The 72,089-nt window shown below is 43.2% G+C and overlaps 2 protein-coding genes across 2 annotated transcripts in view; both read left to right on the top strand.

Annotated features, from left to right (window-relative positions):
• Positions 1 to 378, top strand: part of LOC146653440 (uncharacterized) — a 2,931-nt gene extending 2,553 nt beyond the window's left edge. Inside the window, exon 1 of the mRNA XM_085380609.1 lies at positions 1 to 378. This exon is cut by the window's left edge and continues 2,553 nt beyond it. Within this exon, the coding sequence (XP_085236735.1) occupies positions 1 to 378 (378 nt within the window).
• A 29,202-nt stretch (positions 379 to 29,580) lies between these two features.
• On the top strand, positions 29,581 to 51,809 carry phf12b (PHD finger protein 12b). Its single transcript, XM_085379733.1, has 15 exons — positions 29,581 to 30,310; positions 30,556 to 30,737; positions 33,486 to 33,558; positions 37,966 to 38,422; positions 38,544 to 38,664; positions 38,743 to 38,875; positions 38,970 to 39,134; positions 40,350 to 40,493; positions 41,332 to 42,028; positions 43,179 to 43,283; positions 43,407 to 43,553; positions 43,668 to 43,763; positions 48,913 to 48,995; positions 49,091 to 49,229; positions 50,610 to 51,809. The coding sequence occupies exons 1-15, from the start codon at positions 30,245 to 30,247 to the stop codon at positions 51,077 to 51,079; spliced, it is 3,078 nt and encodes a 1,025-aa protein (XP_085235859.1). The 5' UTR covers positions 29,581 to 30,244; the 3' UTR covers positions 51,080 to 51,809.
• The last annotated feature ends 20,280 nt before the right edge of the window (positions 51,810 to 72,089 follow it).

Below are 72,089 nucleotides of genomic sequence, written 5' to 3'. Positions count from 1 at the left end.
TTGTGCCCTGTCCGGGCCTTGGGGACTTATGTTGACAGAACAGCTGGATTCAGGAAGTCGGATCAGCTGTTTGTTTCCTGGGCCTCCCCTCACAAGGGCAGGCCCGTATCACGCCAGAGACTAGCTCATTGGATTGTAGAGGCCTTAGCTCTGGCTTATAGCTGTAAGGGCTTGCAGGCCCCCCCGGGACTCCGAGCACACTCCACTAGGGGTGTGGCCACATCCTGGGCGTTGTTCAGAGGTGTATCAGTCCAGGATATTTGTGCGGCAGCAAGCTGGGCTATGCCGCACACGTTTGTCCGGTTTTATCGGCTGGATGTTGCACAGTCATCCCTGGCTCAGACGGTGCTGGATTCTGGTGCCTCAGGTTCGACCTGAGATCCTGGAGTAGCACTGGAGAGTAGCTTCGGGAGCTGGCGCAATCCGGGAGTGGGCCATATCTCCCATAGTGAAACACCGAGCGAAGTTAGAAAAAGAACGTTGGGTTACTTAACGTAATCCCTGGTTCTTTGATAACAGAGTGAGGTGTTTCACCAACACTTCCCTCCTTGCTTAGGCACGGAAAGAAATCTGCTTGGAATGAGTTAGGAGGAGCTGGTCGGCCGTGTTAGTACGAGGGGGCGGAGCCCTGAGCACGGCTCGACAGGTCTGTCATAGACAGACGTGGTGTCATTGGAGCTTCCGTAGTTGGTCACGCCGAGGCGATTCCCATAGTGAAACACCTCACTCTGTTATCAAAGAACCAGGGATTACGTTAAGTAACCCAACGTTCATTCAGGTGCACATGAAGATTTATTGCGCTGAAACACAGCAAAACAATTCAGTGTTACTGGCGGCTTCCATTGTAATAACTGGCCTGCGTTACTTTTGTAGCATTACGTGTAATGGCCATGTATTAATCAGCCCTTAACACACAGAGAAAATGACCAGTAAACAATAGACAACATAACATGTACTGGCTGGTCTATTTCCTATAACTTTAACTGAAACCAGATAACAGTTTCCTTTCACCTTACTGATGGAACAACACGGTTACAGAGATTAATGCAGGAGGCTAACATGACTTAGCTAGCGCACAAATGTTATTCGCATTACTCACAGATAACGTGAAACAACTCCCTTATTCGCTCACATTAAACACCATATAAACAAGAATTACACTCCAAACATGTTAAATAAGCATCAACTTTACATAAATGTATGTAGTTCTTGTATATTGCTCTCACCTGAAACACAGCAAAACAATTCAGTGTTACTGGCGGCTTCCATTGTAATAACTGGCCTGCGTTACTTTTGTGATTATTTTGCCAGTTACCCGTTTGGCTGAGCCGCCACTGCCACCTACTGGCGAAACTAAATATCGCCCTAACATCACATCAGGTGGGAGCAAATGAGCTTTTCACTCCGTGTTATGATGCAAACTATTGTCACAACAAATAGCAAAAAAAGATGATGGGGGGTGGGCACGAACACATAAGGAACACATCTGAGACTTGTTCTTAATGCTCAAAATACTCAGGGTGCCACATATGGTTTCCACTTTAACCTCATATGGGTCCAACTTGTGGACCACACACCAGGAGATAAACACTCCCCAGCGACAGGAGTAGCAGCCCAAATGGACAGTCCACAAGGCTACCGCATTGTTCGCATGGCTGAGGCTGGCAGCGGAGTTTCTCCTTCTCAGGGGCCAGACTCCTCACATAATGTCTGCTGCTATGTTCAGTGGCCTTGGCACATGAATAGCTCTCAGTGAGCGGAACAGCGGGTGAGCCTACTGCCACAGCCTGGCAGCTATCCTGCAAAGGAGGGGCAAGTCTAGGCAACCCTGTCTGTTGACATAGGCTGACACAACAGGGCTGTCTCCCTGACGCTGACATCAAATCCCTGCAGTCGAGAAACTACTCGAGTGCCAGGATGACAGCTTGCAGTTCTTGATACCACAGCCCTCGTGTATTGCACCCCAACCTACTTGAGAGGCGTCTGTGGAGAATAACTGGTGGTGAGTCACCAGACCCACCACCTAGCCCAGCTCCACGTTGGAGGAGTCCCTTCATCCATATGGCCCATGAGGCAGAAGTATAGCCCCCAACTGACCCACTAGTGAAGTCTGAAGTGCTCTAGGCATCTCCTAAAGGTCTAGCGTCGCTCCGCAGTGCGGGACACAGAGGCCCTATGTCCAGACATAGGACCTGGGAAGGCTGTAGCTTGCTCTTCTTGAGATTCAGGCGCAAGCCTTGAGCCTGAACTTGAACAGGAGCTAAGCTACATGGCTGCAGGACTGTTGTTCTGATGTGGTGCAAACCAGCCAGTCATGTAAGTAAGTATTTAAGGACCCTGTGGCCCTGTATCCTCATAGAACCAAGGACAGCGTCCATGCATCACGTGAAGGTCCAGAGTGCAAGAGAGATGCCGAAGGGGAAAACAATAAATGACTTTCAGATCATTGGTAGCAAACCAATCCCCAAAACTGATGGCCTGCTTCACCTTGGGGACCATCAGCATTTTGTATATCAGGGGACAAAGATAGCAGTTGAGGCCCCTGAGAGCCAACATCGGGGAAAGACACCCTTCCCGTTTGAGAACCAAAAAAGAGCGGGAAGGGAACCCAGCTTGGCAGTCCCCAGCATCCACCTCCTGTATCCCATCTTTCTTCAGGAGGGCTGAGAGTTCTTCCTGCATTATTCAAGATTCAAAATGTTTATTGTCATGTTTCCAAAGAAAAAAATGGCATTTCTCTGTGCAATGAAATTCTTTCTTTGCTGTCCACCCACAGATGCCGATTAATATATACAATAGAAATAGAACAGATGAAATACAAATAGTACAAATAAATAAAGGAAGACAGAAAAGGAGACAAACTATTGAAGTGTGAAACAGAGATATGTGCAAAAGAGCTGTAGCTTAATATGCAGAATGACCTGATGTGCAAAAAATTATTATTACTGTTCAAAAATAGGTCAGCTGTTCAGGAGTCTGATAGCAGTGGCGAAGAAGGAGTTGTTGAGTCTGGATGTTCTGGATTTCACACTTCTGAACCTCTGCCCCGAGGGCAGAAGTGTGAACAGTCTGTGTTGGGGGTGTGTGGGGTCTTTGAGGGTGGAGGCAGCTCTCCTCTGGATCCCCACTGTGATGGTAGATGCTCTGCAGAGAGGGCAGGAGTCCTGATCTTCTCTGCAGTTATTATCACTCTCTGCGGGCATTTGCGGTCCATAGCAGTAGTGCTGCCGTACCATGCAGTGATGCAACTGGTCAGTGTGTTCTCCACAATGCAGCTGTAGAACCTGCTGAGGATCTTGGCCGACACACCAAATTTCCTCAGCCTCCTCAGGAAATGCAACCGCTGCTGAGCCTTTTTGACCAGCTGTGTGGTGTTCAGTGTCCAGGTGAGGTCCTCACTGATGTGGACACCCAGGTACCTAAAGCTGCTCACCCTCTCCACTTCAAGGCCCCGGATAAACAGCAGCTGGTGAGGCCTCCTCTTCTTCCTCATGTCCACTATCATTTCCTTTGTCTTGTCAGTGTTGAGGGTGAGGTTGTTGTCCTCACACCATGACACCAGATTGGCCACATCTCTCCTGTAACCCACTTCGTCCCCTCCAGTGATGCGACCGATCACTGCAGTGTCGTCTGCGAACTTCAAAATAATGTTATCTTTGTTGGAGGTGACACATGAGACTGAGGACGCAACCTTGTGGGACGCCAGTGTTTGTAATAATGCTGGCTGAAGTCCTGTTGCCGATCCTGACGGACTGGGGCCTGCCAGTCAAAAAGTCCTATAGCCAGTCACAGAGGGTGGGGTCCAGGCCGAGTGTTGCCAGCTTGTGAGTGAGTTTGTGTGGGATGACAGTATTGAAGGCGGAGCTGTAATCAACAAAAAGTAGAGTCTTTGTTTTCCACATGGGAGAGGGAATAGTGAAGGGCAGCAGCGATGGTGTCTGACGTGGACCTATTGGGCCGGTAGGCATACTGCAGGGGATCCAGAGCGTCTGTGATGTTCCTCTGGATGTAGGCAAGCACCACTCTCTCAAAGCACTTTGCAATGTTTGGAGTGGGTGCAACTGGTCTATAGTCATTCAGGCAGGTGGCTGGGCTTTTCTTGGGGAGCTCTGAAGCGCTCTTGTGGGGTCGGCTGACTCACTAGGGCTCAGTGTTTCAGGGCCTTCCTGGCAGTGGTGGTGGCAGTGGCTACCAGGGTGAACAATGACTTGAAACTCTGGTGGAAGTGTAGTCCGGTGGGAGGGTAAAGTCCAGAGGATTGTATGAGTTACCGATATCAAGTAGTGCCTGTCTCGGGTATGTTAACAGTGCACAGCACTCATCCAGTGTAAACAGAACAAAAAGTAAACAACAACGAACAACAAGTCAGCATCTGAGAGCAGAGCAAGCAAACACTTCTGCCTCGAGGGGCGCCATGTTATTATCTGGGCCTGATGGGGATTGCTCACTAAGGTGAAGGTCGGGATGGTTGTGATGGGGGGTCTGCAGAAGAACTGCAGGTGGTAGCCCTGGATCAAGGACCGACCAAAAAGGCAGACAGGGAAGGGGGCTGGCCGGTCTGCCCCTGGAAAGGTCAAGATGGAGGGAGATGGTTGGAGGACAGTCAAGCCTTGGCTGCACGTCCTCTCCATTTCCCCTACGTGTTGGTGCTATGTCTGCGCAAAGCTGCCAGCTGAGGCCTGGTATCCCCAGGGCCCCATGCTGGAGCTTCAGGAGCAGGCTGAGGCGCAGCAGCCTTGGGCATCCTTGCACTTGCAGAGCGCCTGAGCAGGCCCCTTGACAACTCCTGAGTAACACGGCAACTGTCTCAAGCCTGTGTGAGTCGCTGCGGGGTCAACAGGCAGCCTCTTTATACATTTCTGGTTGTCCTACTGGAGCTGTGACTGAAACAGTCAGAGATGCTGCGGCACCACCCAGATGAGGCCAATGCACTATTTGTGGTGATGGCCTGCTCTTTCATGCATGCTAGAAGACTTCCTGCAGGCAATGGACCACCTGTGCAAAGCAGCTAGGGCTTCAAACTGCCTGCACACCAGGTCCTTAAAATCAGGCAGCAGTAGCACCTGCAGCTGAGAGCACCGTGGCTGTGTGATGTCGTTAAACCTGGAGGCCACTGCCACAGGGTTCTCAGGGAAGGCAATATCCAGAGCCCTGGATGCCCTGCCCATCATCTCAAAAAATTTGGCAATATAAAACAGTCTATGCAAGACTGTGGAGCTTCCCTGGCCAGCATAGCATGTTGGTAGCCCAAACACACCATACATCTACCATTTCCATGCTACAGAGGCATAGAGATGTCGCATCCCACACATTTATGACCCATAGGAACTGCCATACTTGCATGGGACAAATGGAGCCGTAACCCGCAAACCGAAAGTGTCACGGTTCTGGGTCCATGGGACCCAGTATTTTGAGTTTATTGTGTTTTGATTTAAGTTTGCATCAGGGATTGTGTTCTTGTTCTCTTGTCGTGTTATGGTGATGATTATGATGTCTATTATTAGAGTTCCATGTTTCTGTTTATCTGGGTTTAAGATGTGGGTTTAGTTTCATATGTCATTTCCTGTCTGTCTCTCGATGTCGAGCCTGCGTGTGATGTTTTATTGTGAAGGTCTGCGTCTCATGTGAGTGTGTTCAGTTTTACCTCTGTCTCATCTTACTGATTGTTCCCAGCTGTGTCCACCACCTGTGTGTAATTCCCGTGTTTCTCTGTGTGTATTTAAGTCGTGTCCTCCGTCATTGTAGTTGCTGGTCCGTCTGTGTAACCACCATGTCTCGCTCGTGTGTTCACCCTGCTGTCTATCATCGTCTGCCTCTGCTCGCCCTGCTTCATGTTCATGTTCTGGTTTCTGCGCTATAGTTTAGTTGTTTCCCAGTATAGTTTAGTTCGAGCTCCATTTGCTGTTTGTCCTTATTTTGTGCTCAATAAACCACCCTCACTTCTCCACTAGTGCCTGCGTTTGGATCCTCCTTCATTTCCTCCACACGGCTCCTCTCACTCGCCGTGACAGTACGGACCAGCCAGATATGGATCCAGCGGCATTCACCCCACCCACGGAGCTTCGGGACCGCATAACGAACTCTGCTTCAAAATTGATCAACCTGTGGCTAGAGCATGAGGGAGAAGCATTTCTCTACCTTCTGGAAGCCAGGCTACAACAGCTAAGACCTCCTATCTGACCGTAAGTTTGACTTTTTCTGCTTAACTGAAACCTGGCAACAACCTGATGACTTTTCTCAGCTAAACGAATCTGCTCCTCTGGGGTTTGTTTACTTTTCTAAACCCCGCTGCTCAGGTCGTGGGGGTGGTCTCGCGATCCTTTTTCGCCAGCACTTGAAAGTCCTGCCAGTTAACGTTGATACCTTTAGTTCTCTAGAGGTCCTTGCATGTGAGCTGACTGGACCCATTCCCACTATCATAGCTACTGTATACCGCCCCTCCAAACCTAACCCTGTCTTCCTCAGTGACTTTGCTAATCTACTAACCCATCTTTCATCTCTCTCCCCAAATGTGATCTTGGTGGGAGATTTCAACATTCACTTGGACAATATGACCTTCTGCTCACCAGAGACTTTTCCTCCTGTCTCGAAGGCTCTGAATTTAAACAATTTATTGACTTTCCCAGTCACTCTAAAGGACACACCCTGGACTTGGTCTGCTGTTCTGGTCTTACTCCCTCGAATCTTTCTGCTACTGAAATCCCCATAACTGACCACTTCCTCCTTTCATTTAACCTCACTCTCTGCTGCTCTTCTACCAAGCCAACCCGTCTCATCTCGTTCCGCAACATCAAGAACATTGACATGGACATTCTCACTACCAGTTTGGACAATATTCAGATTCCGGACTTCTATTCTACTCCTGATGATTTGTTGTTATATTATAATAATTGTCTACGCACTGTCCTTGATTCTCTGGCTCCTGTAAAAACCCACTCTGTTTCCTTCGCTTGCTCTGCTCCCTGGTTTACCTCTGACCTCCGAGCTCTGAAGGCCAAAGCTCGGCAGCTAGAGCGTAAATATAAGAAATCTGGTTTAACTGTTGATTCAGAAATCTATAAATACCACGTACTTCAGTATAAAGACTCCATTAACAAGGCCAAACAAAGCTTCTACTCTGGTATTATCAGTTCTTATGAGGGTAATGCAAGGACTCTGTTTTCAGTTTTCAACAAGCTAATTCAACCCCCCAACGCTTTACCACCGCACTTCTATTCCTCTGAAACATGCAACTCCTTGATGCTGTTCTGGACTACGAAAATCAATAACATCCACCAGCAACTCAGATAAAATGTTGTGTCTACGCCCTCTCCAGAACCTCTTCTCCTTTTTGAGCCGTTTTCCACTTTTCATCTTCCTGATTTATCTGATATTTCCGAGTTAATATGTAAATCAAAGCCTGCCACATGTCATCTTGACCCCATGCCCACGGGCTTGTGAAATCCTGCCTCTCTTCTTTACTCCCACTCATTTCTGCTATCATTCACTCTTCTCTCACCACCGGTAGCGTTCCCTCCTTATTGAAGACTGCTCTAGTCACTCCTATACTGAAAAAACCTTCCTTAGATCCTAACAACTTTAACAACCTTCGTCCGATTTCCAATCTACCCTTCATTTCTAAGATACTCGAAAAAGTGGTTGCAGCTCAACTTCATTTACACCTGGTTAATAATAACATCTACGAGAGATTTCAATCTGGTTTTCGCTCATGTCACAGTACCGAAACTGCTCTACTTAAAGTCACTAACGATCTTCTAATCGGAGCTGACTCTGGTCTTCTCACCATTCTCGTCCTTTTAGATCTGAGCTCAGCCTTTGACACCATTTCTCACTCTGTCCTTCTAAGCAGACTTTCCTCTCTCGGCATCTCTGACACACCCCTCGTCTGGTTTCAATCATATCTCCTCGACCGCTCCCAGTTTATTCAACTAAGATCATTCCGCTCTCATCTATTTCCCGTCACCTCTGGTGTACCCCAAGGCTCAGTTTTAGGCCCTCTTCTCTTTATAATATACATCCTCCCTCTAGGTACCATCTTCCGCAAATTTGATCTTCAGTTTCACTGTTTTGCTGATGACACCCAGTTATATCTCTCTTGCAAACCTGATTCCTCCCTCCCACCTTCTTCCCTTACAGAATGTCTATCCGAGTTAAAATCCTGGTTTACCTCTAATTTTCTAAAGCTCAATGAGGATAAAACTGAGATCCTCCTTATTGGCACCAAATCCAACCTTTTGAAGGCAAACCATTTCTCACTCACCATCGATAACTCCACAGTTTTCCCTTCTCCTCAGGTTAAGAGCCTTGGTGTCATCCTAGACAGTTCACTTTCCTATAAATCTCACATCAATAATCTCACCCGTTCTGCCTACTTCCATCTACGTAACATTAACAGATTGCTTCCTTCTCTTTCCACCCAGTCTACGTCCATTCTTGTACATAGTCTTGTTACCTCCCGTATTGACTACTGCAATTCTCTTCTGCATGGTCTCCCCCAAAAATCCCTCCACAAGCTTCAACTGGTTCAGAACTCTGCTGCTCGCATTATCACCAGAACCCCCTCCTACCAGCACATCACCCCTGTTCTTCAGGAACTTCACTGGCTCCCTGTGAAATTCCGGATAATTTTCAAACTTCTTCTGCTCACCTTCAAGGCCATTCATAACCTCGCTCCTTCTTACCTTTCTGACCTGTTAACCACCACTTGTTCTGCCCGTTCACTTCGTTCTTCTTCTTCTATCCAGCTTACTGTACCTTCCTTCCGCCTCACCACCATGGGAAGCAGAGTTTTCAGCTGCTCTGCTCCCAGGCTGTGGAACTCTCTGCCCCCTGAAATAAGAAATATTGGTTCTCTCCCCCAGTTTAAGTCCCAACTCAAAACTCATCTGTTCAAATCTGCATATTCACTGTGAATCCACTGTTTGTTCATTTTATCTTGTGCTTGTATTTTATTGTTCTTATTCTCCCATTGTTTTACTAAGTGTTTTATTCTATTGTAAAGTGTCCTTGGGTGACTTGAAAGGCACTCATAAATAAAATTTATTATTATTATTATTATTTCCGATTATCCCTGGCTATTGGACTCTCTGCACCCTCTGGTACAAAACTTCATTCTCCACGAACTTCACCTCCACCCTCCAGCCGCTACCGCTTCCCAACCCAGCCCGTCGGCGAAGGTTTTGCCCGGCCCGCCGGAGGTTTTGCCCGGCCCGCCGGAGGTTTTGCCCGGCCCGCCGGAGCAGTCGGCAGGGAGGAAGCGACATTCGCGGCACCAGCGCGGCACCCCACAGCCGGACTTCAGGATGTCAAAACAGTCGGCTGTGGTGGGTGAAACAGACACTCTTTCTGTTCCTTCTGACCCAGATACTAGGTCTATTTCTTCTGGAGCTATTTTTTGTGTCTCCTCTAAAAATAATAAGGATTTCTCTGTCTCGCCCATGGCCATTGCTCCTAAGACTACCTTTGTTGAGCAGACATTTTTTGCTAATGACTATGTTCACGCTGTTGTTCCCATGCCCGGAGTAGCTGAGCCTAGCACTACGAACATAGGGAATTTAAGTGTCAGGGAAGCTTTCTTGACTCCGTCAGTTACTTCAGGGAAAGCAATGAACCTTTCTGAAACTGGTTTTTCTGGCCATATTGTCCCATCCTCACTTTCACCTCAGTCAGCAGCCCAGCTGCCCTCAGTTCAGTCAGACACTCCACAATTTATTACACCTCCACTACTACCGTCTCCGCTACTGGTAGTTCAGTCCGTAGCCGCTTCGCTGCCTATAGCTCTGTTGCCACCGGTTCAGCTGTCTGCCCACTCATTTACCCAGCCACTCCACACAAACTTTTGCTGGTTCATTTAAGCTGGCCATCTCAGAGACAGTAGCTCCCTCTAGGGCCTCCCCAGAGGCTGGGTGCCAGTCACCGGCCAGCTCTGGACCCCTAGAGGTCGAGATGCCAGCACCAGCAGCTTCATTGGAGGACTTTGCTGAGCAGTCTCAGCCGTCATCCCCTGCTGAGAGCTCCAGTGAGTCCGCCCCTCTGCCGCCGTCCTCTGTGGGAGGACCAGAGGGACCCATTCAGCCGTCAATCTCAGCTGGAGGGCCCGAGGAGCCCGTCCAGCCTCAAGCCACGTCTGCTGGAGGGCCCGAGGAGCCCGTCCAGCCTCAAGCCACGTCTGCTGGAGGGCCCGTGGAGCCCGTCCGGCCTCAAGCCACGTCTGCTGGAGGGCCCGAGGAGCCCGTCCGGCCTCAAGCCACGTCTGCTGGAGGGCCCGAGGAGCCCGTCCGGCCTCATGCCTCGTCTGCTGGAGGGTCCGAGGAGCCCACCCAGCACCACGCCTCGTTAGCTGAGGGTCCTGGAGGACCCAGCCAGCACATCCTCACACCTGCTGATGGTCTGGGGAAATTGGTTCAGCCGTCACCTGCTGAATCGTCCCCCGCGACTTTTACATCATCGCCTGCAGCATCATCACCTGCTGCCGTCCCGCTGCTGTCAGGTTCCGCAGCCGTCCCGCTGCTGTCAGGTTCCGCAGCCGTCCCTTCACCCACGCCTGGTCCGGCGACCATTTTAAGTACACTGAGAGCAAAGAAATAATCAGAGCCCAATTTTTTTTTGTGTGCACACATACTTCAATAAAGCTGATTCTGATGTAAATGGTTGTCTTCTTCTGTTAGCCCTGAGACACACTGGTGACTTGTCCAGGATTATATCCTACAGCAGTGGGCAGATGGATGGGTTGATTGGTGGATCTGATTATTTATGTGCATGTAAATACCCACACTGCCTGACACACAGAGCATAGTTGCTGCAATGGAGCAGGAGATTACTTTATCAGTCTAGTTCCAAGGCTTTGCTTAGTCTGCATATCTCTGATTTACTTCAGCAATTTAAGACATTTAGGTATCTTGTACGTGGACCTTTTCCACAGCTAGCAAATTATCCTTTTGTAGGAGGAATTAAGAAAAGAGAGACATTTACCTGTTCGAGCAGCAAAAAATAATAAGTGTCAAACCAATCCCCACAAGCCTGGATGAGCCTGACCAAGAGTCCGAGTTCTTGGTATTATCAGCTGACTGAAACTTGGACCATAGATAATATAAAACATGCATGTAGCCATAACTCATGTTTACCAAGCTCAAATTACTAGGGAGCCCAGTGCTGTTTTCCCATAGAAAATCGGAAGTCTTTTTCCAGCCACAGGGGTTGCTCTCTCCTGTCCTTTACAAAAAGACAAAAAAAAAAAAAAAAGATTTTCAGGTATTTCCACCTTGGCTTCTCTTTTCAAACCTGGAAAAGTAAAGTATCTACTCCATGTATAAAAAATATGTTTCGATTTTCATTTAAGTATACTCCATTGTATTCCTGAACTGAACTGCATTACAGCTGCATTACAGCATTTCAGTTATCCGGTTGTTCAGTCTGACGTCACTAGCCGTGTCTGGACCTAAACTCCGCTGCAGGTCCATATATGAAACGATCACTATGGCATTACTGAGAGTTGAAAAACTGTCTAAAGTCTTTCATCTTTAATAAAATGATCAGCGTTCTGCTCTACCAGGTGTAACAATTGAGTTTAACATCCAGGCATCCATGAAAACGGAATTTATGACATTTAACGGAGTTAGAAGTTAGCAGGGAGTTAGCTCGCTAGCTTCTATTTAAATACAATATAGCATGTCCTGACTGCGGGGTTTTGGAAACAAATTAAAACGTACAGCTCTGTTATCACTTCCAACATAAATGAAGACAGAAAACTAAACAGCAGTGATGTTTGTAGGGTTACTGAAGTTTGGCTAGCTGGTATATAATGATGTGCTACGTGACCGCTAGTGACACAGCTATGTTAGCATAATATAAACAAGCTAACTTTTTTTCCACTCAATAAAAGTTACCGTGAGTGTTCTCGGTGGTCAGGAACAAATGTAATCGCATGGCAGGATGCTGTAAAAGGACCAAACTTCAGCCAGGAGAACAACTGAGATAATCCATCCACAATACGAGGTTAGTCATTCATATACTGCTGCATGGGCTGGGCTGTAGTTACATCCTAAGGTTTTAAAAACTGAGCTTAAATAAATGATTAGCGGTAATAAAAGCCGAGGGAGGTCAACGGTGATCACTGACTGTTTTAGGAGCTTTTTGAGATCAAATAGAAGAAAATACCTAACATTAAACATGTTAACAACACAAAAGCCATATTAAATGCAGACTACTTTAGACCCGGAAGTAGGATTCGTCGTGTCATCACTGAACAACCGGATAGAGGAATATATACAGGGCGATTTTAGCCCATTTTTGGGGGTGCTTCAGCTTCAGCACCCCCAAAAATGAATCAAAGATTTCTTACTTTTTTTTGACAATATTTGCTGTTTGTGTGACACACTACTAAAACTATAAAAAGCATACAGTACTGTACTTGTTTGAGACGTAACATTTTAACAACAAAAGTATAGATAACCCCCCCTCTCAAAATGGTTTGTTCCAGCTCACGTCTCCCGTACTCTGGCTCTAGCCTCTTGCTGCCAAATCGATGGTGGCTGAGACGCAGCGGAGCGGAGGTGTAAGTGCCTGGCTTAAAACAGGACATATTAGCTGCATTTAACCTTCAGTCACTCTTATATAGTTAGGTAGGAGTCAGACCATGTTTCTTTTTAGCTGAAATGCATTGCACTCAGGTACCCTGCAGTGTTGAAAACGTGTTTTCCGACGATGTTTGCTACCCTACCTACAATCCGTCCTCATGTAGTAAAATCAACGACATGTGACCGTCCTTTTGCTCCCATTGAAATGTATACAGCCTATTTAAAATCTAAAACTTAAAATTGTCTGTAGCCTGCTGTTGTTACCATTGTCCTGTTTGAAATGGAATGAGAGAAGCTGGTTATTTTGTCATATGTGCATGTGCCGATTGTCACGATCCTGGGTCTTATGACCCAGTGTTTTGAGTTTTAGTTCATTTTGATGTTTATAGTATGTTTAAGCTCATTAGGTCTCCTATGTTCATTTGCTTATTAGTTCCCCCTTGTGTTTTCAACCCCTGTGAAGTCTCTCTTGCCCTTCGTGTGTTTCATGTCTGTTGTCTTATGTTGTCATGTCTGCCTCTCATGTTTCCTGTTTTATTTCGAAGAGATCTCGTGTTTTTATATTATGGATTATGTTTTGTGTCCTTTGTTGTACTGTTTCTTGTTTCCCTAGGTCTCAGTTATGGTTATCATAGGTTTAGTTCTTTGGCTTTGTCATATGGCTTCCCTGTGTTCCATGTTATGTCTACTGTGACGTTTTTGTACCATGTTTCAAGTTCCTATGTTCTGTCTCCCCAATTGCTGTTAAGTTTACTCGCTCGAGGAATGAAAAGAACCGGGGTAAAACTGATTTCTCAACAGTTTTGGTGCCGTGAAACCCGGGATTCGCTCGAGGCGCAGAGATGAATTGGCAGAGCTGAGATCGTGAAACAAGGCGAACAGAGAGCTAGCTCACATGATTAAAAGGTAAGCACGACCTGTTTATTTTCGAACCGTGCATATTGTTTAAAGCCTAAATTATCTGTTCGCTAAGTTGAACGTATCCCAGTGTAAATTCACTCAGTAGAAAAAAAGGCGGCTAGCGTCCGTCTCAGTACGTTAAAGCAAGAGACTTTTGCTAAGAACTCAGGTTGATGTTTAGCGTACTGTGAGCGACTAAAGCAAGAGACTTTTGCTAAGAACTCAGGTTGATGTTTAGCGTACTGTGAGCGACTAAAGCAAGAGACTTTTGATAAGAACTCAGGTTGATGTTTAGCGCCCCGTGAGGACATCTCGGTGCGTTAAAGCAGGAGACGTTTGTTACGGATTAACTCATTCACTGCCAGCCATTGGCAGTGAATGAGTTAAACCCATTGACTCATTCACTGCAATTGACGGCTATAGACGTCAATGGCAGTGAATGAGTTAATAGAATCGGTGTTTGATCCGTCTTAGTTATTAGGAAAAAAGTGGCGGTGCTGTGCTCGTCCTCGTGCGTTAAAGCAGGAAACTTGTGTTACTATTAGTTAGAAAGCGGGGCTGAAAGGCTTTGTCGCCGGCTAAGGGCCGTGTGTGCTCCGAGTTTGGCAACTCCACCCTTGGTCGGACGCGTCCTTGGGATTTGCCGGGGTGGTGACCTGGGCACCGGGGGCGCCCTAAATAACTAAACCTAGGTGTTGGATCCTAGTCACGGTTGATAACCTGCATGAGAGTGGGGGCAAGTTGCTTTGTTAGTGAGAGAACGACTGCTTGGCTCAGCCCACTGACTGCAATGTGTGTAGACTGTGCAGTTTGTGTGAAAGCGCCGTTAGAGTCGGCGTCTCGTCTGAAGTACGGGAGTCAATTAAAGTAACAAAAAGAATTCGTGTCTAAAAGTGTGTGTTTGTGGTGTGCAGAAATCGCGGCAGAAGGCCGTGTCACGAGTCGTTGTAAACTGTGAAGTCAATTGGGGGTTTAATTTGGTTCTATATTTTTTAGGGGAAGAGAAACCGCGGTATCGAGTCCGTGGCGCAGTTTGAATAATTTGTGAGGTGCACAAGAGCGGACGGCACCCGCTTTGTGTGCCGCTTAGGGCGTTGTCCTTAATCAGCAGAAGTGTCTTGCAGAAAGTTTGAATGGGGCTGCGAGAAGCATGAGGTGTGTGTGAGCCAGCCTCGAGGGGCGGGTTCACAGGTGGAACAAACGAAGAGTAAATGTGCGTGTGTGTGAGAGAGAAAGAAAAGGTGGGGGCGAGTGACCAGCCTGTGAGTGTGTGTGAATTTCTTGATGACAAAGAGGGAGACAAAGTAGATTAGTTGATTTTCTGTGAAATAATAAATAGTCAAGAAATCGTAGTGATCAAATAGGAGAAAATGAACTAAAGTAAATAAAAAATAAACAGTGGATTAGTGTTAAAGTAATGATAAATAAATTGATAAAATTAACAGTGACATTTAAAGGTGATCAAGTACTCAAGGATGAATGGAGAATTTGATTGTTGACTGTATGAGAGCTGTTGGGGTGAAAGGAAAATGAGGTTGGAGGAGTGAGTTAACAGGTTAATGTGTGGGTGTAAAACAATGGGGTAATAAAAAAAGAGAAAGAAATATCATGAAAACAAAGAAAATAAAAAGTGTGGAAGTGTGAGTGGGAAATTGTCTCCAACTGGGGGAAGCAGTGACACTACAGGTCACCTTCTTCCCCTGCTGGACACAAAAGAAAACATAATTTGGAGTGTTGTGGATGAAAATAATTAACAACAACATCAAGAAGATTTTTGTGTTTGCGGTTAAGACCAAATAAAATTTTATTTTTGGGCTTTAAAGTCAGTAGAGTTCAAAACAAAATAAGTAGAGATGTGTTGCTTTAGGAGTGATGAAAACATATGCAGTCACAGTGAATAATGAAAGTCTCTCAGTCTGTCGTTTACAGGTGGGGAACGGACCTGGATCAATTCTCCATGGGCAGCAGTCGGAAGAAAATTATAGGTTAAAATCATTAGAAAAAAATAGAAACACCCAGCCAGAATTTTTTGGCTGAATTGTTTTGCAGCTTCTCGTCCTCGTCCTGAATAAGCAAGCTCCAAGGAAGCTAATCTCTCCCTGAAGACACTGAGTGCAGTTCCAGAAGCACGAGCATGAACATCAACAGTGGACAGGAGTCCAAGAGACAATACCAGAGTTCTGAGCAGAGAGGTCCAGCAGCACTGTGGGCAAACGGCATCAGAAAGAGAAGAACCACCATCTAGATTGGATGGATGGAGATGCGTTTCCAGCAAGCTGCAACCTCACTGTGTGTGAAGGACTTTTGAGAAGACTGTCTGAGTTTGACATTTGCCATGTTTGGAGCGAGATGGCAATGAAAGAGACAGTGGGACAAAGAGAGACATGGGACAAAGCTGAAGAAAACTGACTGCCATTGGACTGAAAAGTGGGAGAGAAGAAAAGGAGCAGAAGAGGGCTGAGGCTGCTGTTTTAGTGTGGGGAATCAAATTGGGTTAAGGAATCCGGGGAGACAAACGACTGCCTGGAAGTGGAGGATTGACACAGACCACCACAAAAGGGGGAGGAAGACAAGCACTGAGGTATGCAAGTATACTGTTAGAAAAATGGAAAGGTGACACCACACATGCAGATAATATGCACCAGAGATAACAAAAAATCATACACAAAGTGTTACACATTACAAGAGGGTATTTGTAGAAGGGGTTAACAACACACAGTGTGGTTGCCTATGGTAACCTGCAAGCATTTGGGGTTTAGCTGTGCCTGACTATGACAGAGTTTTTCATTTAGATGTTTCTGAAACAAAAATTGGAGTGAACGGAGTTTTGTTTCAGAAAAAAGGGGTAAGGTACATAAAAGGTTACATAAAAACAGAAAATGTATTAACCCGACTAACACACACACACACACACACACACACACACACACACACACACACACAATGAAGATCAAACACAATTTTAAGTAGGTAATTCTGTTACCATCATCCTGTCTGGTTTATTGAGTGGGTTGAGAACTGATACATAGACGACTGAATTAGTATTATTTTGGGGAACATGATAGCAGGGTGAACAGAATCCTGCAGCCAGAGTTTAAATGAGTGAAACTAGCAGATTTTTGTTTTGTTTTGTTTTGTTTCTGAAGTATGGGTGTTTTCTCACCTATAAGAGAAAGAATATTCTGTGACAAGCCTTAAGACCGGGCTTCTGTATTTTTATTTTCTTTTGTTTTTCAGTTTTATTTGTCATTTTTCATTTTATTTTTTATTTTTTGAACAGTGCACTGATTTTTGTTTGTGAATTTCTTTTCTTTAAGCAGATCTGCACGTCGGGAATTAAAAGCGCTACATGTCGTTGGGAAAATTGTTGCAAGTGAGTTTCTCCACATTAAAATGGGCTCAGGAGGAAGCCACTTATTTGGGACAATTAGAAAGTGAGAGTCCCTGCCTAAAAAGGATTCAGCGATGTAATCCGATCTAAAGTTCTTCTTTTTCTTTTTGAAATGACGTCATTTTGCTGAAAGTGGAAACTAAATGCGACGATAGGTTCCACTATCAGCAAAGAAAGAATGAATGAATGTATGAATGAATGAGTGAAAGAGAAAAGACTGATTGGTAAAAGCTGACAAGACTTGACCACGACACAAGGTTAACTTCCACCTAGACAGGACAAAAGGGTGGATGAATTTATGTGTTTCCTTTTACAGGAGCAGAAAGATGACAGCAACATTCGAGGTTGCGTGATGATTTAACTTTTAAATGCCATTTTCTGTGTTTGTGAATCTACCAGGGGTGTGTTATTCATGGGCTTGTGTTGCTCACAGAAGTTACTGTGAGAAAGTGTGTACACACCTGCGCAGCGCTAACATTTGCATTCTCTTTTCTACAGCATTACAGTTCTTCATGTGATTTGATGATGTGATTTCTAACAGAACAATTGGTGGATGTTTGTTTCTCTACTGCAGGTTATGAGTTGGTGATGCTGTTACACTGTGTTTTTGGGAAAATGTGAAGGTTACTTTGATGATGTGAATAACATTCTTTCCACAGCTATGGATGGCTAACTTTATGGTGTTTTTATGGCACCTCTGGAATGTGGATGGCCGACGCCTGCCCACCACACGATCCATGTGTGTTGCTAATGTTTGTTTTCTTTAAGAGTGCATTGTGGAGGATTCGGCAGAAGTGGACAAGTGACATGAGAAAAACAAATAAGGGATGCAGTGTTTATGGAATAGTTGAAGATGGGTTATTGAGCTCATAGTGATAAAACGGGTGGAGTGACATTGTTTAAGGAAAGTCACAGATTAAATTGTGGAATAAATTGGGATGATTCATGATTTGGGACAAATTATGGTAATAATAGTGATTTAATGATTGGAGAAAACCTGCACATGATACTTGTCTGTTATGCTGAGTACTTTATCACTCTCATGATCTATAGTTGGTTGCAAATGTGAAGTTTGATTTAACAGATTTGTCTTCCAGGTTACAGGCTCCAGGTGGAGCTGGGAGTTAAACAAGCTTAACATGTAACTGCTGACTAATGTTTTTACACAGGGTTACAGGTTGGAGTATGGCTGCTCCAAGTGGGAAACCCTGGAGATTGTTTTAGAGAGAATGTGCAACATTCTTGTGCATGTCTCATTGGGGAGTTGACACGTGGCGAAAGCCGTGTGGCGAGAGGAATGTCATTTTTGAATTTGTAAATGTCGTGAGGTGCCATGACGAGAAGGAGTGGCTGAGAGGATCGTCCACAAGAGGGGAGCTGAGGCCAGGAGAGAGGCTTCAGGAGGATCAGAGATCATCTTCAGCACAGCAGACATCACACAGAGAGCTGTGCTACTGAGCTTCCAGGAGATCAAGAGGAGACTTCCCACAGCAAGATTTTAAATAAAATGAAAGATTCAGTGTTGACGCTGAGGAAGACAGCTAAGGTGTACGACGTGCTCTGCCTTAAATCTTCAGCAGCGTTGGAACATGAGAACCTGAGGGATGGAGAGAGCGTGCCAAGCTCCAAAAGCGACAGCGCAGAGGAAGTCTCACACAGAATTGTAATTCTGTGTGAGGCACAAATACTAGGAGACTGGGAAATAGTTGACACCACTTTTCCCAAGGATGAAGATCACCTAAAGTGTGTTACTTTGCCATGCAGATTTGATGCTCTGCAGAGAAGCCTTCTGTGAGGGAGAGATGTAAACAGACGAGCTTTTTATCTACATTTAAATCATGTCAACTTCTCTAGGCTGGTGGAGGGGGAATTGGAGAGAAACGGTAGTGTTAGGTGTGACTGTTGTTATTGTAACTGTGATTTTTCTTATAAGTGAATTGCCCAGAGACAGACCTGAATCCATTCCAGCGACTCCACCATCACAGGCCACGGTGAAGCGAACCAAACGTAGCGAAACAGGTAAATCAGATGAGTGTTTTGATTATTATGGCGGTATAGAGTTGGACTACGTTAAAGGGTCCACAATCTCGTATACATTTGATCTTTGTTCTGTCATTAAATGCAAGGGCTTGCTGAACAGTTGAGTCCAACGTCTTTAATGGAAGTACAAAATCGGATGGCGTTAGATATGTTGCTGGGATAAAAAGGGGGTGTTTGCGCGATGTTTGGGGATATGTATTGTACTTTCATTCCAAATAACACAGTTCCTGACGGCTCTGTGACCCGAGTTTTGGAAGGCCTAAAGACGTCCACCGCAATGTATGAGCATTTGGGATTAGATGACCCGCTGGAAGCGTGGATGACCTCTGTCTTTGGGCAATGGAAAGGTTTCATTATGTTAATTATGGTTTCTTTGTTTGTTTTGTATTGCAGTATTAGTGACATGTGGGTGTTGTTGTGTGCCTTGTATCAGAGCTTTGATTGTAAGACTCATCAATCGTGCTGTGGGAGAGTCTGATACAAAGGCAGACACCATGATGCCACTTTTGGGAAATGTGGAGTCACAGTATGAAAACATTATGGTGAGGGATTTAGTTTAGTTTTATCTGCCATAGAGCAGATAAAAAAGGGGGACTTGTAGAATGTTTAGCTTATTTTAGAGTTTAGAAATGTGTTATCATAGAATGTAGAACTATAGTAGAGACACCGCCCTTAAAGTAATAAAGGCCTCACTGTGTTGTGAACTTAGGAGTAGATTGTAGAAGGCTTCTCCCCCACTGAGTGGAAATTCCCCAGAGGATGTTTTAGGGTGGGGGTTTCAACATTTGTAACTATGGTCTGGAAGGGAGAGGGGTTTTATGACCTCTAGGGAGATACCTACACCCACAGTGTTTTAACTGTCACGCACACACATCCACACGCACACTCACTCATGTGCACTCACACATACACACAGGTATGCGTACACAGTTACACACGAGCACTCGCATAGACACGAGGGAACGCGCACATGTAGGCATTCATGTGCTCGTGCACATAGACACAGACAGAGTTTGCAGCACACCGTGGGGGTTTTATGATGGGGTCACTTCTATAAAACTGTGTTTCACAGACAAAGGGGTGAAGATTTTTGCAGAGGGACACCGGCCTCGTCTTCCCTTCTAGAAGATGCATGCTTAAATGAAGATGAATAAAGATGAATAAAGATTTTGTGAAAATGACTACTGAGTCCGGTGCCATCTCTGGACGCTCGAGGAATGAAAAGAACCGGGGTAAAACTGATTTCTCAACAGTTACTTGCCTTTTGTTTGAAAGTACACTGAGAGAAGACAGTTTTTATTAGTGATCTTAACCTCTGGGTGGTCTTGGGTCGATTTGTGCCATTTTTCATTGTTCATTTACACGCCATTTGCACTGTGTTGAATGGAATATAGCGAAAGTCTGCAAAAAAAAGTTCGGTCACATTTACTGTTAAAATTTCAGTATGACTTCCGGAAATTAGCTTCAGTGGCTAAGCTACAGACAAACTTACACTATCGGTCCTAGTGGTCGATTTGTGCCCCATTGAAACCCATTATAAACGCTATTTTTCACGGCAAAAAAATTACGGTCAAATCGATCGTGATCGGTTATGTTTCCGTTTCCGTTTGCAGTACTGGCCTTAGAGTTGTAATTTTTTTATTTGTCCACCGGGTGGCGCCCTTGCTCCACATTTGACCCCGGGCTGGAAAACAGCGGGCTGCTTAAACAGACCTGCGGGAAACGAAGCCTCATTTCCGGCGTGCAGCAGCGGCTTCGCCCGCTGATCGGGCGGGACCATTTTCGGCCCCTAGGACCGTTTGAGGGTGCTTTTTTTTTTTTTTTAATCAACAGGAAATGACGTATTTGTTGTGACGTGGTACCGGACGTGTGTGTTGGAAAAAGGGGTCCGACGCAACATGCCCCGGTCATCGTCGGGAGTTAACCCGGGAGGATGCACTGATTTCGGCCTAGAGGAGGAGCATTTGCCGCCTGGAGACCATTTTCTGGTCCGGAAAAAAAAAATAAAAGGCGATCGAAATGAAGGTTGGTGCCAATCTTTAGTCCATCTAAAGGCCTAATTATAATAACAATCGAATATTACTTCAAATGTTTTTTTTTAAAAATATTTCGTTTTGTTTTGGGGGGCTAAAAAAAACGGTGCGCTCATGTAATTAAACTGCGATTAAAAGGGTTAAAATCCGCGAAATGTAATTAAAACTTGACATGAATATTTCAAGGAGAAGTAGGTCTAAAAGATTGGCTAATTTAAAGTGGAAAAAAATATTAATATATAAATTTTTTACAGCGCTTTTTAGGGCGTGGTCGATTTGTGGCTCTAAGCCCGATAGTGTATGCATTTTTCTAGGACCCCCCAGAGGTTAATAGTATTTTTTTCATATTAATGTAATTTTTCATCTAATTGAATACAATCTATTTGTGTATGATTGTCAGTCCAAAGAGGGAGAGAGGAAAGAGGGGAACGAGAGGAGAAAGTACAAGGTCAGGAAGAACCAGGTAAGGAAACAGACGGGGAACAGTGACAGGCAAAACAAACTGTTAAACTGCTTGAGAGAATTCACCAACAATAGTGATTTGTCAACCTCAAGCTGAGGCGACATAGGTTAAAATAAAAGAAAAATTCTGCAGAGCCATAATAGTATCTGCAGTAAAGATCTTTTCATACATTGTATACATTGTACCAGAGGCAAAGTTGCCTCCAGTTTTATCATTTTTTTATCAATATTTTGTACATTTGTACATTTAAAGGACTCTTCTATTTTTCAAGTGTATTTTTATGTATCTGTATTATATTATACATACACATTAAAAGTTAATCTCTGTCCAAAAAATGCACTCAGTTTACTTCTTACTCACTATGATCATCATTCATTATTCTCCCGCAGTAATTAAGGTTAGGATATGTATTTTCTTTTTTTTCCAATCCATTCTTCTTTTGCAGCATCTAAATAACCTTTATCAGATTTGATGGCTCTGTTACAGATTTTTAAAAACTGTTTTGATTTTCTTTCACAAATGTGGGGATTGTGTTAAAATGTACAAAACAATGTCATGTTTTGTGACAAGGACCCAGGCAGAGAGACTTGATGAATCTTATGATTTAATAAAGAAATTTGCAGACTTGCACAGAGATGGTAAAATTATGATGACTGATAACAGAGACGAAGACAACAGACGATGAGGACAGGGAGGAACAGTGGTTTAAATGCACCAAAGAGACAGTCAGAGGGAACTGGAGACATTTAAGGATGCAGGGACTGACAGAGACAGGGAAGAAGTCTCATTGTGATGAGTAAAGTTTATCTTGCCTGGCTGGGCATCTCTCTGGGTGCTCAGCACCCCCAAAGCTCTGATACTAGAATCGCCCCTGGTTACCACTGTCCTGTTTGAAATGGATACTAACTAGCTGACTGAATGCCCATTAACCTTATAACTCCTGTTGTGCGTGTATGTGTGTGTGTTTGTGTACAGAGAGACAGCCAGGTTCATAATGGATATAAGGAAGTTTTTTCAAAAAAAGGAGCCACATTCAGGTAAAAGTGTAAGAACAAATGATCCGTCAATCAAGAGTAATGTTGGATCAGTGTTTCAATGTTTATATCTTTTATTAGATGTTCATGTCGTTTGGTTATTTGCCTTTTGGTTGAAAGTACACTGAGAGAGGCCTTTTTGTTAGTGATCTTAATAGTATTTTTTTTCATATTAATGTAATTTTTCATCTAATTGAATACAATCTATTTGTGTATGATTGTCAGTCCAAAGAGGGAGAGAGGAAAGAGGGGAACGTGAGGAGAAAGTACAAGGTCAGGAAGAACCAGGTAAGGAAACAGACAGGGAACAGTGACAGGCAAAACAAAAACTGTTAAACTGACAAAGAGAAAAAACCTGATTTTACTCACTAGTGATGGGTCGGTCGCGAACGAAATGGCTCTTAGAGCCGGATCTTTGAAGTGAACGATGCGAGCCGGCTCCTTATTGGAAGCCGTGGGGTTTTTTTTTTTCTTTCTCCTGCCCTCTCTTTCACTTTTTTTTTCGCTTCACGCTGCAAGTCACCCTTGTGTTTGCACTGAGCAGAGACGGCAAACAGAGCCTTGCGTTTGCACCCCTCTGCTCAGCGCTGAGCTGAAGGGGCGGTAGTTACACTCGCAACAGCAGCAGCACACAACAAGAGCAGGAGGGAGAGGGAAAGAAAGAGCCGGGAGCAACAAGAGACAACACCATCACATTGGAAAGGTACAGTAAAGAAAATGAGTGACACCAAGAAAAGAAGCAAAGTCTGGAACCATTTCAATCTTATTGACAAAACAAAGACAGAGTGTAGAGTCTACAAGAAAAGGATGTCATATAGAGCCGGCTCCACAAACAACATGCACAGGCACCTAAGAACTGTCCACCCATCAGTGCAATGGGAAGATAAAACGCAGTCAGTTGAATGTGATATTAATATTTCTAAATGCCAACCTTTCCCTTAATTAAAGATCTGGGCGTTCTTTTTCCCCCTCTTTTTTCCATATTTTAATTTATATTTTATTGTGTTGTGGTTTGCAGTGTTTTGTGTTGTTTCACTTTAAATTTGTTTAAAAGGAAAAAGCTGAAAATTTTAAGTAGTTAAAAGTTTAAATGTATGAAATGTAAATAGTTGGTTTCTGTATTTTATAATTTATCTCACAAAACAAACTCGGGATCTCCAAAAGTTTTGCGAGATCTCGCAAAACAAACTCGGGATCTCGCAAAAGTTTTAGCTGCATTCTTCCCGTTAGCTTGAAGCTAACGGGAGGTCGAGACCTACTACAGCCGGGAGGAACACTGCTTTCCCGGCACATCGTGCCTCGACCTCCCGGTCGGCTTCGAGCCGGCGTCCGAAGAATGCGGCTAAAAGTTTTGCGAGATCCCGAGTTTGTTTTGCGAGATCTCACAAAAGTTTTGCGAGATCCCGAGTTAGTTTTGCGGGATCTTCCAAAAGTCCGTCTTAATTTTTTTTTTTCTCCCATGTCCCCTGCGGGGCTCCGTAGTTACAGACTTTTCAAAAAAGTGTTTTGCTTTTCTTTCACATATATGGGATTAAATTGTGTTAAAATGCACAAAACAGTGATGTCATGTTTTGTGACGAGGACCCAGGCACAGAGAGACTTATTGAATTTAAGAATCTTATAATTTAATAAAGAAATTTGCAGACTTGCACAGAGATGGTAAAATTATGATGACTGATAACAGAGACTAAAACAACAGACGATGAGGACAGGGAGGAACAGGGGTTTAAATGCACCAAAGTGACAGTCAGAGGGAACTCGGGACAACATTTAAGGATGCAGGGACTGACAGAGACAGGTTTATCTTGCCTGGCTGGGCAGCTCTCTGGGTGAGAGAGATCAGCACCCCCAGAGCTCTGATCCTAGAATCGCCCCTGAATAAATAAATAAATAAATAAATAAATAAATAAATAAATAAATAAATATATATATATATATATATATATATATATATATATATATATATATATATATATATATATATATATATCAGAATATTTTATTGATCCCTGGGGGAAATTATTTTTTGTTACAGTGCTCCATTTTAAACCAACATTAAGACAAGACAGACAATACGCTAACTAAGAATAGTACAATATATACATATATATACATACATACATACATAAGTCACTTATAAATAAATAGTTGGAAAAGAAACATGTGTAGCTGTAGCAGCAAACAGTGTGTTAAGTGGATGCGTTGTACAGGGAGATGGCCACAGGCAGGAATGATTTCCTGTGTCGTTCAGTGGTGCTTTTCGGTAATCTCAGTCTCTCACTGAACGAGCTCCTGTGACTGACCAACATGTCATGGAGTGGGTGGGAGGTGTTATCCAACATTGTCTTTATCTTGGACAGCATCCGCCTCTCCGACACCACCTTGAGGGAGTCCAGCTCCATCCCCACAACATTGCTGGCCTTACGGATCAGTTTATTAAGTCTGTTGGCATCTGCGACCCTCAGCCTGCTCCCCCAGCATGCAACAGCATAGAGGATCGCACTGGCCACAACAGACTCATAGAAAATCCTCAGCATTTTCTGGCAGATGTTGAAGGACCTCAGTCGCCTCAAAAAATAGAGACGACTCTGGCCCTTCCTGTAAAGTGCTGTGGTGTTTTTAGCCCAGTCCAGTTTATTGTCAATGTGTACTCCAAGGTATTTATAGTCCTCCACAATGTCAACACTGACCCCCTGGATTGAAACAGGGGTCAAGTGTTTCCTGGTCTTCCTGAAGTCCACGATCAGTTCCTTGGTCTTTGCCACGTTGAGCTGCAGATGATTCTGCTCACACCACGTGACAAAGGAGTCGACCACAGCCCGGTACTCTGTCTCATCATCCCTGCTGATGCATCCAACCACCGCAGAGTCATCAGAAAACTTCTGAAGATGGCAGGTCTCTGTGCAGTGGCTGAAGTCTGTGGTGTAGAGGGTGAAGAGGAAGGGGGAGAGGACAGTCCCCTGTGGTGCCCCTGTGTTGCTAATCACCTTGTCAGACACACACTGTGGGAGACGTACATATTGTGGTCTTCCTGTCAGGTAATCAACAATCCAGGACACCAGAGAAGCATCCACCTGCATCGCTGCTAACTTATCACCCATATATATATGTGTGTATAAATTCTCTTACTCTAATATTAAATACAATACACTCAAAAATATCTTAAAATAAACATATCACAGTACTTTAGTTAGTTTATCACAACAGGATACATTTATCAGTAATAACTATAACAGTATAATACTTCATAATTACAACCTTACAAGTCTCCTTCATCAGAAAAATGACTTAACCTCCTAAGACCCGAACTCTTCCACGGCATGCATTTTTAATTTCTCTTTGATATTTGGTCACATTGGGGCCTGATGAATGTAAAAACAAAGAATTACCAGATTTTTTTTTTACCTTACTTTTGTTTTTAATAAAAATAAGAGCCACATATGAGGATATTCATTTTAAATTGTGATAGAACAGTGGCAGTATGATGTCTTCATAAGTGGATATCAGGCCCTTGTAGAGCAAAATTCAGTATTTTGGTCTAAATAACCCAAAATGTGATGTCCACATATGTGGACGCCAGGTCCTAGGAGGTTAAAGTCAGCAACTAAATACTTTTTAAGGGCTTTTACAAATGTGATCAAAATATGTAGATTTAAAAATATAACTGAAAATTCACTTTGTAAAAAAGATTTTTCATTTTCAACATTCTTGTACTACATATTAATGTACATATTAATATATGCACTAAAATGTTCATGGGACTACATTTCTAAAATGGAATGTCATATATTTCTGTGCACAAAATCACATAAGCCACATGTGTCGAACTCCAGGCCTCGAGGGCCGGTGTCCTGCAGGTTTTATGTGTGTCCTTGATCCAACACAGCTGATTTAAATGGCTAAATGACTTCCTCAACATGTCTTGAAGTTCTCCAGAGGCCTGGTAATGAACTCATCATGTGATTCAGGTGTGTTGACCCAGGTTGAGATCTGAAACCTACAGGAGGCCTGGAGTTCGACACCCCTGACATAAGCTAACTACCAGCATGAAAACTCATTTTGCCAGCTACTCAAATACAACTGAGCAGTGCCTCCCTCTGCTGGCAAGGGTTAGCAATTACCCATCATTCATGGTAATTCTGTCCACTATACATTATAATTGCTAACATTTCCTCTCTCCAAGGCAACCATTTTTAGGTTTTAGAATCAGCCCCATTTAAAAAAACAGCCAGTATATATATAAAGCCCTTCTTAGATTTGCTAGAAAATGTCAAAGAGTTGAAGGCAAAGGTATGAGCTTGCTGAACTTTTTAAATATATATGATTCTTAAAGCAGGATAATGCTACATTACCATATAGAATAAGATGCATAGATCTAGAGTAAACAACCTAACTGGTTAAAATGAATTAAATATAACGCAACATATTTTTATATATTTTATTTTATTGTTTACTCTATTTAATTTGTAAAATATGTGTATACACACACACACACTCACACACACACACACATAGAAAAATATTTAGTATACACATCCATAAATGCATATACTATTATATATTGTACATATATTTATTAGTTTCAGATGTAACCATTCTTGTATTTTGCTTGTTTACGTTATTGTATTTTGCACAACTCTGTTGCTTGTGAAGCTCGCACACAAGAATTTCTCTCACATGTACTGTACCAATGTACCTGCACATGTGATGTGACAATAAAAGTGATTTGATTTGATTTGACATGCATATTAATTTTGCAGTAATATCAATTTAAATATTTTAGATATGAAAACAAACATTTTTCTGCACAATGAGTACTAACATGCAATTTTCTGATAACTGCCCAGTGTCACTGGGTATTGGCACAACATATAGTGCCACCTTCATCATTCCTGTTCAACTTGTGCATCTCAGGCTTTCAGTACAACTCTGGGTAACAGAACTACTCTGACAGTTCTATAGTGTTTGGATGTATACGTGATGGACAGGAGCAGGAGGATGATTTTGTGGAGTGGTCTGGAAGAAATCATCTCTGAGTAAGACCAGAGATCATCAACTACAGAAGGAAGAAAACAACTACAGCCTGTGCCTATCCAGGATTTTGAGGTGGTACCTGGTGCCCACACTGACAACAAGGTGAAGTAGAAGACCAACAATTAGCTAGCCAGTTTTAATGTTCTATTTTTGTTGTTGCTTTTGTTTTGAAAGGAAAATTCTAAAGGAGCCAGTTGAGGTGGTTTGGGCATCTGCCTAGGATGCCTCCTGGACGCTTCCTATAGGTGAGGTATTCTGGGCAGTGGACTCAGTGGAGAGATCACACATCTCTGCAGGCCTGGAATGTCTCAGTATTCCCCAGATAGAAGAGGTGGCTGTTGTGAGGGAAATCTCTGCTTAGACTGCTGCTCTCGCAACGTGAACCTGGATAAACAGCAGAAAATTAATGAATGAATGGATGGACATTTTTACTAGTTATATATCACTAATTAAAGTTATACTTATTTTACTTTATTGTGCCTAATTTTATTTTCAACTAGTTATTATTGTTGTTAATTGTTAAGATTTTATTAAGCTGCACACCACTCTACTTATTTAAGTTATTTAGGTTTGTTTGATTTAAGTCAAACATTAACTACTATAACATAAAAATTTCCCAGTTCTGGGATAAATAAACTATATCTTTACCTTAATATCTAAATACTTCTATTTTACCGAGACTTTAAATGCAGGACCTTTACTTGCTGTGGATGTTGCGATCATGCGTGTACTTTAAGTGGGCCTGCACAGCATTTTTATTCCTTGTCTACCAGTCCCATATATTGATGCAATGCCCCACATTTTAATGTGCTCTAGTTTGCAACAGAGAACACCAAGATGAAAAAGTGTGGTTCAGAACTGATGTGCTATAAGTGCTCTGCAAGAGCAGAAAAGTGCTGCATAACAATCAGTCCGTGTGCTGACCTATGGATTAATTGCTATTAAAACTGAAACAGACAGTTTGGCTGCTAAAATATATTTAAACAGTTTTAATACTTAATATGATAGACATGGTTGCACAAAACAGAGATCATACCTTCTATTTTAAGATTGGAAATTTTCATTCACATAAATGGCAGTATATATATCCTTCACATAACTGATGCCAAACTGTTAACTAGCATAGTTTTTTTGTTTTTTGTTTCTAGATTCAGTTTTCATCATCTCTCAGCATTAGTAAGGTGTCCCACACAAACATATTCTTTACCCTACATGTAGTGTTTTGGGATCTGGTCAGACTTTATAGTTGGTGTGATCTGGTTAACAAAAACCAGACAAACCTGCAATAAATACAAATTTTATTTATGTGAGAACTTATATTATTTAAGTGCTAGATGGAAAATAAGTAAATTAGGGCTTCATACATTCTTAAATAAATCTTTGGTTTAAGAGAATATAATGGTGGATTATTGATTTGTTAATGTTTTGGATGTCTTTATTTTCTAATGATCTGTGCATTACTTCAGCGTTTCACTTTGCACAATCTGGTCCTCTCTTAATTAAAGAATGTGTTTCAGACTTCAGCAGCTTAACCCAGTGAGGACTTTAATTGCAAAATACACAATGCCCTCTGTCAGAAAAGTCTGATTGGTAGAAGGATAACTAAGCGCTTTGAGGACAGTGACAGCTGATGTGATTTGGTGCTATGTAATTAAAACTAAATTGGTTTGAATTGATCTAAACATTTCTGTTAGCTTAACTGACTTGTCATCCAGCTGGTATAGGCTCCAGCCACCCCGCGATAAGGATAAGCGGAAGAGAATGGATGGATGCTGTCTACATAGACTACATGTTGAAATAGACTACACGTTGAGCAAGCGGAAGAAGAATTAAGATGGTCATTTGAGCAGCTGAAACGCTATTGTAGCAGAAGTGCAAATTACACGAGTCGTGTTCTTTAACAAACAATAAAGCTATTGAAGCAAGAAGCAGTTAATGCTACTCTCGTAGCAGCACAATAGTAATGAGTAGTGCCATAAGGCAACCGACAGGGAAAGTCATAGCAAATAAAATAACTTCAAAACGTCAGTGCCACTCAAAACACCGTGTAGACAATGTTTTACCGCTTCGTGATAATGTATCCGTAATTATCTATATCCGTTCCAATACGCATGCGTGTCCGGTGTGCGCGGTTGCGCCAACTGTAAGGATGTTGCTAGCAGCCAGTGTAGATGCACAGCCTTTTCACAACAATAACATCAACCAAATTTGCATTTCCACATACTTGATTTGAGGATTATACATTCCGGACGCTGTCGGAAACCAGGTTTTGGGCCGTACTACATCTAGTTTTCTCCTGGATTGTTTGGTTACATTTTGTTTTGACAATGGGAGCGGAGGGCTTTGCAGATTTACAGCGCTCCTTTTTGCAGGAGCAGAAACAAGAATCATGGCTGGCCAGCTAGGCCGCAGATGGATTGTGTAGCTAAGAGCAGTAGTCTACTGATAGAAAATTCTGTATGTTTTCGTGGCACTTACACATAAAAAGTGGTGCTAAGGAATCAGTATTTTAACTACATAGTTAGACGTCATTTTTGTTACCTTTTTATGGCCAACCACGGCAGCTAGTGAGACCGCTAGCTTCACAACCTTGACTGGTTGACGTTTGCCTAGCTAGCTCCTTTGGGCAGCTAACGATAGCTAACGTCGATTTACCAGACATCCTCTGACCGAAAACATTCGGGAAGTAATCTCTTACAGGATTTGTCGTGGTTATTGTGAGCACCGAGGCTCTTGGTTCGCAAATTCCTTTTGCAAAGTCTGTTTCTGGATGAATGTGGGACAAAATGGAGACACCAACGATTGTGTACGATTTGGATACCTCTGGGGGCTTAATGGAGGTAAGGCTGCTATGTCTAAGGCCTTAATTAAGCGAAACATTCCTCTGTTGCTAACACTTTAATAAATTTTACCAAATTTGAATCGCAGCTGTCATCATCACTATAGCCCGCTGTCAAGCTCTTAGCTAGCTAATTCGGCTTGGTAACGGAGGCCACAAATTACTGTTACCGCTCTCTATAAACGTCACAGCGGACACTAGACACTAGCCGCGATGTCAAACTAAACAGCTGAACAACTTTTGCAGCAAATTCAAACACTACTGGCGCCCCCGAAGTCAGATGAGGTAGAGAAACGGAGTCGGAAACTGGTGAGGGACGTCCGGAGGAGCGGCAGGGCGACTAACCACGACACCTGCGATAGTTGCAGGGAAGGGGGAGACTTGCTGTGCTGTGACCACTGTCCTGCAGCTTTCCATCTCCAGTGCTGGTAAGTTATTTGACTGAAGAACACGCACAGAGTCAGTAAAACAAGCGGAAATAACTGCTAGTCCCCGTCAGTTATGTGTAAAGATGGCTGAATGCTAACTCCAGTGATTGTCCTCGGTTACCGTTTCGCTGTGGTTCCGATTCTCATAGACACATGATTTGAAATGTGTAAAGAAATGATCTGTTAAATGATTTCATTTTGCCTGATAGTTTTTTCGCTACAAAAGCTCACGCTTATATCAATGAAAAGTCAACATTAACGATCAATTGTTCTTCCGAAATTCCCGCTGTGTTCTCCGTTCACGTTAACCATGGAGGCCGGCTTTAGCCGCTGTGTTGCACTCTGTAAGGTTTATTATTAACTCCCATTTTTCTCTGGAAGCTGCTTGCATGTCAAATTTACTTCCACACATTTTCAGAATCGCAGGAAATAAACCAGTTAAAGTTAATTAAAAGACGTTTGGTGATATAAGATAGGAACTGATAATTAAAGTAACAGAGCAGAATGTTTTCTTGCTCTGGGAGGACTGTGCACCGTTATCCCAGTCGTCTATCTTGTATACTGACTTTTGGACTTTATATAGTTTGAAAGTGTATAGCAAACTTATTTTCACGCGTCGTTAATGAAAATATAACACACAGGAGTTTGAAAAAAAAATGCTTAAATATGTCGTATCTGCAAGAGGCTTGAATTAGCTTGCAGTCGGTCCTCCCCTCCTGCCGAGGCTGCAGCCAGCGGAGCTGCTGGTAAAAATGTAGCCTCTGTTTACAATATGGCGACCTCGTTGCTCTTTCCCCCCCTTCTTCCACCGCCATCTTACAAACCTTTAAAATCAACTCTGATGGAAAAGGGGTGCTTTAAAAATACGGACGAAATATTCCGCAGTTTTTTTGGACGGGTATAACAGCGTTTGTTGAGGTAATTTCGGTGCCGCAGCGATAAATAAATACCCGTATCATTTTTTTCTGTATTACTTTGGTATTTGGAAGAATTGAGTCCAGACTGTCACCTGAAAACCGTATAAAACTCGTCTGTACATATATAGCCACACCTGTGGACGCCTTCAGATTTTAAATATGTATTGACGAATTTTGCTGCTTTGATGTCTGCAATGTAAAAGACAATATTACATGGGGTGACAACTCAGTTGTGCCATGCACAGCGCATCTCACATGTGACCACTTCAAACACAAACATATCATTAAAAAAAACTTGTTTCATTTTTTAAATCTGGAGGAATGTATTTTTGTCGTCATTTTACTGGATATGTTTTGTATTTCTTAGTCCAATTTTTATGCTAAATTCTGCAATTATGAATTCATACACCGGGTGCATCAGCAAAAAAAGTTTAAAGTTGACTAGAAACTATAGAAACAAACAGCCAATAGAAATGAATAAATTGTTAAAAAATAATAATGAGTAAAGAGAAAAAGTAGGTAAATAAGCTTACTACAAGCAAACTACTAGTACCCAGAGAGAACCCACGCAAACACGGGGAGAACATGCAAACCCCACAAAGAAAGGCCCCGGCCAGGTGGTAGAATCAAACTAAGGAGCTCCTTGCTGTGAGGCAACAGTGCTAGTCACTGCACCACCATGGTTAAAAATGCAAGTTAAAAAGAAAGGAGTAACAAAGCATAATAGATAGATGGTTCAGTTTGGTCACTAAGTGTAATTTTATGAATAACTGTTAAGCGGATGGTGGTTGCAAGTAGCAGATGAGTGATGGAAATACCAAGGTAACAGTTAACCAGACATAATTTTAAAAAATGGTAAGGTGAAATGAGGTGGATCTGACGAAAGTTTTCTTGAATGGGGGCAGTATGTAGTAGGGGTGGGGGGAAAAAAATCGATACTGTGTAGTATCGTAATATTTTGTTTGCTAATAATGTATCGATACAGGGACAGCAGAAATCGATATTTTGTTACAAAAAAGGTTTTTGTGCTCTGACTTCAGAGCATGTTGATCCTTTTTCTGAGCAACAATCCTGACATTGCTTCACTGTCCAAATGTGTTTAACTTGTTTTTGGCAGCAATAAACATGACAGTTTACTTATTTTAATTTAAGACATGTTTTATTTTAATTACGTTTAAAACTTTTTTATTTAATGTAAAATTATATTTTGTTTTAATTTACTTTCAAATTCTTCAGTTGCTGAATGGGCTGCATAGTTTTCATAAATTGCATAGTTCAGAATAGCTATAATTGTACCAGATGGTTGCATTCAGTTAAGTTGGACTAGACTGTAATACAAACCGTTCAGTTTGTCAACAATAAAACTGACTGAAATGAGAGAAAGACTGAGTGTGAGACTTTGATATTAGATAAATGAATATTGATAAAGTTTACCTTTATGTACAGAATCTGAATATCGCAAAATATTTTTAAAAATCGCAATAATATTGTATCGTGTGTTAAGTATTGTGATAATATCGTATCGTGGGATGTATGGTGATTCCCACCTCTAGTATGTAGTGTAAAACATTGGAAGCAATTGATTATTAATGAATGTGTCAGCTACTGTAATGAAAATGTAACATTGGTAACTGCCATTACTTTGCACTGTGTGGATGCTTTTGTTGTAATGCAGCCATTGGCCCACCAGATGGAGACAGAAGAAGCTAGACTTTTGTTTTGATACCAAAACAATGGGATCAAATCAGTTTTTCATTTCAATGAAATGGGAATTAGAAATTGTGATTCATTTTATCTTATTAAATATTTAATTTCTGTCTTCTTACGACAGCAACCCACCTCTGAGTGAAGAAATGCTTCCTCCAGGGGAATGGATGTGTCATCGCTGCAATGTTCGAAAGAAGGTGAGTGACAGATGTGTTGTTACACATTTGATTCATTCTGCTTTTGAAATGTATCCTGGAGAGTGTGTTCTATGTACTGATAAATCAGTTCAATTCAATTTTATTTATTCAGCACCAAATCACAATAATATTTTACCCTACAATAATACATGCAGTAGGGCTGCACGATTTTGCATAAAATGAGAATCACGATTTTTTTGCTTATTATTGAGATCACGATTCTCTTTTCCAGTATAAATATTTATTGCGCTTATTAACTGCACATCAACTTCGTAACAGTTGAGACTGAACATAAAAACAATAAATAAACATAAAAACAACAAATGTCTCACATTTTGTCGTTGTACTGCTTGAAATTCCGTCTCCACCGCTGCTCGACGCTGCGTGTATAGAGCAGGTAGTGCAACAATAGAAAAATAGTTGCGGGACGGCACTGTGTAGCGTTTGTCTAGGGTGTTGATCATTTTCCTAAATCCCTCGTTTTGCACAGTATTGATGGGAGCCATATCTTTGGTCAGGTGATAAGTGATAGCCTCCGTAATTTCTTTGTGCCTGCGGGAGTTCGACGGGTATAGGGAAACGCTGTATAAGGTTTCCGTTATTGATGTTTGGGTGGTTGACCGGGACGGATTTTATCCTGTCACTTTGTCGTCATCCCTGACGTGCTCTCCGTTGTTTTTTTCCCTGCCAATTTTAGCATCACACAGCACAGCTTCTGTATCACGTGGTATAAAGCTCCGCCCTTGTCATTTGTTGAGCAGGAAGAGTGAGTGCTTGTTTTCATGCAGATTGCGTCCCGGATCAAAATGCGGTACAATCGTCGTCGCCTTTTTTAAAAAAAATTTTTAATCGTTGTCATTTGGAAATGAGATCGCACATAAGTATGAATCGAGATCGCAATTTTTCTAACGATTAATCGTGCAGCCCTAACATGCAGAGAAAAGCAATGAGCAAGCACTTTGGCGACAGTGGGAAGGAAAAACTCCCTTTCAACAGGAAGAAACCTCTGGCAGAACCAGTTTCAGGGAGGGGCGGGGCCATGACACATAGTGAGTCAGAAAGGTGACTGAAGAAAAAATACTCGATGCATCATGGGAGTCCCCCAGCAGTCTACACCTATTGCAGCATAACTAAGGGAGGATTCAGGGTCAACTGATCCAGCCCAACTATATGCTTACATATGCTGTATGTGAGGAGCAGGATTTTGAATTCAATTCTGGATTTAACAGGGAGCCAATATAGGAGAAATCTGCTCTCTCTTTCTAGTCCCTGTCAGGACTCTTGCTGCAGCATTTTGGATTAATTAAAGGCTTTTCAGGGAGTTTTTGGACAATCCCGATAATAATGAATTACAATAGTCCAACCTAGAAGTAATAAATGCATGAAGTAGTTTTTCAGTGTCACAGTGAGACAGGATATTTCTTATTTTAGAGATATTACGCAAAGATTGGAAGTCAGTCCTAGATATTTGTTTAATATGTGCGTTGAAGGACATATCCTGGTTAAAAATGACTCCAAGGTTCCTCACAGTGTTACTGGAGGCCAAGGTGATGCCATCCAGAGTAAGAGTCTGGTTAGATACCATATTTCTAAGATTTTCAGGGCCGAGTACAATAACCTCAGTTTGATCTGAATTTAGAAGCAGAAAATTAGAGGCCATCCAGGTCTTTATGTCTTTAAGACATTCCTGCAGTTTAACTAATCGGTGTGTGTTATCTGGCTTCATGGATAAATAAAGTTGGGTGTCCTCTGCATAGCAGTGAAAATGTATACTATGATACTGCTGATGATACTGCCTAAGGGAAGCATTTAAAATGTAAACAGAATTGGTCCTAGTATATCCATAATTAACCTTGGTGTGTGAAGCGGACTCACATGAACAAATTGGAGTCTATTAGATAGCCGTCTGCTCCTTGCTAACTAAAATATAACAGGACATTGGAGTAAATTCTACCATCTCAAACTTTCTGTTTAATCTGTTTTCTGTTTGATTTTTCTTCAGCTGTGTGAAAAAACTTTAATCTCAGCCAAGGCAACTTACTCAGGAACACATGAAACACTGGAAAAAGCCAAACAACAACATTTTTAAGTTATCTAAGTGACTTATATATCATGTTTAGACCGCGGGGGGTCTGAAAACGATGTGCCAGGAGTTCGGTGTTCTCGTCGGCTCTAGTGAGCCTTGAGCCCCGGCTAGCTATCGAGCTGGTGGGTAACAGATGTCTCCGAAAATGTTGGTGCACTTTTGCAAAAATGTGATGTCTTGATAAACTGATCAGATATTTAAAGTTTAGACAGCTGAATTCTCACTTGAAAATATCTTAAAAGTTTATTTTGTGACCCACAAAGAGTAATATTAAAATTAAGTAGCTGCCGTCATTGTTGGAAACTGGAATTGGCTGGGCCGTGCTATGAATTCTGGGATAGGTTGGGCAACGAAGGATACACCCGACCCATCCTTGAAATCTGGGGAAATGAAGGACGCATTTGTCGGAGTCTTCGAATTTGGACAGCCTTCCTCGTGTCGCTGTAATGTAATCGGCCTCCAAATGCAGTCTCCAAAGGGTGCGGCCCCTGAATTTGGACACAGCTATGATACCGGAGACTGCGGCTGTGTCCCAATCCAGTGACCGTACGCTTCAGAGTATTCACAGTTTGCGTACTAGGAACGGCGCGTACTAGGAAGTACGAGAAGTGCGGAAGTGAGAGGTTGTGAAATGGGACGGTCTAGCCTTCGTCGCGCTGCTCAGGTTGCCTAGCAACCATGATACAAACCGCGAGAAACGTTTCATACAGCATTGTTTGACAGAAATGAAGGAGAAAAAATGTTTTGTTCGTTCATTTTTTTTATGACATCACTTTGATTAGTTGAGTATCTGAGGCTGAGACATGTTCATACTTTTATTCCACAACCGGAGAGAAATAAACAGAGAGAGAGTGCAGGACAGACAGGTGACAGTCTCAGGTGTACACACTGCTACAAAACAGCACAAGAGAAGGAGGATTTAGTGTTTGTGTTATTACGAGTGCTAAACAAGAAGAGTTCCCAGATGGTACAGTGGACACATGTGTGACTCCTGTGATTAAAGCATCTTTCTTTCAGCTTAACGAGTGAACCGTGAGCTCGTTCAAACACACGTTAAAGTCCGTTTGGCTCGACACCACCGAACAGAGGCAGCAATATAACATAGCTAACATTAACAGTGCAGTGAATCCTGCTTGTGCCGTGATATTCAGGACTGCAAACCAAGCAGCATCACTGACTTTCAGCTTGTTGTGTTTGTGGATGTATAACTGACTTTAATTATCCATAAAATCATCACATTCTCTGTCAGATTAAGGTTGACTATTGAACGGCGTATATTTTAAAGTAGAGGCTTTAAAACCAAGCTGACGCTGAAAGTACAAACATCACTAATGTCACACAACTTTGCTGACATGTGGGCAACAGTAATGTTTTAATGTTCTTCATTATTAAACATTTGCACATAAATAAGTGACATAACATTCAGTACTCACTTTTAAAAGTTTACGCTTCAGCCGTCTGCCGTATTTTTCGGCAAAATTATCCACACCCACTGTTGCGCAATGAATTGTGGGATGTATGGGACCACGAAGTCTACAACGGACCACACTTCAAATTTGGGGAAATTGATGGCACATTTGGCAACCGCATTTGGAATACACTTTGGATTGGGACAGCCGTCGTTGCGTCGCTGTGACGTAATCGGTCTCAAAATGCATACTTCGAAGCGTGCGGTCGCTGGATTGGGACACAGCCTGGTTCTTCTTCTTCGGGGTTTAACGGCAGCTGGCATCCTTGTACATGCAGTGCTGCCATCTTCTGTTTCATTTCGTTGTTACACTCTTAAATCCTACTACTTATTCCTGCATCTTTCGGGGTCTTACAAAGCTTCAAACGACACATTGACTATTAAATTAGTCGTCAACGATTTTGATAGTCGACGTAATCGTGGCTAGTTGACAAATTGTGGGAGCCCTAATACAAACCACTGCAGAAATAAATACCTACAGCATGCTCTAATAAATATTACGCTTGACCATAATAATTTAATAAAATATTATGGTCAAAAGTATTGAACGTTGCACTGAGGTCTAACAAGTACAAGTACAGAGATGAGTCCACTGTCAGAGGCCATAAGAAGATTAACTGTAACCTTCACTAAAGCTGTTTTTGTGCTGTGATGAGCTCTGAAACCTGACTGAAACTGTTCAAATAAGCCATTCCTCTGCAGATGATCTGTTAGCTTTTTTTTTAAATGATTTTTTTCAAGAATCTTTGAGATAAAAGGAAGATTAGAGATTCATCTATAATTTGCTAAGACAGCAGTGTCAAGAGATGGCTTTTTAAATCAGTGTTTGGGTTTTTTGTGTGACTTTGTACAGAAAAGAGAACAGAAGTCTGAACAGACCAACGGCCTGCCAGAGAAATCCTCCTCCAAGCGCTCTGCTTCTCCATCCGTGGAGCTGGAGCTCAACGCTGGCCCACTGCGGCTTGACGGTCTTCCTCCGGGGGCTGGAGCTGCAGGCCCTGGTCTACGAGTGGCCCAGGTACGACTATTGGACCGCAGAACCAGCAGCAGGCCAAGCAGCCGACCTGGGACTCCAAATTCCAACACTTCATCCACCCCAACCCCCTCAGAGGAGCAGAACGATGGAGAGGAGGAGGCAGCAGAGCCTGAGGATGAAGTTCAGGGTGCAGAGCTCGAGAGTTCTACAGTTTCTGCTCCGACACCGCGACTCCTCAAGAGGCCCTTTCAGCTCCTAATAGCGGCTGCTATGGAGAGAAACCCCACTCAGTTTCAGCTGCCGAGTGAGCTCACGTGCACCACTGCACTACCAGGTCAGTCAGTCATAATGACTACCAAAATATGATTTCTTTCAGCACCCTAAGTTTAAAATACCTCTTTATATATGCAGTTTAGACTGTTTCTTCAATGTTGCTCTTTTGTTTGGATTTCTAGGCAGCAGTAAACGGAGGAAAAAAGAAGAGCTGCTTGGAAAGCCCTTCAGGAGGCCTCAGCATGAACTGGATCCCAATGGTCTAGTCCCTTTGCCAGTCAAAATCTGCTTTTCATGCAACAGGTCAGGAGTTCTGGAGTACAGTGCAAAGAAGTAGAAGCAATGACAGCAGGTACTAATTCTATTTATTTGGTCTCTCAGGAGTTGCAGGTTGGCTCCATTGATCCAGTGCGATTACTGTCCCCTCCTGTTCCACATGGACTGTCTGGATCCTCCACTCACAGCTTTACCTGCCGGCAAATGGATGTGTCCAAACCATGTGGAGCACTTAGTAGTAAGATGCACTGTGCTGATTCTAAGCTAAAGCTGCTTTCCCTTTCCTTTTATTGATGTAAATTTGTATTGATATATTTTTGTTTGCTATGCAGCTGAATCAGAGGAGCCTCAGCCTGTCCAGCCGCTGTCAGCTCTTCGATCAGTTCCAGGACAGGATGTCCCAGCACGCAGTTAAGTTGGACTTCCTGCGTAGAGTACATCGACAAAATGCTCCCAACCGGCGCACCACTCACCAGCGCAACAAGAAAACCATCAAGGTAGACGTGTGTCTCAATGTGACGGTGCAGTGTGTTGGATTTCATATAATCCTTTTTTCTTGGCCACTGGAACACAGGTGGAGATCTAGGAAATGAATGGCTTTAATAATATATCTGTTACACTAAGACAGTAATACCTAGATATAGGGCTGGGCTAAATCATACCGTTCACGCTAATACCGGTGTAATGTTGGGCAACGATAGGAAAATGACATATTGCGATAGAATATGGGTAAAACGCACATGCGCAGTGCCTTTGTTTACATGCGCACACGGCGGCGACGCAGAATGAGAAGAGCGAAAGTGGATCGTTGAATGAAACGGATGAACCAGAATTCGTTTGTAAAAATGCTGCAACTTCAGTGGTGTGGAACTGGTTTAGCTTTCATCCGTCAGATACACAACAAAGCACTATTTTTGGTAGCGCGTGCTAGCGGGCCGACGTTATTACCGTGTTTTTTTGGAAAATACGGCGCACTTAAAATCAATCCTTTGATTTTTCTCAAAATAGACAGTGCCCCTTATAATCCCGTGTGCCTTATGTATGAATTCTGGTTGTGTTTACTGACCTCGAAACGATTTTATGTACACGGCGCTTGAAAATCTGTCAAATGTTTCAGTACGACTTTGCTAAGCTACGAAGCCACACCGCTTGATGGATTGTTGGAGCGTTACGGCTATCGTAGGCGGAGCCTCGCGGAGTGATACGTACTGTGCTTCAACATATTACAGTACTGTGTGTGTATAACCTCTTTTTAAGTTTTGTGGATATTATACATGGTTATGCTAAGGATATGTCGACCAATTTCCACTGGAAATGTCTTTTTGGTTAAACTGTCAGCAAGGATTTGCATTTGCACTGTAAAATTTTTATATAACTTTAATGCACTTAAAAAACAGCTGCTTGTTTAAGTGAAAATACATTGATGGTTTTTTTTTTTTTTTGCACTAATAAAGTTGAGGAGTTGGAAAGTGTTTTGTCTAGTGTCAATTATATAGTTATCGCAAATTTTCAAATGTATATCGTGATAAATATTTTGGTCATATCGCCCTGCTCTACCTAGATACTGACATTCTGTCTTTTTTCCAGCTTCTGAAATTTAAGCAGTTGTGCACTTGTATATGAAGTGATGCTATTTTTAGACACATCTGAACGTACTGGTTAATTTGCTAGAAAGTGTTAGATTGTCTCTAACAGTCAGTGTTTTTATTCAGGTGCCAGATGCCATCAAGTCCCAGTACCAGAATCCTCCGCCCATGCTGCTTCCTGCAGGGGTGCGCCAGCTGGAGCTGGTTTGTAGTGGCATTCCTGACCATCAGCCCACAAAGCATTTCACCACAGAGGCTGAGCAGCAGGAGGTAGGCACAAGAGAAACCAGCAGCTGCCTAACATGTTCTTTAAGTCAGATTGTAATGATAGTTCCCTCGAAACAGGCTTTTGTGTGCTACAATCTGTGTCATCTGATGTAATAGGATGTGAGATTAATAGGAGAGCAGCGTAACCTCCTAAGACCCAAACTCTTTCATGGCATGCATTTTTAATTTCTCTTTGCTATTTGGGCTGATTGGGACCTGATGAATGTAAAACCAAAGAATTATCAGATTTTATTTTTTACCTGATGTTTGTTTCTGAGAAAAATGAGATCCACATATGAGGACATTCGATTTAAATTTCAATAGAACAGTGGCAGTATAACGTCCTCGCATGTGGAAATCAGGCCTTTGTAGAGCAACATTTAGTATTTTGGTCTAGCCAACCCAAAATGTGATGTTCACATATGTGGACACCAGGTCCTAGGAGGTTAAGGATGATTGATCGCTTTCCTTTTCATTTTGGATGACTGGATGAGAGTTTGGACAAGAAGTTTTTAGAGAGTTAGATTTTTGGTGTAGATGAGTGAAACACTGACACATCCTGTGTACTGTGTTTATCAGAAAGTAACAGAAAATTCAGTTTCAGAAGTTCTGAAAGCTGAACCAACTGCTTCACGGCACTTTGCAACAGTTGCATTAGAAAGTCTGTTTTTTTTTCACAGACTGTAGAGCTTTGAGTAATTAATTGAAAATTGCAGCAAAAGATAAATTCTGGTATCTGTTTGTTTGTGTGATATAAATGAATCCTTGATGAAGGGGAGGGCCTCTCAACAGAACTGCTGGTTGCTTCTTTATAAAAACATACATGTGTTGTGTTGAACAGTGGCTTCAGGATGTCATCGCTCTCCAGTGCAGTATCATGCGACACCTATCCATCAAACAGAAGGCCTCATCAACAGAGTGGCACTTTGAGCAGAAAGCAAATACGCAATCAAGTGGAGCATCAGAAGACATGAAAACTCAGGCCTCATTAGAAAGGACTTCTTCCCCTGACCTCTGCTCTAAAGCTTGCAGTACACCCAGTGACTCCCAGGGGGCCTCTCTTTCCAAGGACAGCCCATCAGGGCTAGTTCTTTGCAAATGCACCGTGACACCATGTCAGAACTGTAGGAAACCTAATGGGCCTCTGGAATTGGTTCAGCCTCCCAGAGCCAATGGACCTGTAGACTGTAACAGTGCCTCAGATTCCTGCAGGCAGGCTGAGCTACAGAACAGACTGAAGGCTGGGAAAACGCCATCAGCTTCTGCCTCTGGACTGGTGAACCACATAGGAACAGAAACGGTTAAGAAGGAACCCGAGAGCACTGTAAATGCATGTGCCCAACAGAACTGCCCCACTGCCCCCACGATATGGCCCCACAGTGGCCAACAGAACCACAGGAGCCAGACAGAGCCCCAGGAGGAGTGTGTGAGCACCGATGAAAAGCCCTCCTCAATCACCAGCAGTTCCTTCACAGATGCACCATCTAGAGGCAGCCAGGAGCACGACACAGTAAAGTTTGGATCAGCACCTACTCCAGGTACACATCAGAAATGTCAAAGCTGCAGTCTTAATGTATCACTTTATACAGCTAATAATAATAATGATGATAATAATAGTAATAATATACTCAAGTAATCATTATGTTACTCTCTCCTCATTATACATGTAACGGTGGCCATGGTGTGCATGAGAGAACATTTAATTTGAGGCTATAGCAACATTATTTTGCGTATTTATATTAATTTAAATACATTTTTAACTTTAAGAAATTGTGTTAATAGTCATGCTGTTAGGCTGAATTATTATTAGTATTAACATCTCCACTTTCATAACGTCTGTTTTGCATTAAAGCACAGAGAAGGCCTCAGAACTGAGAATGGTTATATGCTCACCTTTCTTCACTGCAGCCACTACATGCTTGTTTGAAGGCTTACACACATTCACTCGCACACTTTAACACACATGCATTCATACGCGTGCACACTGACCAACTCTGCTTCATCCAGGAGATGCAATACTGTCAGAACTCTTTTTTTCCCCTTATAATGTAAGAAAGAGCTCCAAGCAGATGGGAAGAAGGCCTTTTTATTTCATGCCTCAGTCTAGGATGCATAGCTTATTTTATTTGGCAGATCACTTAAAATTGTGATTCTGTTATTTCTACTTCTAATAATTTATCAGTTTTTTGTCTTTAGGAAAATGTTTCTTCAAGAAAGTGGAAATGTGATTGTGATATGGGATGTAAATACAGTGAAAGAGTTGAGCTCTTTTGGCAGATACTGTGTATTGTTAAACTATCAAAACAAGCATTTTCTAAAGTGGAAACAAATGAAACGTTCATTTTAAAAGACCTGAGTTTTCTCTCTTTTGAATGTTTACTGTTGCTATTAATTGAATACTCACTGCTGACATAATCGATGGTGCTAACAGTTTTCTTGCATATTTTGTGTCGTGCAGCCCCATTTACCAAAAGGATACATGGCCATTTAAGAGCACATTTTATTTTCAGTTACTGAGTTATGAAGAAAAAAAAGTTATTCAGATACAACTTGCTTTGCCTTCTATCTCAGTAATAGTTCCTGTGCACTTTTTTCCTTTATAGTGAACTATCAAAAACTGTCTTTTTTCTGGTCCTTCTTTTATCTCATCTCATCAGTTTGTCTCTTTTTTCCTCTCCTGTCCCTCAGACATAAAGGCTGCTCCTGCACTGACGGACTCACTGCTGCCCAACACACTGCCCTCCATCACCAACCTGTCCAGCTGCATGAAGGATGGAAAAGAGGAGGATGGGGGTGAGTTTGTCACTCTGCGGCCACATGTGACAGTTTAAGAGCCTTCGTATTGCTGTGTTCTGCTATGAAACACACGAAGATGTAATTAGCTTCTAGCGGTTGTGTGTGTTTGTGTGTGTGCAGGGATTGAGCTGGACAAACTGGATACAGAGATGATCAAGCTCTTGGCCTATCAGAGGATCCAGCAGCTCTTTGCTCCCAAAGTGCCCAGCACTCAACCTCCCCCCACCACCAGCACTACCCCAAAAACCTCAGCACCCCACCCAAACAGTAAGATACCTTTGCACTACAGTTTAGTCTGTTTACTTGTCAAGAAGTCAGTTTTTCTGCTGTTTGATTGCTGTTTTGTTCTAATTATTAAAACCTACACTCTCCTCCTCCCAGGTCAGAAAAAGGTGCAAGCCAGAGCGGTCTTTTACCCTCTGACAGGAAGAGGAGCAGCTGTCAGCATGTGCTATAGGACGTTACACATAGGATCAGGTAGGACATTCAGTCGCTGTGACTTTGACCCTGCTGCATTCTGTGCCCTGGCTCTGAGCCACTCTTAGGTTTCATCTTTGATGAGGAAAGGTTCACGTACTGACGTACTTTATAAAAATCATACCACTTCACCAAACTCCAGTCAATCATGTTTGATTTAGGTTAGACTCTTGCCTTATGACTAAAGTTTAGTAAGACAGAAGTGGAACATGGGTAGGACGCCATTATACCTGCTGTGTGGTGCCTGGCAAATGTCACCGTATAGCAAAATTGATGTTACATGTTGTAAGCTGTCATCTCTGCTGGTCATCCATCCATCCATTTTCTTCCGCTTATCCAGGGCTGGGTTGCGAAGGCAGCAGCCCAAGCAGAGAAGCCCAGACCTCCCTCTCCCCAGCCACTTCCTCCAGCTTGTCTGGGGGAATACCAAGGCGTTCCGAGGCCACCCGAGGGATATAATCTCGGTCTGCCCCGGGGCCTCCTTCCGGTGGCACATGCCCGGAACACCTCACCCAGGTGGCCCCCAGGAGGCATCCTTGTCAGATGCCCTAACCACCTCAACTGGCTCCTTTCGATGTGGAGGAGCAGCGGCTCTACTCTGAGCCCCTCCCAAATGGCCAAACTTCTCACCCTATCTCAAGTGAGAGGTCAGCCACCCTTCGGGGGAAGCCCATTTCCGCCGCTTGTATCCGCAATCTCTTTTACACTCAGCTCTCTTCGCCACAACAGACCCATATAGCGTCCGCATCACTGCGGCCGCCGCACCAATCCGTCTGTCGATTTCCTGCTCCCGTCTCTCGTGAACAAGACCCCGAGATACTTAAACTTCTCCACTTGGGCGGGAACTCGTCCCTGACCCGGAGTGGGCACTCTACCATTTTTCGGCTGAGAACCATGGCCTCAGATTTGGAGGTGCTGATTCTCATTCCCACCGCTTCACACTCGGCTGCGAACCATTCCGAGGGAAGCCAGAGGCTATCACCCGATGAAGCCAGCAGAAACAACTCCATCTGCAAAAAGCAGAGATGAGATCCTGAGACCACCCAAGTGAAAGCCTTCCATCCCTTGGCTACGCCTAAAAATTCTGTCCTTAAAAATTGTGAACAGAATTGGTGACAAAGGGCAGCTCTGGTGGAGCCCATCACCCACCAGGAACATGTCCAACTTATTGCCGGCTATATGGACCAATGCAACAGTTGTATAGGGACTGAATGGCCCGTAGCAATGGGCCAGACGCCCCATACTCCCAGGACTCCCCGAGGGACACGGTCGAATGCCTTCTCAAAGTCCACAAAACACATGTAGACTGGTTGGGCAAACTCCCATGCACCCTCAAGTATCCTTGAGATGCTGAAGAGCTGATCCAGTGTTCCACGACCAGGACGAAAACCGCATTCTTCCTCCTGTATCAGAGGTTCAACTAACAGACAGACTCTCCTTTCCAGCACCCTGGCATAGACTTTCCCAGGGAGGCTGAAGAGTGTGATTCCCCTGTAGTTGGAACACACCCTCCGGTCCCCGTTCTTAAAGATTGGAACCACCACCCCGGTCTACCAATCCAGAGGTACGGCCCCTGATCTCAATGTAACATTGTAGAGGTGTGTCAACCAAGACAGCCCTACAACATCTGGAGCCTTCAGGAACTCAGGGTGGACCTCATCCAACCCAGGGGCTCTGCCACCAAGGAATTGTTTAACTGCTTCAGTGACCTCGCCCCCAAAGGAGGTCCTCGAACTATTCCTTCCACCGCCCGGCAATTTTCTCAGTCTAAGTCAGCAGCACTCCACCCGCACTATACACAGTGCAGGTTGAACACCGCTTTCCCCTCCTGAGTCGCCTGACGGTTTGCCGGTCCTGGCCGCCGCCTGGCTCACAATGCACCCTACCGTACCTCCTGCGGGTGGTGGGCCTGCAGGAAGATGGGCCCATGTCCCTCTTTCGGGCTGTGCCCGGCCAGACCCCATGGCGGGGCCCCAATAACCCTATGGCAGGGTGAACTGTTCCCTCGATGGTCTTGCCATAGGGGTCTTCCGAATCGCTCTTTGTCTGGTCCCTCAACCAGGACCAATTTGCCATGGCAGACCTTACCAGGGGGCAAAAGCCCCCAGGCAACATAGCCCCTGGGATCCCTGGGACACACAAACCCCTCCACCACAATAAGTTAGGGATTCGCAGAGGGGACTGCTCCATTTTTATGATGCATCGTTCCATTGCTGCTGCAGCTGGGTTAAAGTCTGTTTTTAATGGCATCCTAACATCATATCAGTACAGAAGTTTAGAGGTTCACAGGTTTCACAGAGGGAGATGTTGAAACTTTGAAACTTGGCAAAAACTTTAAAATTCCTTGGCTTCCAACTTTGACTTCTTCTCCTTCTATACCAGCGCTGATTTGGAGGACGGGCAACACCTATTGTTCAGAAGAATACTGCAGCACGTACATGCACCGTAATAGCTAGCATGAATGGATATAGCTGTGTGATGGCATTGCCGGTGATACGCAAAGTTGCCAACACAGCAGGTGTACCTTGGACCTGAGCTAGTCACTCCTACAAATACAAAAATGGGAAGTGATGCAGAAGCAGTTTGTGGAAAAACTAACAACACCCCATCATTCATTAGCTTGCAGAATCACCAGACATTCTTGTTTAGATTTGCTGATGTGCTTGGAGTCATTGCACTGCCTGATCCTAGGTGAATTTTTTTTGGGACTTTAACTCCTGGAAATATTTTGCAACAGTCTTGAATGTTTTCCACTTGAATAGTGAATAATCTTTCTCATGGTAGAATTATGAGCGTGTTTGGGACTGGCTTCATGCAACTTCAGATACTGACATGCAGCACTCATTTATTCTTTAAGACAGCGGTCCCCAACCTTTTTTGCGCCACGAACCGGTTTATGCCTGACAATATTTTCACGGACCGGCCTTTAAGGTGTCGCGGATAAATACAACAAAATAAAACTAGTACCGGTACCGAAAAAAAGATTTATTCATAACACACGTGAAAAGACCCAGGAAAACCAAGTCAACGATAAAAACGATAAAAAATAACGCTGAAAACCATACATTTCACACCTGAGTCTCAACTCTCGCGGCCCGGTACCAAACGACTCACGGACCGGTACCGGTCCAAGGCCCGGGGGTTGGGGACCGCTGCTTTAAGACATCTTTCCTCTTTGGCATTATGTACACACCAGAATGCTTCTGAGTTTATAGAGGTGGTCACTCGTGCTGATAAGTTAATCAATTGTGTTTGATTAGCAGTATGTACCTGCTACTTGTCATCTTTATTTCTATGGAAGCAACAAGGGTTTGCTTAGTGTTTCATACACTAATTCTGCATTTTGGCTTAGTTTTTTTCAAATACATGGCAGTAATGTCATATTTTAGAGTATAATATAATAATATATCACAATCTCTGCATCATTAGTCAGGTTGAGTGATAGTTGATACTAGAGCAGGGCGATATGGCCAAAAATATTTATCACGATATATATTTGAAAATTTGCGATAACGATATAACCGACGATATAATTGATGCGAGACAAAATACAACTCCACAACATTACTAGCGCAAAAAGACAACCTTCCATTTATTTTCACTTAAACAAGAAGCTGGTTTTTATGTACATTAAAGCTTTATAAAAATGTAACAGTGCAAATGCAAATTCCTTGCTGAAAGTTTAACCAAAAGGCATTACCAGTAGAAATGGGCTGACATATCCTGAGCATAACCATGTATAATATCCACTGAAGTTAAAAAGAGGTGCTTTGCAACATTAAACTGCAGTGTGCAGTACGCATTTTTCGGACCATAAGGTGCACAGGATTATAAGGCACATTAAGCGAAACAAAGCAGTCAGATAAATCAAATTTTATTAAACTCATTCTTCTTGCTTCCTCCACTTCTGTACCATTGATTCATTAATGTTGAATTCTCTGGCAGCTGCTCTATTCCCATGTTGTTGCAGTATATTAATAACTAACCTCGTATTGTGGATGGATTATCTCAGTTGTTCTCCTGACTGAAGTTTGGTCCGTTTACAGCATCCTGCCATGCGATTGCGTTTGTCTCTAACCATGAAGAACCTTAACGTTAACTTTTATAAGTGGAAAAGTGTTAGTGTTCGTCCTCCAGCTTCACTGTTTATGTTATGCTAATATAGCTGTGTCGCTAGCGATCACGTAGCACATCATTATATACCAGCTAGCCCAACTTCAGTAACCCTACAAACGTCACTGCTGTTTAGTTTCCTGTCTTCATTTATGTTGGAAGTGATAGCAGAGCTGTACGTTTGATTTTTTTCAGAAATCTCTCAGTCAGAACATGCAATATCATGCTTAGGTAACTAGCAAAACTAGCGAGCTAACTTCCGCTAGCTTCCTGCTAACTTCTAACTCCGTTAAATGTAATAACTTTTGTTTTCATGGATGCCTGGAAGTTAAACTTTATAGTTACACCTGGTAAAGCAGCAATGCTGATCGTTTTATTAAAGATGAAAGAATTTAGACAGTTTTTAACGCTCAGTGATGCTGCAGTGTTGTTTGACCTGAAGCATACGGAGTTTAGGACCCAGATTACTCCCAGATTTAAGAGCATCTTAGTCCGACAAATACGACAATAACGACGGCCGCTTGCATGTTCTGCAAAAAAATGTGCTTTGTCGTGTATCTGACGGACAAACACCAAATCAGTTCCACATCACTGAAGTTGCACCATTTTTACAAACCAATTCTGGTTCATCTGTTTCACTCAACAATCGGCCATGTGCGTATGAAAACAAAGGCACTGCGCATGCGCGTTTTACTCCCATTCTATCGCGATATTTCATTTTCCTATCGTTGCCTAACATTATACCGGTATTACCGTGAACGGTATAATATGGCCCAGCCCTAGTTGATACCGTCATCTTTAAATCGGAGTATTTTAAGCAAGTTGTCTGTGAAAGTAAGTTCTTAGACCTGTGAGGGTCACAACAGGACCATGTGGAATAAAAACTACTGAACAAAAACACAATATGTCACATTGGAGTGCAGGTCATTAAAATACATTTTGACACGTCAATATTGCAGAAAAAAAATCCATGTTGCAAATCTGTATTCTTTGTGTTGTGGGAAAGGGTGTTTAAGTCTTTAACTGTTTCTCTAAGGTGCTGACATGGATGTGTGCCTTACAAACTACGGTCACTGCAACTACGTATCGGGGAAACATGCCTGTATTTTCTATGATGAGGTGAGGCTGTTAAACTACATCACTCTGCAGAGCACTCCTGTGGTTGTTAGTGACCAAGATGTAAATGACCAAGATGTGTGTTTGTCGTCCTTCAGAATACCAAGCATTATGAGCTTCTGAACTATAGCGAGCATGGCACCACAGTGGATAATGTCCTGTACTCGTGCGATTTCTCTGAGAAGACCTCACCATGTCCACCCGGTGGCCTGGTAGCCAAAGTCCAAGGAATCATTCGTAAGTACATCTCCGTCATCTGTTTGGATTGGCTTGAAGGAACCCAGGTCTGTGTGCCCAGTTTGACTTGGACTGCTGATGAGGTCGTCACTCATAGATTTTGTATGAACTTTTTATGAATATCCATCCATCTTCTTCCACTTAGCCACTCATCTGTATGTGTTCTGGTTAAAATGGTTAAAATTTTAATTGTGAAGAAATCATAACATCATTGCGTCTGTAAATTACAGGAATACTTTAATTTATACTCTAATACTGAAAAGAATTATTTTTAGTTTGGCTAGAATTTCAGGAAGTGTAGCCCCCCCATGTGCTTAATGTCAGTGTCCTGTTTGTTACACTGACACTGCTCCTGCATTTTTGGTCAGCTTTTAGTGTTCTTCATCCAAATTGTGGTCAAGGTCACATTTGTCATTCTTAATGGGTACATGTAATTAGTTTGTGCAGTGCAGTGAACCAATGACAAGAAAACTTATCACCTTCTTGCTGTAATTCATACCTTAGAGTAGTCTATGAGATGTGCTGAGCTATGCGTGCTTATATTTAAGTGAATAATATTAGCTTAATATAAAACTAAAATAAATAAGTGAACATCATCATTAGCTGTCTTCAGTCAGCCCATGTTCTTGGACTGCAGCTGCTGGCTCTTGTTCTGCTCTGAGTCCCAGTGAGCTCATTGTATTCTCATTGTTGGAGAACTGCACACGAACCAGTTCTCCGTCTGTTGTAGGTTCTGGTTAGAGTGCCAGCTTGAAGTGCAGGAAAAAAACAAACCATGAGTTTGGTGTTGGAGTTCATCTCCATCCATAATGGCGATCTAGCCAGCGAGCCTGCTGGTAGAGAAAACACCAAATGGGAAAGAACGGGCTGGCTTATTATTAGCTATTGCAATTGCAAAGTAAAAGTAAGGATGTAGTAAACGTACAGTACAGTGGTAAACTTGGTGCATGTGGCATTGTAGCAATGAGAAAGGTAAATAAAGTGTAAAATGAGCAGTCAGATATACTTGTTCTGTGGCAGACCACGTTATGTAAAGTCTGAATGTTGCTGTATCACATAAAGCTTCCAGTCTTAATCTGTTATTAAAGATCATTTGGACAGATGTTTGATTAGTAAAGAGCTGCAGTGTGAAACAGCATTAAATCAGATTTCTCTGAAACTGTTTATAGATGATGAGTGTAAAACATGTTTGCCAGAGTTCAGCTTTCCACATGATTTTAGTCTCATTTTCAAAACAAAGTGTTCATTTTTATTTTGTGGATAAAATGTAATCAGTGAAATCTTTTCATGGTTGCATTGTCTCCACATTAATGGAGTTGTCTGTACAGACTAGTGTCACAGTAGTCTTTCTCAGACCTGCTGCATTTCTTCTTTGCGTAGGTCGCAGTAAGAAACGGGAAGAGAACGAGGGAGCCAACTCCATGGTGGGGTTGTTGCCAGTAGGAGGAGTGATGAGTAGCCAACGTCAGGGTGGTGCTGAGCCGTCTTGTAGCTGCAAAGCGAGTAGCTCCAGTCTAATTGGAGGCAGTGGGGCGGGCTGGGAGGGCACGGCCCTGCTCCACCATGGCAGCTACATCAAACTGGGCTGCCTCCAATTTGTCTTTAGCATCACTGAGTTTGCCAGTAAGCAGCCCAAAGAGGAGCAGGCCACTACACCTGCTGCCAGTTGCACAAGCACCACCAGCAGCAGCAGTGTCATCAGCACCACCCTCAGCACCACCGCTAACACCTCCACACCACCACCACCCAGCACTGCCACAACAAGCGGCTTTTCCAACCAGGATGAGGCTGACTCTGAGACTGTACCTCCCCACCAAGTGCCCGTACTGCGTTCTAACTCTGTTCCATAATCCGCACAGGAAGCCCCGCCCTCCCTCTTATTTTGCACCTTCTGTGTCACGATGAAGGGAAAGCTGCACAGCTGGTTGGTCAACAGGGAAAAGTTCTTCTTTTTTTTTCTTTTTTTTTAAATGGTTTATATCTTTGCATGAACTTGAAGTATTATTGACAATCTCTTTTTTTCTTTTTTCTTTTAAATGACTGACGTAACCGTTAGGACCGTTAGGACTTTGAGCAAACATTACTTCCTTGGGCTCAATCTTTGTTTTTGCCAGTATATTAGTTATGTATGGTGTAACCTTTTTGTCAGTCAGCCCATTTAGCACAAACATTTTTTTTTCTTTGTAGTATTCAATTCCATACATTCTAATTTCTTTTGCTGCTTTTGCACCACAGGTAGCTATATATGTATGAAAACATACATGCTTATACACTATAACATGTATATATAATGTAAATACATTTTAATTCAGTGCCTCTCGATTGGAGAAACATTGGATTTCATGTAGATTTGCCATTTTTTGGTTTTTAACTGTACAGCTCATTGAATTTGTGATACTGTGTAGAGTACCAGACGTTTTGTGATAAAACTTGTTCTTAGTCTGTACTTTCCGCTGTAGTCCATCTGTAAATACCGTATAGTTTTAGCACTCATTTTAACATCTTGTGCTGCTGTGTATATAAGCACTCTGTCTGTACCTGCTTGTCTGTTCAAACCTGTAAATACAGAAAGATTTTCTAAGAACAAACTCAGTGTTTATGCCTGTTATTTTCAGCCTTGTTCTAGGTCCACTTTGAGCTCTAGTTTGGTTTTCACTTTCTGAGACAGCAAGTTCAGTACTGACAGGGGTGGATCTACAAGGGTGGCATGGGGTGGGCATGTGCCACCCTAAAATAATCTTTGCCACACCCTAGTTGTTTGCATATGACATGTTGTTTATTAAAATAAGTTAGCATTAACACTTTGAGCCTAGCTGCAATTAACGTTGAATATAAATTCTAAAAAATGAATATATTGCAGTGTTACCCTCCCTCCCCTATTAGAAAATGGTTCAGCCCTTGATCGTTTTTTTAAAAACAATGAAAATCTTTGGCAGTCAGTGACTGACTGAAGTCTAGATGCTCTGTCGGACCTTTGCTGCAGCAGCTTTCGGTTTCTTGATTTGTCTCTGCCTTCAGTTTTGTCTATGGTACAGTTAATAGCATTTTTTTCCATATATACAAAGGCCCTGGAGCCATGCACATTCAATCCCAAATGAAAACATGAACAAGTTTTTCTTTACTGAAAATGAAGAAAAAGAAAATTAGGTTCACAAAAATAGAAGTGTCTGCATTTTCATTTACAAACTGGAATATTTACAGTAGAAACTAAAATGAGGATTTTGCTTTTCCTTTAAGCACACAACTAATATTAAGTTGTGTAACTATTATTTCTGATCACTGTTTTACATCTGTGTGGCATGGAGTCAACAAATATTTGACACCTGCCTCCAAGCTGACTGGACTACATTAAACAGATCTTCTGCATTCTTGGGTTTTGCATCAAGAAGACAATTTTTGAGGTCATTCCACTAATTCTCAATCAGATTGAGGTCTGGGTATAGGGCCGGCCACTTTATAACATCAATCTGTTTTTGTCTGCAACCAGGATGTTGCCTGCTTGCTGGTGTGTTTGGGGTCGTTGTCCTGCTGAAACACCCATTTTAAATGGTAAATGGCCTGTATTTATATAGCGCTTTACTAGTCCCTAAGGACCCCAAAGCGCTTTACATATCCAGTCATCCACCCATTCACACACACATTCACACACTGGTGATGGCAAGCTACATTGTAGCCACAGCCACCCTGGGGCGCACTGACAGAGGCGAGGCTGCCTGACACTGGCGCCACCGGGCCCTCTGACCACCACCAGTAGGCAACGGGTGAAGTGTCTTGCCCAAGGACACAACGACCGAGACTGTCCAAGCCGGGGTTGCCGGCTCGAACCGGCAACCGGCAACCTTCCGATTACAAGGCGACCTCCCAACTCTTGAGCCACGATCGCCCCACGATTTTAAGGGCATTTCTTCCTCAGCATAAGGCAACATGACCTCTTTCAGTGTTTTTAGGTACTGACACTGGTACATGGTGCCTCTTATGTGATAATGGGCCCTATTCCAAAGTATGAGAAAGATCCCCAGGTGCTTGCACCTCCATGTTTTACAGTCTTCACAGTGTGCTGTGGCTTGTATTCAGTGGTCTTTACACCTAATAAGAACCATCTTGCTCTCATCTGTCCACAGAATATTGCGCCACTTCTCTTTAGGCCAGTCAGTGTGTTCTTTGCCAAACTGTAACCTTTTCAATACATGTCTTTTTTCATCAATGGTACTTTACGAGGGTTTCTTGCAAATAGCTTGGCTTCACATAGGCATCTTCTGATTATTGAAGTACTCGCAGGTAAATGGAGATCATTGATCTGTCTTGAGCTGATCATTGGATGCTTCTTTTCCATTCTTGTTATTCTATGATCTAGGCAGATGGTAGTATTCCTTTTTCTACCATGTGTTTTGGGTTTTCTTCCCCATTTCAAAGCATTTAAAATCGTAATCATTTAAATTCAATTCAATTTTATTTATACAGCACCAAATCACAACAACAGTCGAGAAAAAAACCCATCAATCATCCCCTAAGAGCAAGCACTTTGGTGACAGTGGGAAGGAAAAACTCCCTTTTAACAGGAAGAAACCTCCAGCAGAACCAGGCTCAGGGAGGGGCGGGGCCATCTGCTGAGACCGATTGGGGAGAGAGAAGGAAGACAGGATAGAAGACATGCTGTGGAAGAGAGACAGAGAATCAGCAGAGACGTCTGTTAACACATGTTTAGCAGCATGCATTTCATGTCTGTTAAGTCTATTGGTTGGCTGTTACTCTGCTACACCTAGTCATGAATTTGTTCCCATGTTGTATCATCATTTCTGCCAAAATCAGTACTTAAACACGTTAGTAATGTTAGACACGTTAATAACTGTAACTGTAACGAGTGTGCTCCGTTCACTCAAAGAAGTCAACTGGGAGTTATTCAGTTAAATAAATGCAGCTACACACAAATTAACTCAGATGAATTTGTTGGCATTTTAAACATATCACACTTTACTAGTGATGGGATTTCCGGCTCTTTTTAGAGAACCGGCTCTTTTGGTTCGGCTCACTAAAAAGAGACGGCTCTTTCGGCTCCGAACCGACTCTTCAGGTTGTTTTGTTGCTTTAATTAATTTATTATTAACAATAATATAAAATTATGCACAAAAAGGAATTACTAATGTTAAAAAAGTGGTTTTATTTATATATGTTTATATATAAATATGTACAGTGGCCCCTAGAGACAAAGCACGTACAAACTCCAAAACACATTTTTAGCATTAACTGAACTTCCAAAACAGAGCTACCTAGATCACTTAAATTACACAATTGAAAGCATATGTGTATTGTTTGTGTATTAATACACAATCACTCATATATATTCAAATCATTTAAAAAAATCTTCATTTACCTGTTATTACCACACCAAATCCGGTCGTTGGTACTTGCTGGCTTGTGTAGCCTCTAGGTAACAAAAGCTCAACACTGCCCCCTAGCATCCTGGAGCACTTCTGTTGTGTTTTGTTTGTGTTTTGGAGTTTTTACGTGTTTCTGAGTTTTTATGTGTTTTGGAGTTTGTACGTGCTTTGTCTCTAGGGGCCACCGTAAATATACTTTTATTTATTCACTCCACATAAAATATAATAAATAAATCATATAATACAAAAACCAACTAGTCACAGTTCAACTTTTAACTATTTAAATTTTCAGCTTTTTCCTTTTAAACAAATTTAAAGTGAAACAACACAAAACACTGCAAACCACAACACAATAAAATATTAATTAAAATATGAAAACAAAAAGAAGATGCATATTCTCTGTCATATGGGCCTGCATGAATAAACCTTAATCCTTTATCATCCGCAAATGAAAATAGTTGTGGATAATTACTATACCTTTCTAATGTGACGTTGTTGTCCCTGGCTCTTTCTCTGTCTCTCCCTCTGCTCTGGTGAGAGAAAGGAAAAAACAAACAAACCACGACTCGCGATAAGGAGCCGGCTCGCGTCGTTCACGTCAAAGACCTGGCTCTAAGAGCCATTTCGTTCGCAACCGACACATCACTACACTTTACCAAGTTTAACCCTGTAAGATCCAACCCATCAAAAAATAGCCAGAAAATTCAGATTTTTTTGGAACTCAGATGTTTAATAACCCTTATAACAAAATCCACTTTTTTTGCTATATCATTTTGTATATGGTATATTTTTATTATATATTTATTATATATTTTTGTATATATTTGATACATTGGGCATTTTTTGCAACTTTTTGTTAACAACAATTTTAATTTTAGACAAAAAAGAGTTTTGTCCATAACATTTTGAAATCATGGCAAGTATTGATCATGCTGATGAGATAGGGGTCTCAGAAACTCATGTATCAAATATGATACAAAGGGCATTATAGCGTTAACTCAAATTTTGGACTAGCTACAGTCACAGAACCCACTTTGTGTGCATGTGCTCTAACAGGTTCTCCTAAGAGACGAATGGTATTGATATCAGTGTTTACATTCAAGTATATCTGATTGCTTCTTTTGACAAAGGTCCTTTTTTCCTTTTTACAACATAACAGGGCTGAGTGAATTCAACAATCCAAACTGCCTCTTTACAAAGTCCTGTATCATATCACACTGAGAAAACATCACACGTGCTCAGAAGCTCTCTCTAGTAGTGATGTGGGATACCACTGAGATCAGTTATTATTATTATTATTATTACCCTTTTTTATTTTGTAAAGGGTTCAGATCTTTCGTGAATATTCACCCAGAGCTGGAAATTGTCATTTTCAAATTTGGTTTGTAGTTAAGAAAGAGCACCACTGCCATTTCTGATTATTTTGACTTGTTTTAACTAAAATGAATCAGATAATAAAAATGCATTTCATTGTTGTTATCATTATCCTACATCAGATTGCTGTGGTCCACAGCACTTTTTTACTGTAATTATTACATGTTTGTAGGTGGAAGCAGAGTTTGCCCACATCACCACTGTCCCACTGACATTCATGCAGCAGTTAGATCACCGCTCCTTGCAGCTAATAAAATTCTTCCAAAGGAAAAGACAAGCTCAGGGGGTTGGGAAGCGTATCTGTAACCGGAAGGTCGCCGGTTCGATCCCTGGGCTCTCTGTCCTGGTCGTTGTGTCCTTGGGCAAGACACTTTACCCTACCGCCTACTGGTGTTGGCCAGAGGGGCCGATGGCGCGAAATGGCAGCCTCGCTTCTGTCAGTCTGCCCCAGGGCAGCTGTGGCTACAACCGTAGCTTGCCTCCACCAGTGTATGAATGCTAGAGTGAATGAATAGTGGCATTGTAAAGCGCTTTGGGTGCCTTGAAAAGCGCTATATAAATCCAATCCATTATTATTATTATTATTATTATTTGCGACAAAAAATTAAGAACATCAAGGCAGACTTGGACAAGGTGTTTTTTTTATTGTTGTTTTTCTAACAAATGTCTGTTCATCAATATATTTTTGTATTCAATTAATTCTGTTATTATTATTTGAGTGCAACTGTTACTCAATTACTCTTTATTATTCTGAACTCTGTATGGGTTCTTTTTTGGGTGCTATAACTTCTGGCATTTGTTCCTGTTATTCTTTCTGTAATAACCTTTTCTCAAGAGATTTTTTACAAAGTCGATTTTGAAAAATCTTCCTAAAATTAAGATTTAAACTGTTTAAACTGCTACTTTCAGCTGCAGAAACTATTAAAAATTTCAGTTATTTTGGACTTTTCAGTGATTACTTTTTGTGTTTTTTCCTTTTATTTTTTTTCTTGTGTTCTTTACGGCACAATACAACAATAACCTTACACACTGCCCTTTTCTTTGCTGCAGGCTGCTGCCATTGAAACTAAAAGAGCTCGTGTACTAAAAGCACGAATTGTTTATCTCAGTGAAGACCCAGAAACTCTCATAAAGGAGGACACTGTAAGTTTAGTGGCCTCTGCTTTCCACAGCTTTGCTTTGTGGAAGCAAAGAGAATGTTTTTTTGCAGGTTTGTGTTCTGGCTAAAGATTTATTTCTTTTTATTTTGAGAATGACAACTATTAGGCAATGCGGGAAATGATCCTGGGAATCTTCACCATTAAGATGGAAGCAGAACCCACAGATGACCTTGAAGGTGTTGGAATAATCACTGAAGGTGTCAAAGTGCTTCATGACCTTGGTAACATTGCAAATGTAGTCGCCATGTTGTTTGGCCTCCTTTACTCACTGGTCTTGAGCTACCCCACAAAGCTTAAGTAGACATTTGAGGTTTTACAAACAATTGTCATGGAACTTGATGGAAACTGTCTCTCAACAAAAGCTCAAGAGCTAAAACAAAAACAAGAAATGATGTCTGGATATGTTTTAGCAGACTTTCAGATTTTTAATATGAGATTTTCATTTTATGTTGGTGAGGGAAGGGGGCTCCCAGCTCTGACTGCAACAGACTGGCGACCTGTCCAGGGCGTACCCCGCCTCTCGCCCTAAGACAGCTGGAGAATGGATGGATGGAGAGGGAAGGGTGAAAAATAAAAAATGGAGAATGTAACAGATTGGCATGAAAACGGGGCAATAAGAGATGTCACAAGGGTTGCGTATCTTAACTATTTTCTGTTTTTCCAAAACTTGGTATGTGTAGTTCCCTTCTGCTACAGAGTCCATTTGTTGTTGGCTTGCTTTTTAAACAGCATTTGACACAATATTAACACAGCATAGAAAAACACCAGCTATAATCTTATTAATGTAAAAGTGAAATAGAACCACTTTTCCTACTTATTTGCTCTTTAGTGAAAACTGTTAAACATTACGCCCGATATAGAAGAAGGAAAATGTTTATTGATACTCAGAGATACAGTGGGGCAAAAAAGTATTTAGTCAGCCACCGATTGTGCAAGTTCCCCCACTTAAAATGATGACAGAGGTCAGTAATTTGCACCAGAGGTACACTTCAACTGTGAGAGACAGAATGTGAAAAAAAAAATCCATGAATTCACATGGTAGGATTTGTAAAGAATTTATTCGTAAATCAGGGTGGAAAATAAGTATTTGGTCAATAACAAAAATACAACTCAATACTTTGTAACATAACCTTTGTTGGCAATAACAGAGGTCAAACGTTTACTATAGGTCTTTACCAGGTTTGCACACACAGTAGCTGGTATTTTGGCCCATTCCTCCATGCAGATCTTCTCGAGAGCAGTGATGTTTTGGGGCTGTCGCCGAGCAACACGGACTTTCAACTCCCGCCACAGATTTTCTATGGGGTTGAGGTCTGGAGACTGGCTAGGCCACTCCAGGACTTTCAAATGCTTCTTACGGAGCCACTCCTTTGTTGCCCGGGCGGTGTGTTTTGGATCATTGTCATGTTGGAAGACCCAGCCTCGTTTCATCTTCAAAGTTCTCACTGATGGAAGGAGGTTTTGGCTCAAAATCTCACGATACATGGCCCCATTCATTCTGTCCTTAACACGGATCAGTCGTCCTGTCCCCTTGGCAGAAAAACAGCCCCATAGCATGATGTTTCCACCCCCATGCTTCACAGTAGGTATGGTGTTCTTGGGATGCAACTCAGTATTCTTCTTCCTCCAAACACGACGAGTTGAGTTTATACCAAAAAGTTCTACTTTGGTTTCATCTGACCACATGACATTCTCCCAATCCTCTGCTGTATCATCCATGTGCTCTCTGGCAAACTTCAGACGGGCCTGGACATGCACTGGCTTCAGCAGCGGAACACGTCTGGCACTGCGGGATTTGATTCCCTGCCGTTGTAGTGTGTTACTGATGGTGACCTTTGTTACTTTGGTCCCAGCTCTCTGCAGGTCATTCACCAGGTCCCCCCGTGTGGTTCTGGGATCTTTGCTCACCGTTCTCATGATCATTTTGACCCCACGGGATGAGATCTTGCGTGGAGCCCCAGATCGAGGGAGATTATCAGTGGTCTTGTATGTCTTCCATTTTCTGATGATTGCTCCCACAGTTAATTTTTTTCACACCAAGCTGCTTGCCTATTGTAGATTCACTCTTCCCAGTCTGGTGCAGGTCTACAATACTTTTCCTGGTGTCCTTCGAAAGCTCTTTGGTCTTGGCCATGGCGGAGTTTGGAGTCTGACTGTTTGAGGCTGTGGACAGGTGTCTTTTATACAGATGATGAGTTCAAACAGGTGCCATTCATACAGGTAACGAGTGGGGGACAGAAAAGCTTCTTACAGAAGACGTTACAGGTCTGTGAGAGCCAGAGATTTTCCTTGTTTGAGGTGACCAAATACTTATTTTCCACCCTAATTTACGAATAAATTCTTTACAAATCCTACCATGTGAATTCATGGATTTTCTTTTCACATTCTGTCTCTCACAGTTGAAGTGTACCTCTGGTGCAAATTACTGACCTCTGTCATCATTTTAAGTGGGGGAACTTGCACAATCAGTGGCTGACTAAATACTTTTTTGCCCCACTGTATCTCTGCTTCATTAGTAATAAATGTTTGTTCCACTAAAGTGCCGTAACTTAACTACACTCTGTGGAAATTGTTGACATATCCTGGTTTAGTAAATCAACTTTAAACTACTACGGTTATACCAGTTAAAACAAGTTAAGTAAAATAAAATCCAGTGATTGCCACACTAATTTAAGAGCTGCAAAGTATTGTTTGATTGGTTTTACTAAATATGGTTAACTTACTTATGTAAATAGAACTTAATTCAGTATAATGAAATATTTATGTTTGCATTAATCAACAAGAATTTTTGTTTTGGTCACTTTAATTAGGTGAACACAGACCTACTACCTAAATCAAAGCTGACCAGATAAGGTTAGAATGACCTGATTTTCTTATGTTAGTTACACTTAAGTCACTTATTTGCATCTTAATAATCATTTAGAATTAGAACAAAACTCTGCTTAGTGGAAATTGTTGACATAACTGTATTAAGTAAATTGAACAAGTTATTTTTTTTGAGTGTTGATCTCAGATCATGTGATTGGTTTGAACATTTACAAATATCCGATTTCTTTGCCTTGGAATATTTTGAGTTGTTTTTGCAGTACATTTTGGGTCCTTATGGAATTGCACTGTTAAATTCAGTCCAATCAACCGACATCAGCCAAATCTCTGAATCTGAGCAGCAGTGGAGGAGCGGGGGGTGTCTTACTGGGCTTAAGCCCGGGTTGTTTTTTCAGAAGCTCGGGGTCTTTTGGAGGGTAATTTTTCATAGTTAGATGCCTGGCTGACAACTGTATAAAACAAAAACTGGAAGCGCAGCCAGGCAGACAGAGGAGAACTGAAGTTCGACCAGGTACCAAAGCAAATCATTCGTACTGTACAAATAATGTAAATATGAAGGTGTATCACAAAAGATTGATGTCAAACTGATCACTTGACCCATATTACGTTACTTCTCTTCAAGTGAATCAACAAATGGCGAAATGAAAAGCCGAACAACAACAATGCTGTTTCTTTAGAGAGTCTTAGCTTACATGTGTGTTTATTTCATATTTTCAGTTGTTACCCTCCACGGCTAAATAAATCGGTTTCAGTAATGTACTGATATACAAGAATGGACATAAGGGGCTTCTTTCAAAGAAAAAACTCTGGTAGATGTTATTTTATACATTATGCTTTGTATTTTGTTCAGTATATTCCTATGCAAAACAAGAGGAATTTCAATACACAGCAGTATATTCACAGTTTAAACCAGATATTTACATACACTTTATGGAGAAAATACAAGAACATTTTTTACTGTACAACATCAATTTAGAGTAAACTTGTTTTGTTTTGGATAAATAAATATTGAAATATCTTTTGAATTAGTTAAATGTCAGAATAAAGAGAGACAGAGCTGTCTATTTTTTATCACTTTCATCAAATGTAGGAGTACATGTACACTAAGTCTATTGTTAATTAATAAGAAAACTGCAGACGATTCCATTCTGAGCTGAAGAAGCTTCTGATAGGTTAGTAGAGTCCATGTGAGTAAATTGGTGGCACACCTGTGGATGCATATAAGGCAAAACACAGAGCCTGTTTCTGTGACATGGGAAAATCAAGAGATGTCAACCAAAACACCAGGAAAAGAATTGTGGAGCTCCATAAGTGTGGCTCAATTTTGAATACAATTTGGTGCCATTTACAATTAAGAAATACAGATAGTTTCTCTCTTTACTCTTAAAGTTAACAAATATGTTTTTTATTTTTATCAATCTAAAAGAAATAAACATTTAGTCTGATTTGATGTTACAATTTAAAAAGTGTTTTTATCTGAAGAGTTTGTAAATATCTGGTTTCAACTGTATATTTGATGATGTTGGAGAGAGAGGAGCAGAGAGGGAGAGAGAGGAACTGAGAGGGAGAGATAGAGGCAGAGAGGGAGGTGGAGAATGAGGACAGAACAGAGATGGAACAAGAGCAGGTGAGACACACATGTTAGTCAAATGGTTGTTTACCAAAAGTATAACTGTATCATAGGTCCTCATAAGATAAGATAAGATAAGATAAGATAACCTTTATTAGTCCCACACGTGGGAAATTTGTTTTGTCACAGCAGGAAGTGGACAGTGCAAAAGTTATGACGCAAAAATTAGAATACAATAAGAATAAATACAGTACACAGCTGTACAGAATAGAATAAAATAATATACTATATACAGTAGAATAAAATAGAATAAAAATATACAATAAGATAAAAATAGAATACGAATGCTATATACAACTGAGTAAAAATACAACGATGACAGAAAGGATTATTGCACTTAGTATTATTGCATATGTATGGATGTGTGTGCTTGATCAGTTAAAGTCTTTATTATGGAGTCTGACAGCAGTGGGGAGGAAAGACCTGCGAAATCTCTCCGTCCCACACCGTGGGTGCCGCAGTCTCCCACTGAAGGAGCTGCTCAGTGCTGTCACAGTCTGCTGCATGGGGTGGGAGATGTTGTCCATCAGGGATGACAGCTTAGCCGCCGTTCTCCTGTCACTCACCACCTCCACTGGGTCCAGAGGGCATCCTAGAACAGAGCTGGCCCTTCGGATCACCCTGTTCAGTCTCTTCCTGTCCCCAGCAGAGATGCTGCCGCCCCAGCAGACCACACCATAAAAGATAGCAGAAGCCACCACAGAGTCATAGAAGGTCTTCAGGAGTGGGCCCTCCACCCCAAACGACCTGAGTCTCCGCAGCAGGTACAACCTGCTCTGCCCTTTCCTGTAGAGGGCGTCTGAGTTATGAGTCCAGTCCAGTCTGTTGTTCAGATGAACACCAAGGTACCTGTAGCTGTCCACAGCCTCAATGTCCATACCTTGGATGTTCAGTGGTTGCAGTGGAGAATGCTTGTGCCTGCGGAAGTCTACCACCAGCTCCTTGGTTTTACTGGCGTTGATCTGGAGGTAGTTCAGCTGGCACCAGTCCACAAAGTCTTGAGTCAGTCCTCTGTACTCCTTGTCGTCCCCATCAGTGATGAGGCCGACTATTGCAGAGTCATCAGAGAACTTCTGCAGGAAGCACTGGGTGGAATTGTGGGAGAAGTCTGCAGTGTAGATGGTGAAGAGGAACGGAGCCAGAACCGTTCCCTGTGGGGCCCCCGTACTGCAGACGACCCTGTCCGACACACAGCCCTGAGTCCTCACATACTGTGGTCGGTCGGTGAGGTAGTCCAGGATCCAGGTAGTGAGGTGATGGTCCACTCCAGAGTTCACCAGCTTGTCCTTTAGAACCGAGGGAAGAATAGTGTTGAAGGCACTGGAGAAATCAAAGAACATGATTCTCACAGTGCTTCCAGCGGTCTCCAGGTGAGCGAGGGAACGATGTAGGAGGTGAATGACGGCATCATCCGCTCCAATGCCAGGCTGGTAGGCAAACTGAAGTGGGTCCAGTGATGAGCTTGTTAGGCGCCGAAGCTGAGCCAGGACCAACCGCTCCAGGGTCTTCATCAGGTGGGATGTCAGAGCCACCGGCCTGTAGCTGTTGAGGTCCTTGGGGCGTGAAGTCTTTGGCACTGGTACAACACAGGAGGTTTTCCAGAGCTGTGGGACTCTTCCCAACCTCAGGCTCAGGTTGAAGAGGTGCTCCATCACCCCACACAGTTGGTCCGCGCAGGACCTGACGACCCTCGAGCTGATGCCATCTGGACCCGCTGCCTTCTTGCCATTAATCCTCCTCAGTTCCCTCCTAACCTGGGTGGTTGAGAGAGACAGGCTGGAGCCTTGTGTTGAGTGTGTATTGGATGCTGTTGTTGGGGGTGGGGAGGAGTGAGCAGGGTGAATAGAGGAGGTGTGAAGTGTCTGAGGTGTCAGAGGTGGAACAGCAGCAGTGGGGGTGGGTGAGTCTGCAGCCGATGTTGTAGACTGTCTCATGGTTGAATCAAATCTGTTGAAGAAATGATTCAGTTCATTTGCCCATCTCACATCCCTCCCAGGCAGAGAGTTCTGCTGTTTGTGGCCTGAGATGGTTCTGAGGCCTCTCCAGACTTCACCAATGTTGTTTTGCTGAAGCTGGTTCTCCATCTTCTGCCTGTAGCTGTCCTTCCCATTCCTTATCAGTCCCCTCAACTCTCTCTGCACCCTTTTCAACTCCTCTTTGTCTTTGGATTTGAAGGCCCTCCTCTTCTGCTTGAGGACAGCTTTAATTTCTGGGGTAATCCAAGGTTTGTTGTTGGAGAAACACCGTACAGTCCTGGTAGGTACGGTGTTATCCACACAGAAATTAATATAGTCAGTAATGCATGTAGTAAGGCTGTCGATGTCCTCTCCATGGTCGTCACAGATCACCTCCCACACAGTCGACTCAAAACAGTCCTTAAGAGCCTCCTCGCTCTCCTCTGACCATCTCTGCACTGTGCGGGTGGCTGGTGGCACCCTGCGCACTAAGGGCTCATACACAGGGACAAGGTGCACCAGGTTGTGGTCAGATTTGCCCAGTGGAGGGAGAGGTGATGAACTGTATGCCTCTTCAGCATTGTAGCATGTAGCTCATAGTGTTTCTTTTTAGGTTTGTTATTTTTCAAATTCTATATTTATTAAGTTATGCAGGCTTGTTTACACAACAAGGCTAAATAATTATATAAACGTTTCTGAATCTAAATAGTGGACTTTGGTAGAATTAAAAAATAAGTGTAGTGCAGGTCTATGATGATTTTTAGTGCTACTATCATCTAGTTTTGATTCTGGTTCTGTCTTGGTTAAATCCTGCTCTGGGTCTGGTTGAATTGGGGTTTAGTCCTCGTGTCTTGATACAGCCCTGACTTTGTTCTGCCTTGCTGCTTAATTAAAAAACTAGTTTAAGGTGTCCTGCATATGTAGCTGTTGCTGTTCTGTGAGTCTATGGTGCAAGTGGTGCAATATGCCCATGTAGAAAGGACGGCACTGCGACGCTGGACTTGCCCTTACTCTGGGCTCCCTCTTTATTCTGGCAACTGGTACAAAGAAAACAGCACACAGTCGTTATTAACAGTGTGCAAAGCAACTGCAACATTCAGTTCACCAGCTGGGGAGTATTTTCCTTTTCTTTTCTTCCAAACATAACACTTAACAAATGACTAAGATATATTTATACAACATAACAGCAACAAAGTCTTTCTTTAAAAGTTCTAGCTGAAACCAAACCTGTGATCATATAGTGTCAGTATTATTTATTTATTTTTCTCTTTGTGGTAAATGAGTGATAAGAGACATTATATCTCCTTTTTCCTAACCAACAACAACAATAACATATAAAAACAGCTTTTCTATTATAAAACAAATCATCATTGTTTATCATTTTTTTTCCTATACAACTAATCAGAAGGTCGGTGGTTCGATCCCAGGCTGCCTCCTGGCTGCATGCCAAATATCCTTGGGCAAGATACTAACCCCATGTTTGCCTACTGGTGGTGGTCAGAGGGCCCAGTGGCGCCAGTGTCCGGCAGCCTCGCCTCTGTCAGTGCGCCCCAGGGCAGCTGTGGCTACAACGTAGCTTGCCATCGCCAGTGTGTGAATGTGTGTGTGAATGGGTGAATGACTGAATGTAGTGTGAAGCGCTTTGGGGTCCTTAGGGACTAGAAAAGCGCTATACAAATGCAGGCCATTTACCATTTACCATTTACAACAGCATCAATTAAAACTTATACTTAACAGCGCCTACCTGGTACAAAGAAAACAGCACACAGTCGTCATTAACAGTGTGCAAAGCAACTGCAACATTCAGTTCTGTTAACAAGAATTAGAACAATTACAATCTCATAGAGAAACATTAGAGCTGAGTGCAAGTCAACAAGCACCCGACTAGCTAACGAGTATTAGCTTAGCATGCTAACTAAAAATGCTACTCGTGAATAAAGTTACTACCCATGCATCAAAATGCCTGTAACTTTCAGGATACATGCTAGTACTGCTTACAATCAAAATACATGTTGACAATTACCACCATAAGAATGTTTTCATTAATACACATACAAAATTGACAACAGTATCGCTCACAAGCACCTACCACCAGCTTGGGAGTATTTTCTAGTGGTGTGCGGATCGATACTGAAATATCGATTCTTCCGATACCAGCAATTTATGTTCTAGAATCAATTCTCATATTATAATATCGATATTTTTGTACTCTGCACAACCCACAGCATCCACCAAAATCAACAAAATAAAAGAGAGACCCAAAAGAAAACAGACCCGACATGGTTATATAGACACACCAACTCAAGAAGTATCCCCAAAAGGATGAAGCAGAGTGAGCAGCGCCAACTCACTACAACTCCTGGATGCAGGATGCCGTCTACACCCCACACAAACCATGCCCCACAGAAAAAAAAATGTCCCCGCATCGGGACTGAAGTTCAAACATGGTGGTGCAAATGAAAACCAGAATGGAACAAAGAATACACCAAACTGGAAACCACAATGTAGAAGAAAAACCTTACTGAAAAGCCTTGACTTAGAGACTTTGCCAATTATCTGACTTGCATCATTAACGACCTCTTGAGTGGACATTACATGGAGCAACCGATTGACTGGTTTGACAATGCGTCCAAAACGAGATCTGACTGGTTGTACATTGCCAGGACCAGATTGGTTGGAAGGCTTGAGTTGTCTGTTCGCTCCCTGAGTGATAGTCGAGGGGGCCGATAAGCAGTCTCGTTCAGAGGTCACTGAACCGGCTTGATGGTGCAAATCACTCACACTCTCAGGCTCATCAGCCATGCTGAAAACACGACTAGAGGGCTCAGCGCCCTCACAGCTGTCTGAACATGCAGCCGACAAATTGTCAACCCATTGCCGAGTTCTGTTCACAGAATCCCCACTTTCTGAGAAAGACAGCAATCCCGTCGCATCCATGACATCGCCAGATCCAGCTTCAGAAGAAGACTGAAAGGTGCGATCTGCTGTCCACGTCCACAGGTCCATTCTCATGAAGCTGGCTGGGCTGTTGCACAAACCCTGAGGGAGGCGGTTATACTTGTACAAACCCATGGGTGTTGTGAATGGAGAGTATTTGCGATCCTCCTCATGTAGCGGCATGTTATAGAAGCCAGAAGTCAAGTCCATCGTGCTAAAAAACGCATTGCCACCAAGGGCTGCCAAGCAATCAGCTTGATGTGGCAGGGGATGAGCGTCCTTCAGCGTCCACCTGTTTTTTTGGGGGTTTTTTTTGTCCCGTTTGGATCTTTAGCCATCATAATTGTCTTATTATTATTATTATTTATTTTATCAAGTGGATCATCATGGCCTTGCCATATTGGTCCATTTGATTGACCTTTATTATTGGGGCGATCGTGGCTCAAGAGTTGGGAGTTCGCCTTGTAATCGGAAGGTTGCCGGTTCGAGCCCCGGCTTGGACAGTCTCGGTTGTTGTGTCCTTGGGCAAGACACTTCACCCGTTGCCTACTGGTGGTGGTCAGAGGGCCCGGTGGCGCCAGTGTCCGGCAGCCTCGCCTCTGTCAGTGCTCCCCAGGGTGGCTGTGGCTACAATGTAGCTTGCCATCACCAGTGTGTGAATGTGTGTGTGAATGGGTGGATGACTGGATATGTAAAGCGCTTTGGGGTCCTTAGGGACTAGTAAAGCGCTATATAAATACAGGCCATTTACCATTTATTATAATTATGTATTTATTTTATTTTATTTTTTGGTTGCTACAAACCGGACAGACATGACTGGGGGATAGGACAGGGAGAAAGAATGAAAGAAAGAGAGGGAGAGAAAGAAAAACAGAGGGGAGAAGAGACGGTGAGAAAGGGGGGAAGAAAGAAAGAAAAACAAACAAAACACCTGGATCACCTGTATGGAGAAAAAAAAACAGAAGAGAAAGCAAACAACAAAGAGCAACATAATAAATACAGCACCATCACAATAAACTAGCTAGCAGTAGATAACAGTAGATACTAAATATTAAACGCTATTGTGCAGCACGCAAAATAGACAGCGCACAATGTGCTTTGAGGCAGCAGCCAAGAAAGGTGTAGTCCGCGTCTGTGAACACCTGTGTGTACACCTGTGTGCATACCTGTGTGGATCAGCATGCTTCTATTCCTTTTTTTTTTCTTTTTTGTGTCCCGTTTGGATCTTTAGCCATCAGAATTGTTGTCTTAAGGCCAAGAAAGATGCCAAGCAGATTTATTTTACCAAGTGGATCATCATGGCCTTGCCATATTGGTCCATTTGATTGACCTTTATTATAATTATGAATTTATTTTATTTTCAGTTGCTACAAACGGGACAGACATGACTGGGGGATAGGACAGGGAGAAAGAATGAAAGAAAGAGAGGGAGAGAAAGAAAACCAAAGAGGAGAAGAGACGGTGAGAAGGGGGGGAAGAAAGAAAAAAACAAAAAAAAACAAATAAAACACCTGGGTCACCTGTATGGAGAAAAAAAACAGAAGAGAAAGCAAACAACAAAGAGCAACATAATAAAAAAAACAGCACCATCACAATAAACTTGTATTCCAAAGGATTCCCCATGTAACGATCTGCTAGGGAGTGTGGGGAGCCATAGCCCCGTCCCCCAGGGCATGAAGCAGGTATGGAGGAGATCCAGGCCCCAGACATCCAGAGGCCCCAGAGTACGAGGACCTGAGGAGGACCACCAAAGGGGGGGAACCGTGCCACACTTCTGGGAAGAGCTGAGGAGAGCCCCAAACGAGAGGTCACCCAGCAGCTATGGAGCAGAGGCCAGAGGGGGTTGCAGTGGCGTGCCTGCGGGCTCTGCCAGCAGCCAGCTGTGCCAGAGAGGACCAGAGGCCTGAGCGGACCCCACCCCCCGGAAGGGGCCCAGCCGGGCCACAGGCGCCAGGCCCTGCCAATCGGCCACCAGGAGTGAGCCGGTACATACATGAGCGCCCAGCCCCAGTCGACAAGAACCACCAACACACCAACGTCTGAGGGCATCAGCCACCAGCAGGGAGTGTGGTGAGGGGAGATAGGCCTCCGTACTTTGGAGGGCCTGAGATGTACCCAGAGAACCAACCAAATACTCTGCACTCACCCAACGTGTAGACAGACACAAATAGACACTGCACAGACAGTCACACTCCCCAAACATACTCTATATCCCAGGTCCAGGTACCCCCGTCCCCAGAGGGGCAAGCTGCACCTAGACCCAGGAGATGGAACCCTTCTCTCTGGGGTGGAGGCAAGCGGACCACCTCCTTATCTGCAGTAGCAGGGAGGCCCCGCATCCCAGACCCCAATCTGACGGCCAGAACCTCCTCCCAGCCCCCCAGCCCTGAGGGCTAAAAGAACCGGGGTGAGTGAAGACCCCAAACCTCCCTCCGCCCGCTCATATGTAGTGTTGCTGTGTGCTGTTCTAAAGTGCATTTAAAACACAGGAGAGCATGGTTCCTGCTTCCTATCAGAGAGCAGCATGGCTCCTCCCGAAAACCCTCAGTGTCTATATGCATTTAAAATTGAAGGCAGGGCACCAGCGCCAGAGGTGGGTTGGAATACACCGACCATCCTCTGGATGCTGTAAAACGTGCCCACCCGCAAGGCCCTATATGTATGTGTTATGTGAGAGTGTTAGTAATGTGGATGTCTAGGTTGCAGAATAAAATTGAGGCACAGGCGGCCAGAAGGGGACAGAGGGGGAGTGCCTCCCCTGCACCCTGGTGACATACCTGCACCCCAAGCCCTGCGTGTGTGGGTGGGTGTGGTAGAGCGGGAATAGGGAGGCAGCTGAGGATGGGGAAGGAAGAAAGGGAGGGGCAAGCGGCCCCTCCCTGGGGTCAGCTCCCCCGCTGACCCCAGTAGGCACCCCCACACTCTGGAACCCACCAGGGCAAGGGGGCCCAGGCCCATCCGGCCCATCTAAGAGCCACCAGAGCCCCTAACCAGGTCATGGCCACATCCCCCGGGTTAGGCCCTCCAGGGAAAACGTCCCTAGGGACTCCTCAGACGCCCTAAGGCCGTCCCTACCCCCATATCAACCACAATACCGAAGGCAGGACCAAACCACGACCCCCCACCCCCACTAGGTGATGAAGCCAATCAAAAGACCCAAAGGGACTGATCAAATGTGATGGCAGAGGCTGTATCAAGACTAATGTGATCTATTAGATGGTTTTTATGTTGGTTAGAATTAAGATTATTTTTATTTTTCCAGTTAATGAGGACCATTTTCTTGGCAATGCATAGGGCCGTAAAAACAATGTGGGCTGTGTTTATTTCTGCAGTGACCACATCCAAGTTGCCCAGCAAGCATACTAAAGGGGAGGCTGGAATGTTACATTTCAGACACTTTGATAAGTCTTCACATATCTCACGCCAAAACTTCTGAACTGGTGGACAGAACCAAAGAGCGTGGATGTAATTGTATTTGCTAGACAGTGTGAGCAGTTGTTGGAAGGTGTATGTCTCTCTCCTCCATCTTGTTAAGAACCTGGCGGAGCTTGTGGTATTCGGCAGGAGGCACACGCCTGATGGCGAGAAAAGACATCTTGATAATTGACCACAAGGTCAGCCAACTTTTCTTGCCAGTCCGGAGACACATCACAGGACTTTAGGTCCAGGTCACCCAGGCCAACACGGTCCAGCCTCTCCTGTACAGTACCAACATCCACTGTGGGTACAGATGTCCCAGTGGGCTCTGTACGAGTAGACTGTTGACTGAGCTCTGGAACCTCCATATCCTCCAATGCAAAGCAGGTGTAGACATCAGCAAGCTTGGCATTCCTCCACAGAATAACAGGGTTGTCTGTGACGTTGAGGAGCTTGAGTGGGACCCACCTGTCTCCCCAGAGAGGAGTCACCACTCTAGCGACCATGATGCCCCTGGGTGCAGAGCGAGAGGGGGTTGGCTCAGTAACCACAGTAGAGCCGGGAGAAATCTTAACATCTTTAGGAGGTTTCCCCCATACAAGAAACTCACTGTTACCTGGCAGGGTGACAGCCCTGTTGCACCTGACTGTGCCCACTTTGTCTGGTACCTCAGTACCAGACCAGCATTCCAGCCCAGCAAGCAGAGAGAGGAACTGTTCAAGTTCCTGATGCCCTGAACCCGACGTCAAAACTGCCTCCCAGTAGCTTGCATCTTTCTTGAACTGATGGATTAAATGTCTGATGACATTCGAGCCATAAATTAAGTAATCTTGTTGATTCTCAACAACAAAGGTTGGAACCAAGATATGACACCCATACACTTCCATGTCGAGCTCCACCACTGATTTAGGCTTCACTCGTACACCACCACAGCCAACAAAAACAACAGTGGGTGCCCCCTGATTGCTCAAATCAATAGCACCAGCAGCAGCAAACCTCTGCAGTGCTACTTCACTCAAAAAACAGGCCATTGAACCACTATCCAACATAGCACCAAGGGATGCCTTGCCTCCGATTGTAACAGGAGTGTAGAACAGGCTGTCACTGCTGCTGATTCTCTGTGTGTCCTGAAAAATAACTCTCTCAGACTTGTCTAAGTCCTTTACATTGTCATACAGCTCTGCTGCATCATATGTGTGGGAGTGTTCTTCATGACCTGTACAGCCTCCCTCAAAACACAGGTCGTCTAGTTTCCCTGGGTGTTAATACCCGTAGAGGCCCCATTGGCACACGAGCGCCGTGTGTGACCGGGCTGAAAGCATGGGAAACAGAGTCGGGCAAAGCGGCAATGGGACTGTGTAGTGTGGTCCTCCTTATTACAGACCTGACAGCTCCTGCCATTGAACGAAGGGGCCCGGTTCTGTACTCGCCCGCCACCCTGCCGTGAGGGGGAATGTTCATCCCCAGCCTTCACTTTATTCAACAGCTCCCTGAGCATTGACATCATCTTACCAAGCACAGCATTGTCGCTGGGCTGCTGACTGTGGGAGAACTGCTCCTCAGGAGCAGGGAGAACAGACTGCTTCTGGTAATGCAGGGGAATAGTCTGACATCTATTCTAATGCTATCTACCGCCTGACTACCGAGGACAGTGACGTCATCAGCGAGAGACCGGTGACCAGCATCGCAGAGCATGACGTCCGAGCGGCACTGAGGAGAGTGAACACAAGGAAAGCGGCGGGGCCAGACGGCATCACCGGCCGTCTGCTGCGCTGCTGTGCTGACCAGCTAGCAGGTGTGTTCACTTACATCTTCAACGAGTCCATGGTGAAGTCTGTGGTCCCCACATGCTTCAAAGGATCCACCATCATCCCTGTGCCCAAGAACAGCAAACTCTCATCCCTGAACGATTACCGGCCAGTTGCACTGACCTCGGTAGTAATGAAGGTGTTTGAGAGGCTGCTGAAGAACATCATCTCCTCCTCCATCCCAGAGGACAAGCCCATTATCATCAATGGAGCTCCAGTGGAGAGGGTGCAGTCCTTCAAGTATCTTGGTGTCCACATCTCCTCAGACCTGACATGGGCTGCCCACATTCAGGCCCAGACCAAAAAGGCTAGGCAGCGCCTGTACCACCTACGACAACTGAGGAAGTTCAGGGTCTCTCCAAAGATCCTCAGGAT

Source organism: Rhamphochromis longiceps, linkage group LG14, assembly GCF_057381845.1.
Source record: "Rhamphochromis longiceps isolate RC_006_pf linkage group LG14, R_longiceps_female_GT1.1, whole genome shotgun sequence".
Lineage (NCBI taxonomy): Eukaryota > Metazoa > Chordata > Actinopteri > Cichliformes > Cichlidae > Rhamphochromis > Rhamphochromis longiceps.
This window is presented reverse-complemented; position numbering and strand designations above follow the sequence as displayed.

Coding starts and splice junctions, on each gene's coding strand:
- phf12b (XM_085379733.1), top strand. CDS start 30,245: ATGTGGGACAAAATGGAGACACCAACGATTGTGTACGATTTGGATACC. Junction 38,876..38,969: donor ACCATGTGGAGCACTTAGTA/GTAAGATGCACT, acceptor TTTGCTATGCAG/CTGAATCAGAGGAGCCTCAG. Junction 43,284..43,406: donor TGGAAAAGAGGAGGATGGGG/GTGAGTTTGTCA, acceptor GTGTGTGTGCAG/GGATTGAGCTGGACAAACTG.